Here is a 60,948-nt window from a genome sequence, read left to right on the forward strand (position 1 = left end):
GGAAATCTAAGCGCCTTCACTAGGGGCAATATTTCTGTGTTGATGATCAAAAATGACTGTGCGTTAGGAATTAGAGATGGGGTTTAACAAACAAAGTCCATGTCCCACTTTCATGTCTTTTAATAGTGGGAGGTCTGCTATAAGGAGCGCACCACCAGCGTTCTCTCTGATCTCTACAGTGCTGCGGAATATGTTGGCGATATAGAAATAAAAATTATTATTATTATATTGTAATCCCTGGCAATGAAGGAGAAGCCGCAGTCTGGAGCAGATAAGCTGGAGATGGCGGACTCCCTTCACATGGGAACCTCAATGATTCATTTCACCATTTGTTATTCATTTTCCTCTCAGTAAAACCATAAAAGTCGTACAGGAAGGACGCGAGGCTTCGGATATTAGTCTTTGAAGCTTCACAGACATTTCTTTCATCTCTTTCATCCATGGAATCATCCATGAGTGACTGTGGTAAAAATCCTACGTCGGCCCTAAGACTTGCTTCCTTATATCAAAAGTTAATAACAATAATTATTACTATTATTTCTAGGTTTAATTGGTGAATTTACCATATAAAACCTTGTTCTCTTGTCAGTGAATGATGGGAGTTGTAGTTTTGCAACATCTGGGAAGACACAGGTTGGGGACAGTGAAGCAGGATGGTGACCTGACATACCTGGTCTATGTTCGCCCTTGAAAGGGTTACTATTTTTATTTCTACAGCTTCTATACAGACCTATGTGTTTCCATGGTAACAGACAACAAACAAGCCCAGTGTAGTCTGATCCTGGAGTCACATTCTGTCACCTACTTCTTCCTAATCCTCCAAATGTACAGTATATTAGCATTAAATTGGGAACAGTTGGACGGCAGTATGGCCATAAACTCAGACTACGTAGGGTTTGTCAGTGGTGACCATGGAGACACATAAATCTGCATAGGTGCTGTATACACAAATGGGTAAAAAAAAATGGATTACTATTTTACAATGTTTCTTACTTTTTTCTTTTAGATGCATTGGAGAAAGAAAAAAATATTTAGTTGCAAAGGTGCAAATAGGAACATGTGCTCTATTATTAATAATAAAAATACTAGGGATGACCGATTCACCTATGGGTGACCAATGTGACCCTCGTTTTTGGGACACTCATCAGCAAAAGGTGCAAATATTAAAATGTTTAAATCAACTGAAACAAGTTTTTTTTTTTCATGAGTTAAAGGGTTAATTCCATCTTCATAAATCGGTATTGTCGGATGGAGCTTAGAAATACATTGCCATTTTGCAATTTTCTGCTTATTAAAAATTTTCAGCTGTTCTTAAGATATTATCACATTTCTTTTGCTTACAGCTCGTTGCCTTGGAGACCGACCACCACTGCCAGACAGCAGAACATGTGCAGCGCTTACAAGCACTTTTCTACTGAGCTTGTAAGCGCTGTTTAGAAGCTGGACAGGATCGTTGGAAAGCGCTGTTATCTCCTAATCCTGGACAGCTGCAGCAAGCTGGGCAGCAGCGGTGGTCGGGCAACGAGCTGTAATAAAATGCAAAGTGTTAATATCTCAAGAACGGCTGCAAATTGTTATAAGCAGTAAATTGCAAAAGTGCATGTATATACAGGAACCATCTGACAAAATATCTATCTACGGGGATAGGCATAACCCTTTATTTTATTTTATTTTTGCTGATAGGCCTTTGTTCACATTCTGCAGTTTGGGTGCACTTTTTGTTTTTGCATGTTTTTCATTTTTCTAAACGGATATCAAGAGTTAATAGAGCATACTTGTATATTAGAAGGGTCAATTAAAAGGTTTCGTCCTGCTTGGACCCTCCAGTGATCGGCTGTAATCTCTGAGGGTTCCTGGCAGAAAGTGTTCAATTACATTACAGCGCCACCACTGGGGGGAACTAAACATTACACAGTATCCATTCATATTAGTGTGATGTCTTTGGACAGGTCCTCTGGAATGAGAGACGCTCTTTGTAACCTCTCTCCACTCTGGTAAGAGAGCTAGCAGACTGTCCCTTCTGGATAAGACGGAACGTGACTGCTGCAGCCAGTCGGTGGCCGCTGATTGACTGCAGCGGTCGTCTGATGCCCCAGACTGGTAGAGAAAGTCAGGAGACCAGAGAAAAGCAGCGGGGGTCTTGTAGGTAAGGGTCTACCTGGCCAGGATGTTATTAATTCGTTATTAATACGAATACTAAGCTGAATGAACATATTCGGAGCTTGCGGTGATTCATTTCTTGTGCCCATCGCACCAAATGGCCTGATCTGTCCAGTCCGGTCATCCATATGTGCAGCCAAACTGGGAACAGATGCATTTGTTTGGTTACCGTAATGAACAAATGGACAAAGCCGTGATGATGTTTGTCTAATATATCACGGTTAATTATCAGCAAACATCCTAAATAAGCCATAAGTGCTGTAGAGTCTGATTCCACTGGGGAGATAAAGGGCTGCGCAGAATTTTTTGCAGCACAGTTTTCACTAAGGGGGGTATTTACATAAGGAGATTTCAATACACCCTAAGGGTATCCACTCTGAAACCCGCCTGGAAAAGCACTTAAAATATGCTAAAAAAAATTAACATATGCTCTGAGATTTGAAAATGATTTTCTAAGCATATGTTCAGCCCTTTCCAGCTTCTTTTAAGACCTTGGGTATGTGCACACGATAAGTAATTTGGTGCAGAAATTTCTGCACCATTTCTGTACCTCTTGCAGGAAAAACGCAGCAGCAACAACGCGCCTGTAAGCTGCTTTTTTGACATGCGTTTCTAGTGCTGATTTTTCCCCACTCATTCGTTTGAGTGAAATCTGCAGCAAAAACAATGAAAGAATTGACATGCGGCAGATTTAAATCTGCACCAAATCTGCAAGTCAAAAATGAATAAGGCCATGTTCACACGTTGCATTTTTGTAGCATTTTTTTTATGCAAATTTTAAGCTGTGTTTTACAGTACCAGCAAAAGCTATAAGATTTCAGAAATCTCATGCACACGCATTGCTGTTTTTTTTCCTGTTTGATTTGTAAAACTGCTGCGTTTTTGCAAACTGTAGCATGTCACTTCTTTCAGCGTTTTTGCAGCGCTTTTTCACCCATAGAAAGCGATGAGCAAGTGCAAAAATGCAGCAGAAACACAGGTATCAGATTTTACTGCATTTTTGTTGCCAAAACCTTAAGGAAGTTGCATCATCTTTTTTTGGGGGGGCACTAAACTTTATCAGCATGCATAAATGACAATAAAAATGCAGCAGCTGTAGCTGCTTCTTTACTGCCAAGAGAGCAGGTTTTGCCTGCGGAAGAAAAAAATGCAACAAAAACTCAACGTGTGAATATAGACTTAGGAAACTTTCAGGTTTTGTGACAAATCTGCACAGAAAAAGAAAACTATATATCTGCGATAAATCTGCAACGTGTGTACAGGCGCTTAAGCTTCAAAAGCCGCAAAGCAGTTAAAACAAAAGAGTTGACCATTCTTCAGGTGTCTTCCACTTAGAAGTCACTCACTATTATATACATCATTAAAAAAAAAAAGTGGGTGTAAAAAAAAAACTCGACAGAGAAGATGCAAAAAAAAACCATCATCTTCTGCTTGAAAAACTCTGCAGGTATGCCAGCACCTAAAAACATTTTGTGAACATAACCCAAAAGTTCATGCACAGTCCAACCGCAGCCAAGCACTGACCATACAGATGAGATTACAATAATGGGCACAGGGACAACACGACTGAAGGACCAGAATCAAATATATTTCCATTATATCTTTCAAGTTCAATTCTATTTTGCCATGAAAGATAAGCGTCGTCAGATATGGCTGCCAGCCACTTATACTCATACTGAAATAACTTTCATGCTGGGCATGGCAGTAATTGTATGTTTATTGGCAAATAGGGGGAAGGATTTTACCTGCTGTTGCCCTACATGGAGTCTTTTTATAAATTGTGTTTCTTCAACAATGTTCAAGTAGAAATAGTACAGACCAAACACTTAATAGACGTCTTCTAAGTGCACTTCAGCAGGAAAGAACTTTGCAAGACGTCTTGAATGTGCACAGGTATTCAGAAAGTAAAGATTTAGACAGGCAAGATTGTACACATAGTTACCAGTAAGTGATCGATATACAAAAAAATCTAGAGAATAGCTAATTTATACTTGAGGATAATATTATTACAGTGGCCTAATACCATATTCACCATTAAACAAGATTTTACCAATAGTATTCAGCGTTAATCAACAGAAAACGTTAACTAACATTGTATCATACTCCAGAGCTGCACTCACTATTCTGCTGGCGCAGTCACTGTGTACATAGATTACATTACTTATTCTGTACTGATCCTGAGTTACATCCCGTATTATACTCCAGAGCTGCACTCACTATTCTGCTGGTGGAGTCACTGTATACATACATTACATTACTGATCCTGTACTGACCCTGAGTTACATCCTGTATTGTACTCCAGAGCTGCACTCACTATTCTGCTGGTGCAGTCACTGTGTACATACATTACATTACTGATCCTGTACTGATCCCGAGTTACATCCTGTATTATACTCCAGAGCTGCACTCACTATTCTGCTGGTGCAGTCACTGTGTACATACATTACATTTCTGATCCTGAGTTACATTCTGTATTATACTCCAGAGCAGCACTCACTATTCTGCTGGTGCAGTCACTGTGTACATTCATTATATTACTGATCCTGTACTGATCCTGAGTTACATCCCGTATTATACTCCAGAGCTGCACTCACTATTCTGCTGGTGGAGTCACTGTGTACATACATTACATTACTGATCCTGTACTGACCCTGAGTTACATCCTGTATTGTACTCCAGAGCTGCACTCACTATTCTGCTGGTGCAGTCACTGTGTACATACATTACATTACTGATCCTGTACTGATCCCGAGTTACATCCTGTATTATACTCCAGAGCTGCACTCACTATTCTGCTGGTGCAGTCACTGTGTACATACATTACATTTCTGATCCTGAGTTACATTCTGTATTATACTCCAGAGCAGCACTCACTATTCTGCTGGTGCAGTCACTGTGTACATTCATTATATTACTGATCCTGTACTGATCCTGAGTTATATCCTGTATTATACTCCAGAGCTGCACTCACTATTCTGCTGGTACAGTCACTGTGTACATACATTGCATTACTTATCCTGATCACTAGATGAGCAATAAAAGCTGTGAGATTCCAGCTGTGAAGCCTTTTATTAAAGTTAACCTGTCAGCTGATAAATGATAAATGATGAGTATGTTCTCAGCCAAGTATGTTTGTCTCTTAAGTGCTGCATCGTTTCAGAGAAAAACATACCTTAATATCCACCGAGACTGCGCTATAGACTTGTCAGACAGGTGGGTCCCCGGTGGCTTCTCCTTGCCTAATGCCTGGACTGACAGGTCTCAGCCCTCTTGCTATAGGTGCATCTAGAGAGAGACCTGTCAATCCAGAGCAGCGGGCGGGGAGAAGCCACCGGGGACCCACGTGACCGACTAGTCTATAGCGCGGTCTCGGTACGCCTTTCTCTGAAGCTCCGCAGCACTTCAGAGTCAGACATACGTGTCTGAGATCATACAGCCAGCGCCTGATACATGCTACCATGGATGATGGGTATCTGCTGCCTGGTTCCCTTTAAATACAGACCTGGACTATATGTAAGGCTGTAACTTACTACTACAGAATAACAATCGATAAGTGTCTGATTATGGGGGTCCAACCTCTGAGATCCCCTATAATCATGAGATGGGGGTCCTGAACACTGTACCAAGTGAAACCTATCCCATTGTCTGATAGATTTTGACTGGAGCGTCAGTGCACCTGCTTGAGTGCCCCTCCATGCCAATGGGAGACTCCGGACCCTCATTCCTGTGAACAGTGGAGGTTCCAGTGGTTGGGTCCCCAATAATCAGTCACTTATTACTTATTATAGATGTACGGTTATTTACTCAGGCCTAGATCTATACATTTATATTATTTAAATAGATTCAAGGAAGATAACCGGCAGGCAGACACCTCCAATGCCACTGATCAAAGGGGGGAAATGAAGGAGAAACTGTTAGATTCTTCTCATCGAGTAGGACCCCTGGACTAAAGACCGTTACGTGTCAGCTCCAGTTACATCTGTTCCCTCATTTCTGAAGGAGCCCAAAGACCAATCTGCCAGATAAAAGCTAGCCGTCATATAATAGTGATTTTTTAAAGGGTTCTTGGTGTAATTTATGCAAAGGGGCGATAATTGAAGATACAATGAACCCCCATTCATTCCGAGAGCTGCCAGAAAGTCTGACACCCGCATAATGTTCACAGGTTGGTACCTGTATCGTTTTCATCTGATACCAGTCCGCTGAGCAGGATATATTTCCATAGGTATTTAATGGGCCCAAAGTTGTTGCGATCTCATATTCTTCCTGAATTTTTGGCTACTGTTTTGTCTGACGCCTGGCACCCCCAAGATCAGCTGTCACCAGTGTCAGTGACTGTTGGAAGTACACAGTCCACGGATGTCTCCATTTCAGCTTTGGACCCGCATTCTGGAGTACTGCAACTCAGCCCCCACTACTTAGGGGTCATTCTTGGGTAATGCAGCTCAGCTCTTATTATAGTAAATGGATGTGAGCTGAGATACCCAAGCATGGCCACACCATACACTGTGTATTTCCGGTAGCTATAGGACCTGATAGCGGTAGCCGATCGGTGGTGGTGCCAATCTGAAAGTGATGATTTATTCAAAGCATAGGCCATCAATTTGTCAGTCCTGAACAACCCACTTAATGTAGGGCTCCTCTTAACCCTGGACTCTGATCTCTCCTTCAAACCACACATCCAAGCCCTTTCCACTTCCAGCCGACTCCAACTCAAATATTTCCCGGATCCGAAAAAATTCCTTAACCACGAATCTGCAAAAACCATAGTGCACGCCCTCATCATCTCCCACCTTGATTACTGCAACCTCCTGCTCTGTGTCCTCCCTTCCATCACTCTCGCACCCCTCCAATCTATCCTAAACTCTGCTGTCCAACTAATCCACCTGTCCCCCCCGCTATTCCCCGGCCTCTCCTCTCTGTCAATCCCTTCACTGGTCCCCATTGCCCAGAGACTTCAGTTCAAAACCGAAACCTTGACATACAAAGCCATCCACAACCTGTCTCCTCCATACAACTGTGACCTAGTCTCCCGGCACATACCTGCACGCAACCTCCGATCCTCACAAGATCTCCTTCTCTACTCCCCTCTTATCTCGTTTTCCCGCAATCGCATACAAGATTTCTCCCGTGCATCCCCCCTACTCTGAAACTCTCTACCCCAACACATCAGACTCTCGCCTACTGTGGAAACCTTCAAAAGGAACCTGAAGACTCACCTCTTCCGACAAGCCTACAACCTGCAGTAACCACCGCTCCACCATACCGCTGCACGACCAGCGCTACCCTCACCTACTGAACCCTCACCCATCCCTTGTAGACTGTGAGCCCTCGCGGGCAGGGTCCTCTCCTCCTGTACCAGTTGCCGTCACGTTTTGTTCATGATTATTGTAATTGTTTGTGCTATGTATACCCCTTTTTCACATGTAAAGCGCCATGGAATAAAACGCGCTATAATAATAAATAATAATCTTTCAATGTTGCATCAGCTAGAACTTTATTTTTTTATTCCATTGTTTTGTAATTCACTTTTCTTGCATTTTTTTTTTAACCATAGTATATGTATAGCTGCGGGCACAAGGCGGATATACAAACTTTCAATTGAGATGATTCTTTTTATGTCAGCCTGCAAGTGGCACGTCACGCTAAAAATACCTCCTAAGTAAAGGCGGTGGTTGCATTGGGTGAGGCCAGTTTCACCACAAAAAAAAACAATATAAGATGACCTCACGCTCTATGGGCATGTACTGATAACAGTAGCCCAATGAAACCTCCATCGTCAGCGCCTGGCTACCTCCAGCAGATGCTTATCCTGAAAATAACTTTTACTTAACAGTCAGTCCAGCAGAGATTGCAATCTGCTGAAACCACAATACAAGTCCTCCTGTGTTCTTTACCCAGGGAGGATACATGAGCTCTCTTCTAATCTAATTAAAACACAAGACTTCCCCAGCAGGACCTTGTGCCCCCCTTGCCCTGGTATTATGTGTAAGGGGGCAGGGGGATCACTGACCCTAGATTACTGCAGAAGATTCCTTAGCCAGAGGATTAGATGAACAGGACTATAAAGCACAACAGGAAGGAAAGAAAGAAAAAAAAGAAGGGGAAGGAAGGGGGGATATAGTGGTGCTTGCTGCAGGGAGATATCATAAAAATTCTCAGTGCACAGCAGGAGATGTTATCAGGAGGGCAGTGCTGCAAGGGTTAACCTGCATGCAAAGAAAGGGAGGAGAGTGCAGGAAAAGCTGAGTGCCTGTGTCACATGCTCACCTGAATGGGGAGGAGTGAGAGGTGGATCTTTTTTTTTTTTTTTTCTTTTTGCAAAGGGTAAAGAAATATTTCCCAACAAACAAATAACACAAGCTCTTTATTTGCAAACAAGTAGGAGGCTGTGGTAAGACAGGAAGGGACTGGCCTGTGCTGATCTCCCCCCTCCCTGTGACTAGTGGAGCAAGGAAGCTGCAAGCCACTTTGCTGAAGCTTCCCAGGACATGTTTGCAAGATCATAGACACTTTATGGTGCCCTCCTCAATGCTCAGTGCTGCTGCCAGGCTCTACCCAAGCTGCTGCACTTCCTGCATGCTGGCAGAGGGGAAAGCAGGAAATTAGTGACATGAAGAAGGGAAAAGTTTCTGCAGATTCTGTGTCCTGGAAGTGATATTTGCCTGTCTGGAGCTGCTGTGTTGGTTTTTTTTTTTGTTGCTACTGATCAAGCTAAAAGCACTGGAGTACGACCTGATTCAGCTGTGCATGGGGATTTGCTGACTACAGTTCGGCCATGGGAGGCTGCATGGGCAGACCGAGGGCTGAGAATCAGAGATCCCAGTCCAGGGCCTCTGCCAACACTCGCAAGAGAGCAGGTATGTAGTATTTCTCCATGTGTCTGCAATTCACCCCAACGTCCACTGGGTGGCGGTGTGTCAGGCAGAGCTGATATTTACCCCTAATCTTGTTACATTGTATCTGGAACTTCTGCTTTGATGAAATATTTAACCTGAATTGCAACATTTTGGTTTCAGCTGTGAAATTATCAGGAAACTGAGGTGTCTGGGTTTTATTGTTGTGTTTGTCAAGATTTACTAAGTGGTGATCAGACATAACAACTGCCATTTATAGTAATTAAAAGCTGCCATGATGTTACAATTCTCTTTAACATTTTGGAGCAACTTTTTTTTTTTTTTCATGGTGTGAATACTTATTAAATAATGAGCATTGTATTAGAGAAACACACAATTTTAAGCCTAATTTACCTGCAGTTGGATGGCTGCTATTGCTCCCTGCTATCAGCCTTTTTTTGGGGGGGCTAGGATGGGGAAAAAAAAACGCCTCCATGAAATTAATGATAAAAAAACCTGTAGTTCCCCCTCTCATATACATGCAGAACAGCTCTCAGGACACTCTGGCCCCAATTTAGCAAGGTTTTTTTTTTGGCATAATGTTCTTGAAATATTGCAACATTCCACCCGGGAACATTGGTGCAACCTGTGCGCAGGGTCCCACGAGGTAAGGGGTCCCATTTGTACCTTCACTTTTGTGCAATTTTTTATTGTTAGGAGCTCTTGGGCTGCAAAGGGCCCATATATTGTTCTTGCACAGGGACCCTTTTCTGTCTGTGTCCGCCAGTGATTCCACCAATCTCCGCCAGCTCCTCCAAGGGAGCATGGAATAGTTGCTTGACTGTCTAATTAATCATAATTTGTGCCTCAAAATTGCCATATGTTATGCCCAAAATGTACACAAGTTCCTGACTGGAGTAACATTTCTGACGGAGGTGCTCGCCATTTGTAAAAATAAGAGGAGTGCGCCTGGTGTATTTTACTCCAGCGCAGCTTTGATTGGCGTGCAAAACTCCATTTTTTTTGTACCTCTAGGTTCAGTAGAAGTGAAAGAGGCCACTTTGGAAAGGTGAATGAACATTTGTGTAATGGACAAAAAGATCAGATGAAAGTAATTGAGTTTTTAAAAAGTCACTGAAAAGCAGTAAATGAGATTAAAATGTCCATAACTCGTCTGTTAGATCCCTCGATGCTCCAGTGGCCTCTATTAATTTCCTTGCAGCAATAATGTTCTGTACATGCACTCATGCCCCAGTGGATGCCTCAGATGTCTTTTGCCATACATGTAAGACTCACCGCTGAGGTCAGTGATTGGCTGCAGAGGTAATGTGCTGTAGACATGAAGTAACTTCTGCAGCCATGTCAACAAAGACTGCAAAGAGGAAGCGCAGCAGCTTCTTCACTGAGCGTTGCCTTCAGGCCAAGTTTACCCTGTGGCCATCCAGGGCACAGCCTCCCCATGGTATAACAAGGTCCCTTTGTGTTTAGACGCAGCTACTGATTTCCAGCGAGGCAACTGCTTACAACCCGCCAAACTAGATGGTTGGTGGAATCCGGTAAATCATTGTCATTGATTCCTCTGCCAAAATGAAATGAATTCATACAGTAGTAACTACGTCTGGGTGTTCGTCTCCAGTAGGCGTACACGCCCGAAAATGATGCACAACAGAGCGCACTTCGGCACCTTTTATAGTCTATGGCCCCGTTGGCGCATATGCCCGTTTTGAGGGGGGTTCGGATGTAAGCCCCGATAGAGCCACCGAATGGGTGCCTGGATGCAATGTGAAAGCAGACTTAGGCAACAGCTCAATCCTTGTCTCCTCTGGCATAAGCCATTGGGGGGGGGTGTGGTTGAGACACCAATATATACATAGGATATTGGTCCAGTTCTGCCAAAATTGGCTTAAAAGCGTTGTCCTCTACTGGAAGACCCCTTTTGAATGCTCTGTGCTAAGGAAAATATGAAAAGAAAAAACCCTCCCAGATCGGTGCCATTCCAATTTCTGTGTCCCCTGGGGATCTCACTGCAGCACCCACATGTCCTGGACGATGTCACAAGATCGCCAATGTTTGGTGATTTGCACACCCCTTTAATGTGTTTGGGCAGCTGATTATGATTTGACAGGACCCGCTGGGGGTGGGCGTAGGTATACTTGTTCTACGATCAGACCATGTTTAGAGGCACATACATGGAACATGGTGGAATGTGTATAGGCTCCTGTTCTGATGTTTTATGTAGAGACCCTATATGTCAGCTATGAATTTAATGTAGAAGTGATATGTAAATTATGCTGGAAGTGCGATGGGGACGTGTCATTGCACCGAGACTGCTCCTTCTAAGGCCACATTCAGTATTTGTAAGCCAAAACCAGGAGTGGGACATTCAGAGGAAAAGTATAATAGAAACACATCACCACTTCTGTATTTTTCACCCACTCCTGGTCTTGGCTTACAAATCCTGATGTAAAGTGAACGTGGCTTTGCGTGCACTTGCAGCATAACACAAACCATTAAGCCATTTCTCTAGTGGCTGCGGCCGGGTACTGCAGATCCAACAATCGGATATTGATGGCCTAAGGACACATCAGCAATAAAAACAAAAAGTGTCCAACCTCGATAAAGATGCTGTTAACCTAATGCATTTTTTTTCTCTACAGGCTTCTATGGGAAGCCTGAAAAAAACATATCTGTACTAAAAAAAATGCATCAAATAAGCAGAAAACTGTGGCCAAAACGTAAGTGCTTGCTCACAAGCTGTCTTATTTTTCCTTCTGTTTTTGAACAAAGTGTTTATTTGAAATCTGCAGCATGTGAATTATTTCAGCGTTTTTCAACTATTCAAATGAATGGGGCAAAGATGCATTAAAAAAAACTTTTATTTTTTTTCCCCCAAAACTCTGCCAAAAAAAAATGTACTGCAAAAACTGTGTGCACTTATCATTAACATATCCTTGGAAGATGTTTCGTTTTTTTTTTTTTTTCAATCCTCTGATTGCGCTGTACTTAGTTTGGGCGGATTCTGTGAAGAGCAGCTTCAAAGAAGTGACAAATACTTTTTTTTTTTTTCCTACCAAATGTTTTTCAAATCCTGAAGCAGACAAAATAAACTTCTCAAAAAACTGAACCTATGAATATCAAAGTATCTTTTTACAAAAAAATGAAAGTGCAATATTGAAAATCAGAGATAATTGGCGCGAATGCCACCTTTAATAACAATTAACCTTTTAAACGTAATGGTGACACATCTGTATGACGTCCACATCTTGGCGGTTCCTATTATTTCATGTACGTGTGGACGACTCTTTACATACCGTTCCTTAAAGACCTTTAAACCGAACTTGAAGTGCGACTGTAGATTTCAGGTTCAAGGTGACGATACATTTCTGTACATATTTCCACTGTCCTGCCAATGAACGAGCGTTAGACTTTATCGCGGGAGCGTTCGTGTCGTGTGATTTCGCCCTTTCCTTCCAGCGATCCTTTTTTCACCTTTCTGTTACATAAGTGCTCAATGTTACTTCTGGTGTTGTTTGCTCAGTCACTTGGCAACTGATTGCTGGCTCCTTGAGTTTACTAGAAGTCAAAGTGCAAACAAAACAAAAAAAAAAGCTATAAAATCCTGTACGGAAGTAGAGAGAAATCACGACTTCAAATAATTTATCTCCTTAAAGGGGTTGCTCGGTCCAGCTCACTTTTGCATCGGGAGGCCAGTGGTGTCGATGAGGATGGGTGCACACGTCACGACAGGTATGTGGGGATGCGCCAACATCCGTGGAGACGCGCCAACATTAGTTTGCACTGCTCACCGCCCTATGCGGACGTGAACTGCACTGAACAACCCTTCTAAAGGAGCAAAAAACGAAGCCGCCTAATTCCATAAATGGCACCACGCTCTGTGAATGTGGTTGCTGTACCACGCACCAACTGTAGACAGACATGATACTGTTTGTTTTTTTGAGGGAGTGGGGGGGAGAGGGTTGAGGCAGAGCAGTCGGGATTTTCTAATTTGATCCTCTTGATTTTACATGGACAGATTCCATGTATCAAGTGTGTGTTTCAAGTGTGACAGTCGCTTTGGATCCGGCTGTAGAAGGTCACTGTGCTTGGCGTTGCTGAAACCTACCTAGCGCCAAGCTCTAGGGACACTCAGGGCTTAGGTTCCTGCTCGGTGATGGGTGCGGAACCTATATAGGGGAGGCAGGGTGATATTAGATCTGCCTAGGGGTCTCCACTCCCGCTTTCCCTAGTTGTTGGGTTCCTTTCCCGTCTTCCCGTCGTTGTACACTTGTTCCTTCCCTCACCTTGCGTGACAGGTACAGGATGTGCAGATAATATACTGAAGGTGTCGTATTTGCGATCTGTGTGATGTGGACGCCCTAAGTTGGCGATACACGTTCTGTGGCTTTCACCCCCTGTACCATTATAAATTTGCTCACTGAGCTGTTCAATTAGGAGAGGGAAATGAGCTGCTGCCAAATGCCTGGCAGCAGCCGATCTATCGGAGTAAAGGGTAGAGCATGTTGAAAGCAGATATGGCAGATCCTACTAGTAATGGCAAATTTTGCATTTTTCACGTGCAACTCAAATCTTGGTGCACAGACCATGGACTGAAATGTATCCTCTCATCTAAATGTTGGGAAAATCACGTTTATTGATCACATTTTATCATATCATCACTTTTATTTATTTTTTTTCACTGGGACAAGATATCAAGACTGTAGTTTTAATATGTTCTGTATCTGAGTTCTTTCATACAGCTACCTCCTCCTCACAATTGCTCATTTTGCCTTTCTACCCAGCTAATTCTTCTCTTTTCCATTAGGTCTATGATATCACTTCACTAGTTGAATCCTTCAAAGCTCTATGTAGAAATAGGAGGTCCATTTTCCCTGTATGAGTCACTGCGGAAGGGCTGGGTCAGGAGTTGAAGAGCGGAATGATAAATACAGAGACAAGAGACTTCCTGTTTCTACATAGAGCAGAGAAAAGAGAAGAATTATCTGGGTAGAAAGGCAAAATGAGCAATTGTAAGTACGCAGTGCTGTAGAATATGATGGCTGCGATATATTAAAAGGATAAAAACTTTGATGAGAGGAGGAGGGGGAGGAGTGCTTCTTTAACTAGATTGTGGGATCCAGAAATAAATAAGAACAGTAACTTGGAAAACTTAGTTTGTTTATCAAAATGGCCTGCAGACAAAAAAAAAAAACAGCCCAACAAGGTTTGTTTAACTCTTGGTCCTTTCCATTAAGCTGGAAAGGATTGGTTTCAATTGTTGTAGCCTGAGCAGAGGTGGTAAGTTTCTGCTGCAGCAAGCTCCCTCCCAGCCAGAGAGACACTATGGAGGCCATCGTCTTGAGAATTGTGGCCGCCCTCCTTGCTGTTGCTCCCAGTTGTTGGATACCCATTTATCAGTCTGTTTGTCAGATGTAGCAATGTCAGCCATGTCTTAGCAGTGCTTGGAGGCATCCGTGATGGCTACAGTATGGACACCTGGTCCTAAACTCATGAGAGTTTTAGAGGCTTTGCATGTTCAGTCCACTTTTCATAGCTTTTGCCTGGTGTCTATTTTTTTTAATGTTATACATACAGTTGCCATACGCAAGTATACAAAAATGTGAAGACAATTTTCCGAAGGAAAATCGTACATGGCCAGCCTGAAGAATGTCTAATAATGTCATGGAGGGGCCAGGCCCGGTAGCCAAACTGTGCTTGGCCTTTCGCTGGTCTCTGCTTCCAGCTGTAGCTCAAGCCAGTCACGTCGGCACATTGCTGTTCGCACAGTAGACGGATGCAGGAGCCGCCTTCAATTTAGTACTTGTCTGCTCCATAGTATCTGACCAGTCTTGATCATCCTGTGTGGGTGAATATTAGTTCATGTGAGCTAGCACATAGACTAACATTTACGTCCTTTACTAGATGGTCAAAAATTGTCAGTCTGAAGATGTGACCGCTGCAGTCAATGAATGGTTGCTGAAATGATCCACTATAGTGTGTAACCGGCTGCAGCGGTGACAAGTTTGGATGTCATTCCTGATGAAGAAGCTAAGAATGGTGGGGAACAAGGGCTGCAGAAGTGAGCACCTGGGTTTTTACATCTACTGATACTGCTGGCATGGCGAGGCAGAGTGGGCTGCAACCTTGATCGCCGTGTGCTCGGGATCTTGCATCCCTTTTGCCCTAGGACTTCACCTGACTCATTGTGAGATTGTATTAGTCCTGTTAAAGTTGCTATTATTTGACACTCAAAACCCAGTTTTGTGCCTTTATTCTAGAGTTTATGTATGAGGGTCTATCCAAAAATTCAAGAGTCCCGCAGGTAGACACCTAAGGAAAGCTGACAGCTCCTCTTTAGCATGCGGCTCCGACCTTCTCTTTTCCTTGCGTCTCTTGTTGACCCGTAGTCTGTATATACCTTTTTCCTCCTTCTGTACATTCAATCTTTCATCCTTAACCTCCCGTCTTCAGGTTCATCTTCTCTTCAAGCAAAAGTCCACTGTCCCTCACCTTCACAAAGATGTGTCCTTTCTCTACCAGGTCCTGCGGCCACCGCTCTCCCTTCTGTGCTGATGGCTCCTTCCCTTCTATTTGCAGCTGATGATTGATGCCGCTGGTCATGGTCTTTCTGCGCCGTTGCTCTTTTAACAGTTAAAGGATTAGCAGAGCAGTAAGATCATGGATCCACATAGTCTGTCGTCATCATCTATAGATTATAAGTGCAATGTCCGCAGTCATCAATAGTTTATGGAGCACGAGCAACATAAATGTGTTCTCAATCAATAGTCCAGAGAGCAGAAAGATCATAAATTAGTTTATTTTTTTTTATAGCTACGTGGCCATAATGCCGTAGCGTGGAAAGGTCAAGAGTAGATGGTCAATGCAGATAATACTTGAACCATGCATGGTAGTGTACTTTCTATATTAGAGAATGATAAACTGTTTTCATCACCTAAAGTCTTTTGTGTATCCATGATGGGTATTAATGATGGCACCTGGAAGGTCACGAGTTACCAATGGGACACAAATTAAATGTTGACTTTTGTTTTTTTTTTTGTTTTTTTTTTCTTCTTGGTAAAGCTAAACGTACAGCTACCATGTCTGTCACAAGGGTAGACACCTCGTGGAACCCAATATGTCCTGTTCTAATGCATTCGAGTCCATTGACTTTGTATTGACAGGTGATAGCAACAAAGTCTAATCTGGCCATCCGTGCCACCCGAACCTTGCTGATCTTTTGGTTTAGAGTAGAAGACTGTCTTGTCTTCTGTAGGATTGGCCATGAAAGATAGGTGATGCCTAACAAAAGTTTCAAGATAAGGTAAACTATCTGGCTGAGCACATAGCCATATTGTCTTAGAAGTGATATATGAGAGGGCTGAATACATCCATCAAATGATTCCCTCATCAACTTTTACTGACTATTCTTTTAGCAGATCAGTCGCTAGATTTCACGATACAAACTGCATGCATTATTAAGTCTTAGACTTGATGAAGCTTTTGTATTTACTAATTAAAATCCATGTGAGACTGGCTGTTGCTTTTTCAGAGTTTATAGTAAATCTCTGCCCCACCTAACCTGATTGATAGCTCCTTAATGTCCCTCCAACCTGCTGCTGCTGAATATACGCCAAACCTAGTCTGAATAGCAACACCTCAGTGTCCCTCCTCCACTGCTGAGCGGAGACTGAATGTACTTTGACTCATGAGCTGTCACTCCTTTCAGCTGAAGGAGTCTGTTCCAGGCTGCTATGTTGGTACATCTGTGAAGCTCGGCCTGTGGCTGGGCTTCATTGGAGACCGGTATTATATAATCTTCAGTACTACATTATTCCGATGTATTGTAAACTGATCAATTGGTTCAATAACTTTAAAAAAAAAAAAAAAAAAAGTTTAAAAACAGAACACAAAATGTTGGTGGAGAGTGGGGGGGGGACTATCTATCTTTATCTTTAGAGCAGTGTTGACTCTAGGGTGAAAAGGGTTTTCAATGAACGACTGCTTGATAAGGCCCTGTCCTTGCGGACTTAAGCCCCCGTCTCACATAGCGATATCGCTAGCGAGATCGCTGCTGAGTCAAGGTTTTGGTGACGCAACAGCGACCTCAGCAGCGATGTCGCTATGTGTGACACTTTGCAACGATCAGGCCCCTGCTGTGAGGTCGCTGATCGCTGCAAAGTGTCCTGGACCATTTTTTGGTCGTTGGCCTCCTGCTGGCCGGCACACATCGCTGTGTGTGACCAGCGGGACCAACGATCAGGCTGGTATCCATGGTAAACATCGGGTTACTAGGGGCACGCGCGCACTTAGTAACCTGCTGTTTACCATGGATACCACTCTGCTACGGTGCGCGGGAGGTTACCACTCACCTTAGCAGAGTCGTATCCATGATAAACATCGGGTTACTAAGTGCGCGTATGCCCCTAGTAACCCGATGTTTATCATGGATATGACTCTGCTAAGGTGAACGGTAACCTCCCGCGCTCGGTAGCAGAGTGGTATCCATGGTAAACAGTGGGTTGCTAGGGGCACTCGCGCACTTAGTAACCCGATGTTTACCATAGTTACCAGCCTGCTCCTGCTTCAGCAGCAGGCTGGTAACCGGGAGCAGGACATCGTGGAAAGATTCTTTCCACGATATCGCTTCTCCCCTGATGGCTGGTGAGCCTGTCTGTTTGACAGCTCACCAGCGATGTATTAGCGATGCAGCAACGATCCCTGACAGGTCATATCATTGTTGGGATCGCTGCTGCATCGCTTAGTGTGACGGGGCCTTAAGTCTACAGGATGATGGGGGAAGACCGTAGGTTGGGGGTTGCAGCAGTTCCGGTGGTGGTGAGGTGAGTTATTGCAGGCTGTAAGCTTTCTTGAAGAGATGGATTTTCAAGATCCATCTGAAGGTTCCGAATGTGGTGGATAATCGGACTTAAGGAGGAACAAAATTCCAGAGGATGGGGGATACTCAGGAGAAGTTTTGGATGCGATTGGGTGACAAATATACGAGAGTGGAGGAGAGAAGGAGGACTAGAGATTACATGTGAGAAGATATCTGAGATTAGTTGGAGATGTATGGAGGAGAAGGGTTATAGCTAGCTTTCTAGATCAGTGTTAGTAGTTTAAACTGTATCCTTTGGGAGGCAAAGAAGAGATTTTCAGAGCGGAGAAATAAGGGGAGAAGTAGATTAATTGAGCAGCAGATTTAAGGACTGATTGGAGAGGTGTGAGAGTGTCAATAGGGAGACCTCACAGGAATATATTGCAGTAGTCTAGGCGGGAGATGATGAGGGCACACTATCATTTTAGTAGATTGAGCGTTCAAGAAGGAATAAATTGTGGAAATATTTTTGAGTTGAAGGTGGTGAGAGCTTGGGTGTGTGCTTTGAAAGACCGGTCAGAGTCAAGGGTTACTCCGAGGCAGTGGACTTCTGGTATAGGGGAAAGTTTTATCGCTCAGATTATGGGGACTGAAACAAACAAAAAAAAATCTGTGGAAGATGGTGGGCTGCGCTATATATCTACAGATATGATTCAATACCAGGCCTCTATTCAGTTTATTGATCACAGGTTGGTTCATTGAAGCAAAATGGCAATGATCGGCATAGACAGAAATGTTTCAGCAAATATTCTTATTGATCGGTCTGATGTATAACATTGTCTCCGCAGTCAAGTTTTGCAATAGGAGTTTTACACTAAAAGGAAAACAGGCTGATCTTAGGAATGCATGCACCAAATACGTTCTGCCATGTGGTTGTTTTTTTTTCTTTTCATTTTTACTTTATGAAGCAAACTTATGAAAAGATAAGAAAAAACAGTAAAAATTAAAAGCGCCATTTCCTAAAAAAACAACCATAACATTATTTTATTCAGCATAAAACATGTTATTGCATGTTTGTAACAATAAAACTACATTATACTGTAGGTACCCAACCTCTGTAACCATGAAGAATTAATCAGATATATTTTTGTGCATACATATATATATTTCGCTTTGCTAAAAAAAATATAAATTATGGTACACAGTAAAAAAAAAAAAAAGGAAAATAAAAAAACATTTCTACTGTTCTACTGCATAAAGAGACCTCGTACTGCCACACCTGTTAAAGAAATGAAATGACTGCTATTGAAATGAGGGCAAAAGGGCCCAATTCATTATTTAATTAATGCATTTTTTTTTTCTGTTTTTCATTTGCGCCTAATTCTTCTTTTCATTTTTTTTAAGTCTGTTTTTTATTCTACTTTGATTTATTTTTCCTTTGGTTCACCATTGTGAGTGGAATTTGAGGTTTTCAGCTGATTTGGTCAATTGCAACTTTTTTTTAACATTTTTAGCAATGTTTGCTCAATTGTACTTGCAGTTCTCCCCCACCCCGGAGGGATTTAATGTTTGCTTGAAATTTGTGACATTTTTGAGGAACATGTGACTTTTTGTACTAAAAAGCAGCAAAAAAAAGTTTACAGACAAAAAATATTAACATTTTGGGATTTTATTCAAAAAGTCAAGTCCCGCTTGCACCATTTTGAAGAACTTGGTGCAAAAAAGTTAACTAACAGACAAAAAAGTAATTTAAAAAAACCAAAACAACCCACAAATAATGAATTTGGCCCAAAAACTTATTTTTATATTTTTCTGCCTTTCAGGGTTAAAAGGGGTTTTTCCAACATAACCATCCTTCATATACCAACAGCGTAGGGTATAAATGTATGTATGACCCCACAAATCCATAGACCGGGTGTCATACAGTATGTTCCCGCATCCTACCGGTCTATATCTGTATCCCTTCTGTGTGGATGACTATGCTAATGCATACAGAGGCATCCCACAGCTACAGGGTATATTTGGGCTGTGTATACACCTGTATACCTAAACAGTACGATACATTGGTTTCTTCCAGAAATTGGACCCCTCTTGTCCATGGTTGTCTATGGCTTTGCTGCTCTTCCCCATTTCTATGCATTGGGCTGTGCTGCAACATCAACCATCCTATTAATAATGTGTTTACAAACTCTTTTAAAAAGTTTATTATTTAGGATCTTCGTGGTGTTCACTAAAATAACAAATTAACCCCGATCCTTAGGAGAGGAGAACTTGCTGGGAGCCATAATACCGAGACGAGTCTAAAGTGGAGTGGAGGAGCGCTTGCTTGGCTTCTGCTTTGCTCATTGACAATGGGTCGAATTTCCCCCCAATGATCAGCAAATTATTGTCTATCCCATGGGTAGATAGGGGATAACTTTTTTTTTTTTGTGGATTTCCGTTTAATGTGTATTTAAGTAGCTAGTGGTCGTATTAAAACCTGTAAATCTGATATTTTACATGTCTTGTAAAAAAAATTCTTGATAAGTCTAAGTTTCTGGAAAGTGACAACCATTGGATTCAAAGTAGTTTTGCAGCTGTCTTGTTACATTCCACATAACAGGCAATAACCTGTTTCCTCTACATCTGTACCGGGTGATGCAGCTGCTTCCAGAATGTACACAGCGTTCCCACCCGAAATAAAGCCTCAGATCTTCATGATCTCAGAGGGAGCTTAATATTTAAAGATCTCTGTATTTCAAAACTTTTAAAGTCCATTAAAGGAACCTTTCAAGATAATTTTACTATTGAAACTACTATTTTAGATTTTATAGGTCCTAGTGCAACCATAAAAATACCAGTCTTGTAGTAATCCGATGTGCCAGAGCTGAGAAATCAAGCTTTGAAACCACATGCAAATTAGCCGGGAAGTGCATTGGGGGTGTGTCAGATTACTGAGAGCCTAGACACTCCCTGTGCACTTTCAGGCTGACTTAAAAGCTTGATTTCTCAGCGCTGACACCTCAAATTACTACGAGACTGGTATCGTTTTTATTGTTGTATTGGAACCTATACAGGCACGTCATTAGTTTTGGTAAAATCCTCTTGGAAGGTTCATTTTAAATATTTTAGAACGTTGTAGATCTTAGAAGAAATGATGTACGGGATTTTCTGTTGGTCCTAGACATAAATGCAAAGTGCAAGCTACAGGTGCATCTCACTAAATTAGAATATCATCAAAAAGTTAATTTATTTCAGTTCTTCAATACAAAAAGTGAAACTCCTATATTATAGAGTCATTACAATCAGAGTGATCTATTTCAAGTGTTTATTTCTGTTAATGTTGATGATTATGGCTTACAGCCAATGAAAACACAAAAGTCATTATCTCAGTAAATTAGAATAATTAACAAAAAACACCTGCAAAGGCTTCCTAAGCGTTTAAAAAGGTCCCTTAGTCTGTTTCAGTAGGCTCCACAATCATGGGGGAAGACTGCTGACTTGACAGATGCCCAGAAGGCAGTCATTGACACACTCCACATGGTCCCAGAGTCTGGAGGAAGAGTGGAGAGGCCACAATCCAAGCTGCTGGAGGTCTAGTGTGAAGTTTCCACAATCAGTGATGGTTTGGGGAGCCATGTCATCTGCTGGTGTAGGTCCACTGTGTTTTATCAAGACCAAAGTCAGCGCAGCCGTCTACCAGGACATTTTAGAGCACTTCATGCTTCCCTCTGCCGACAAGCTTTTTGAAGATGGAAATGTCATTCTCCCGCAGGACTTGGCCCCTGTCCACACTGCCAAAAAGTACCAATACCTGGTTTACACACAACAGTATCCAGTGGCGTACCGCCAATGGCGGCAGACCACGCGACTGCTATGGGGCCCGTGAGCCGGGGGGGGGGCCCCATAGCAGTCCAGGGGCGGACATACCGCCGGTGCAGCTGCACCGGGGCCTGGAGGGTCAGGGGGGCCCTTGCCGGGCGGCTAATATTGAGCGGCGGGCAGGGAGCGATCCGCTGCGGAGCTGGAGGGATCCGCAGCGGGATCCGTCCTCTGACTGGCGCTTCCTCCTAAACACAGACGCACGCAGCTTGATGACGTCGTCATGCAGCGTGCGCCTACGTCAGGGAGAAAGTTGCCGGGAACGAGGAGGATGCTGCAGGGGAGCGGGCTGAGAGGTAAGTTGTATTTTTTTTTTTTTTGTTACTGAAATGCTGGGGAGAGTAACAGGAGAATGAGGGGAGGTGGGGGACAGCAATGATGGGGCTGGTGGCAATGGGGACAGCAATGATGGGGCTGGTGGCAATGGGGACAGCAATGATGAGGCTGGTGGCAATGGGGACAGCAATGATGGGGCTGGTGGCAATGGGGACAGAGCAGTGACGGGGCTGGTGGCAATGGGGACAGAGCAGTGACGGGGCTGGTGGCAATGGGGACAGAGCAATGATGGGGGTGGTGGGACAGAGCAATGATGGGGCTGGTGGCAATGGGGACAGAGCAATGATGGGGGTGCTGGGAGCGAGCAATGATGGGGGTGCTGGGAGCGAGCAATGATGGGGGTGCTGGGAGCGAGCAATGATGGGGGTGCTGGGAGCGAGCAATTATGGAGGATTCACTTTGCTTGTACTGTAAAGCCTTGTATGTTTTCCGTGTGCACATAGCCTTACAGTTAATTGGGGAGAGTCACAGAGGCTGAATAATTTATATTATTGGCTGGAGGAGATTATAGTTAATGGGGGGCACAGTGCTGCTTATCAGTTTACATTTTGATTTCTAAGTGGCTAATAGTATATTAATCGTGGGGGGTACATATCTCTATTCAGGGGCGCAGTGTGGGGGAGATACGTGTGTGTATATACAGTATATGTGACCTTGTTATTTTCTAGGCTGGAGATCATCGTGACAAGACGAGTCGTGGCTGGGAGATGTCGACATGAAGGTCTGACCAGATGGAGAAGAAACAGCAGAAACCGGCTCTGATCAGATGAGACGTCAGCGGTAAGTGCCTGGATGTAAATATTATTCTGTATCTGCATTGTGTGACTTGGAGTGGTAATGCTGTCTGTAAAATCCCTTAGGCTGCATTCTCACATTTGTGTGAGAAATGTCCAGATTTTTTTATCGAATGGTCCATGGACTCGTAGAGTTTTATAGATCCATTCACACATCCATGAAAATCACAGATCTGAGAATGAGATCTAAGAGGGTCAGAGAATGTCCTGTTCTGATCCGATTTTGAGGATTAGAATAGGACATGCTCAATATGTCTGTAAAATAGGGCAGCACACTGACACTACACACAGATACAAGAATGTAGCCTTAATATGTATAGCACAGTCCCTTAGTATATAGTGTACTCACTTATTATGTATAGCACAGTCCCTTAGAATATAGTGTACTCACTTATTATGTATAGCACAGTCCCTTAGAATATAGTGTACTCACTTATGTATAGCACAGTCCCTTAGTATTTAGTGTACTCACTTATTATGTATAGCGTTGTCCTTAGTTATATAGTTTCATCTTTTATTATGTATAACACCCTCCCTTATTACCTACCATCCTCTCTAGCTCTAGGGGGTCACAGTTAGGGGATCATACTGTGTTGGGGTCAGCATACTTTGCCCTGGGAGTTGAGATGGGGTACAGTAGGGTCATTATACTGCGCATGTGGAGGAATTCAACTTGGGCGTATCACTGTGTTTGGGGGGGGGGGGCACTTTTGTTGGCATCATACCTTATGGGGGGGATTTTTTTTTTTTTTTTTAAGGGGGGGGGGGGGGGGGCCCAATTAGAACTTCTGCTATGGGGCCCCATGATTCCTATGTACGCCCCTGACAGTATCACTGTGCTTGATTGGCAGCAAACTCGCCTGACCTTAGCCTAATAGATTCTCTATGGGGTTATGTGCCCACGTAGCAGATTTGATGCAGAGCATTTTTGCCTCTCTGGCAGAAAAAAACGCATGCAGATTTACATGCGTTTTTTTCTGCCAGAGAGAAGTGTTTTCGCATGTGTTTTTTTAAGCAGTTTTCCAAGCGATTTTGAGCATCACTTGGAAAAGTGCTTGACAAGTTGGTTACACAATATAAATCTATGCAACCGGCATGGATTTATAATGTGTGAACAACTGATGCTTTAAATGCAGCATCTATAGTAAAAAAAAAAAAAAACCCCAAAAAAACCTGTATACTCACCTCTCCGGTGTCCTCCAGTCTGCTTCCGGCCACGTCCTCTCTCTTTGTCGTCCCGCAGTGTACTGTCAGGACCTGCGGTGACGTCATTTAGTCAGCTGATGGTCACTCGACCATCACCTGACCGCCGACGTCAGCGGTCGCGTGACCATCAGGTGACTAAATGACGTCACCGCAGGTCCTGACAGTACACCGCGGGACGCCAAGCAGAGAGGACGTGGCCGGGGCCGCCGGAGAGGTGAATATACAGGTTTTGTTAATTTTTAACTTTTTTATTTCTTTTTTTCACCGCGTGGTAGCCGGGATGAAGAGGAGTTGTAGTCTCCTTTTCATCCTGGGTACCACACGCACCGCGATTACACTGCAAATTCGTGGCCATAGATTTTAATTGAAACGCAGCAAATCCACATATACCTGCGGTTTTGCTGCGTTTCAATGTTCCTCAATGGCCGCAAATTTGCAGCGTAATTGCAGTAGAAATGGTCATGCTGCGTTTTGCAACGCAATGCAAATTAGCGCATCATGTGCACAGCACATCCAAATTCACATTGCTTTGCATGGCAGACTGTTTTACAAGCGTTTTCGCGGCAATAAAAACGCTACAAAAACGCTACGTGGGCACTTAACCTTATAGAGAATCTATGGGGTATTGTCAAGAGGAAGATGAGAGACACCAGACCCAACAATGCAGACCAGCTGAAGGCTGCTATCAAAGCAACCTGGGCTTCCATAACACCTCAGCAATGCCACAGGCTGATCGCCTCCATGCCACAGGCTGATCGCCTCCATGCCACAGGCTGATCGCCTCCATGCCACAGGCTGATCCCTCCATGCCACAGGCTGATCCCTCCATGCCACAGGCTGATCGCCTCCATGCCACATTGCCGCATTGATGCAGTAATTGATGCAAAAGGAGCCCGACCAAGTATTGAGTGCATTTACTGAACAGACATTTCAGTAGGACAACATTTCGGATTTTAAAAACATTTTTCAAGCTGTTATAAAGTATTCTAATTTACTGAGATAATGACTTTTGTGTTTTCATTGGCTGTAAGCCATAATCATCAACATTAACAGAAATAAACACTTGAAATAGATCACTCTGTGTGTAATGACTCTATATAATATAGGAGTTTCACTTTTTGTATTGAAGAACTGAAATAAATTAACTTTCTGATAATCTTCTAATTTAGTGAGATGAGCCTGTACATCAGATCATTAAAAGCGTGTACAGGCACTGGTAATTTTATTTTTTTTACAGTTTTGTAAATACAATTTCACTGCTTTAATTAAAATTTTGTAATTATTACCTATTTCTGCGTCTCAGAGTTGCGAATTACGTCTGTTCTTACGAAATCTGGGTCATTTTGGCTACTATTTAAGACCCCAAAGTGTAGTCGTCCAACTTTCTAAGGCTTCTGACAAGCAGCCATGCTGGAACCAACGATTAAAAAATCGCTGTATAAAATGCCCAGGTTTATTATTTAGAAGTAGAGTGGAGCAAAAAAAAAAAATGATTCGCAGGTACCTGGTCCACAGGCCACGATGGTGGTCCATGACTGCCGGACCAGAGCACTGCAATCCTCCGGCGTCATGCTTGCATCTCACCTCAAAGATGTTGCCAATTCTGACTATGTATAGGAAGAGGCGCCAAGGATGCCAACAGATAGGAAGAAGTTCTCAGGGATCTTGTTCCATGACCATAGAACTAGATCCCTGAGAATCTTTTTGATGGGTGATTGTCCGTGCAAGAGTCTAGTCTGAGTAGTCAGACAGGCGCGTCCCTGGCGGATTTTCCCCCTTCTGCTGATAGTGACTGATAGTGCGCATGTAGGCAGAGACCTGTCACTCCAGGGCAGCGGGCAGGGAGAAGCCACCAGGGACCAACATGTCCGACTAGTCTGTGTCTCAGTCCGCAGCGGCTTCGTGACAGAAGAGGACAATTTGAGGATTTACATAACTTCTTAACTTTGAAAATAGGCAAAAAGTAATGTGCTCAGATGCACAACTAGGTAGAGCCAGACTGCAGTGATATGGAGCTAAGGGTTGTGTTTAATTCATAGAAATCCTGCTATTTAAGGTGTCCTCTTTCCCTTTGTTGGCCGGGGTGGTGGGGGGGAGAGGATTCGCTTGTTACAGTAACTGCAGTAATAAGCACTTCTCAATTTCAATTGTTCTTGCGCAGACGGCCTGAAGGAGGCTGATGCCTCTGGATAGGGGCTAAGCGCACCGCGGCATCATCATCCTTAATTACATAGATAAGAGAGGATACACATAATGGTACGGCTGGCTTCTAATTTCATCTCTTAATTTTTGGGCTTTACTGTTTTTTTGTCTTTCCTTTTAAGCGACTTTTTTTTTTTTCTTTTTTTGTTTCTATTGCCAAACTATTAAAAATATTAGCATAGGCCAAACTTTTGAGTTCCATTTCATATCTTGCATCAGGAGTTATTGAGAAACTTTGTAAGTAGTTTGCTTAATTTATCTTGATTCTTGAGTTGCAGTTTCTATTAGCTGAAGAGCTGCATTCATAATTATGAAGGGTTCAGAGCTGAAATCTCTATCTCCCCTGCTAGGTCAATGCATGCAGTTTGTTCTGGTAATATCTGGGAAGTATCCTCTTTACTCCAGGTACTGTACAGTTAGCCAACTTTCGCAACATGTGATAACTGTACAGTACCTGGAGAGTGATAGCCAACATTCCCAACATGTCATGATATCACTCTCCAGGTACTGTACAGTTATCACATGTTGGGAACGTTGGCTATCACTCTCCAGGTACTGTACAGTTATCACATGTTGGGAGCGTTGGCTATCACTCTCCAGGCACTGTACAGTTATCACATGTTGGGAGCGTTGGCTATCACTCTCCAGGTACTGTACAGTTATCACATGTTGGGAACGTTGGCTATCACTCTCCAGGTACTGTACAGTTATCACATGTTGGGAACGTTGGCTATCACTCTCCAGGCACTGTACAGTTATCACATGTTGGGAACGTTGGCTATCACTCTCCAGGCACTGTACAGTTAGCGAACGTTCCCAACATGTGATGATATCACTCTCCAGGTACTGTACAGTTATCACATGTTGGGAGCGTTGGCTATCACTCTCCAGGTACTGTACAGTTATCACATGTTGGGAACGTTGGCTATCACTCTCCAGGTACTGTACAGTTATCATCACATGTTGGCTATCACTTTCAATTACAAAAGCTTAGCTGCTACAAAGCTAGTTGACTGTTTTCATTGACTACCAGGAAATTGTATTTCAGCTCTGGAGTCTTATACAGGTTTTAACTCTAGATTAAAAAAGATAAGCAATGCAAATTTTATTTTACTCTTGTCTACTTGTCCTAAAAGGTTTCAAGTCAAGCCTACAACTGAGGATTGCCTATGATAAACCTGTGAGAATATCCTAAACTATATCACAGCATCGTTGAGTGGTTCTCCAGCTGAGAGAAAATTATTTTCTGAAAAATGGTTTGTGTTAAAGGGTTATTCCCTATCCTTAAAATAAGGGATCTGATTACTGGGACCCCCAAGCAATCCCGAGATCGGGGCTCTGTGAATGATCTATTGAATAGAGCGGGGGTGCTCTCTGTTCTTATCTATTGGACTGTTGGAGAAAGCTGAGCTCTGTAACTGGCTGGCCTGGCAGCGCCATTGACAATGAATGGAGTGGAGGCTGAGTATGATCACCACTGCTCCATTCAAAATGGCCGGCAAAGCCCGGTTCTTTGGGTTACAGAGGACTTCCGCATTTGGACCTCCATCAATCAGCAGTTTACTCCTTATACTATGTAAAGGGGATAACTTATGATTTTGGGAATAAACCTTTAATGGAGCATGTACCGCGTTCAGGATCCTCACCCTTAGCCAGTGTTGAGGGTGTTTTCATAAAGAGAATCTCTTGCTTTGTAAGACCTGTACTGTCCTACATTACACAGACAGCCCATTGATGGGACTGGACACTGTGCAAGGCTTCATTTATCCTGTGATCGCACTCCAGGTAAATTAAACACTTGCTGCCAGGTGTCCCCACAGATTGGAGTTTTTTGCAGGAGGACACTCTGATCCGGTTACTGTACAGAGTCAATTCTAACATGTAGGATTGTCCGAAGTTGAGGACCACCTTTAAAGATCAGTCCTCTAACAAAATTGTATAAATCTGGGCGGGCCCACTGCTTTGCCAATTAATATAATGTGTGCACCGCAGCTAAACTGATGTCTCCTCTGACAGTGGGTTGAGCAGGACTTGGTGAAGCTGCAAAAGGCACCAGTGTACGGTGAACTGGAAGACAGCTGCCAGGATGACGGCTGTGCCTAAAATATCAGTATTCGGTTCAGACTAGAAAATACCCTGTCAATTCTGTAGCGTCCTGTCATTCTCATGGGTATTTTTCTTTTTCCTCATTGTTTTGTGATAACATAGTGATCTTGTGGCCTTCACCAGACAGGTACACACCGGTACGCGCTGCTCTTACCTTCTAGAGTACATTAAACACAAGTAAGAACAGAGTCCACATACGGATAGATTTCATTATGTGCAGCACCCGGTCATAGCCTGTTAATTGCTCATGACAGAACCTAAGCAACACAAAAGAGAACACCACACTAAAGCCATATTTATATAGCGCTGGTCTGTTTACATATAGCTACGTCACAGGCCATTAAATATAGTACTGCCATCTATATACAAGAGTAGAACTACTACAACACTGCCCCCTATGTACAAGAATATAACTACTATAATACTGCTCCCTATGTACAAGAATATAACTACTATAATACTGCTCCTATGTACAAGAATATAACTACTATAATACTGCCCCCTATGCACAAGAATATAACTACTATAATACTTCTCCTATACACAGGACTCTTTTGACATTGAGAGCCATAACTAGAACACAGCAATTATCATATAAATGTTATATTATTACAAATAAGACAGATCTCTTCTGAATTAAAATCTGTCTAGTGCATAGTACCAACACTAAGCTGATGGTTTACTATGTTTTCCAAGTTGATGCCCAGGTGACTAATTTAGTGATCCTATAATTATATATAATTATATTGTTGTGTTGTGAACGCTGTTACAATGCTCACATGTCGGCTATAAATTCTACAGGTATCTGGTTGAAAAAGCCGCTTTCAAAACAGAACGTCTCCCCGGGTTCAGCTCGCTGTCTGCTAGGATTTAGGGTCTGAACACTGAGCGAGAATTTACCGTATAGTTAAATAAATGTATGAATACATTGCAATTTTTAATTGAGTACCTTTTATGTGCTGGCCATTGTAGACCTTCCGTTGTGCCCAATGTTCATTCTCCCTCCCAAATATTCACCCCTTGGTGGGGGAGAGGGTTGTTGGAAGCTTCTCCTGATCTGAATGCTTGTCATGAAGCTACCTTTACCCTTTAGGATTTTGCAAGACTTCAGCTGGTCATTAATGTCCCCTAGCTGAACCCACCAACTTAACCAGAACCACCCAACCATCACATGTGTATGGGGTCCTCCCAACTGTCCCACACCAGATGATGTTTGGGAGAGAAGGTTCGGGCAATTAGAATTTCAGCACCCGATCCCTTTATTTTTTTGAGGAGAAAGCTGCTGCCAAACAGCCCTGGAAGCAACTTTTCTCCACTCTCTCCATTGAAAACACATACTGTAAATGCCCTCTCAACAGTATCTAATCTATTTCTGTTTTAAATTATTATTTTTGTGAAACTAAGGGGTTTTCTGGTTTCGGGGAAAACCCTTCATTCTCGGCTGCAGTTTTTGTTAAAAATAAAAAAAAACAAGACTGAGAGGGCACAAGCCGCTGACCTCCACTGCAGTCCGGGGTTTTCCAAAACCAGAAAACCCCTTTCAATCTCGTTATTAGTATTCAGATAGTTCACACCTTTTTTTTTTTTTTTAATAACGAGTGATTGCATAGAATGGCGAATTGTCTGCAATAGTCACATCCTCAACATGTGCAAGAGGGATGGATTCTATAGAAAGAACCACATGTACTTTGTGCACTGGTTGCTGCCACATTGCAGGATTTTTAATGCAATAATGCTGTAATACATCATCCAATGGACCATGCTAATTGGGAATTTTTGTCATAAAGAATTGCTAAGGCGCCCCTCTTACACCAACTAAAGTTGGCTGTCTGTATGGTAGCCTCCCAACTCTTTCCTACCAAACATTGGGGTCGAGATGTAAAAGGGTTGTTTAAATTCAAATGCCCGATTCCCTTTTATCTTAACTGCTTTTTTTTTTCAATTTTCCTTGTCACTATTTATTTAAATTAATAATAAAAAAAGAAATCATGAAGTTTTCACTCTGGCCTCCAGACCTAATATTGGGCTTGCTGTTCTTTACGGAAGACTTTTCATTAGTCTCATTGTCATCACAGACATGATTACAATGAAAGATCACACCTTTCCCTTTAATCTCTCTTGTGAGAGATCAGTCATGCCCTCTCCCTCTTCTGGCAGTCCTTTTGTCTAGTTGTAAGATGGCTAGGAGCCTCCCCTATCTGCGATAGGATTCTTGGCACCAACCACCACCACCTTCTTTAGACCATTCCCAGCCAAAAAGTCAAGACATTTGACATGGGATCAGTTCGATGCCGACGCAGCCATCACTTTTTTCCAGGAAAAGCCGCTTCAAGAAAACTCTTGCGGTCGTCTTCGTGAAGCTGCTTCTCCGACCCTTTGGGCCACCAATGCACCCAAGATTGCTCTTCGGGCATCCAATCTGTTTGGGTGGTCTTATTTCTTGGGCACTGATAAGCCTATCTGGCTCCAAGAACTACAACATTTTTTCCATTCTATGTAAGTACCAAGGGCATTGACTGTAATAATTTCCATAAACTAGTGTATCTAAGCCTGTCGTGTGAGAGATGATACCGCCGAGCGAGATATGATACCGCCGAGCTACACTACACTCCGCATCATAAAAGGTTTCTAATTTTTCTTGAACTATGTGAACTACAGAAATCTATAGAAAGAAACCCGGAAATGTGAATACATGACGTGACTTGGATGCCATAGGCATTAGGTAGCTGTGAATCACACCTATAATTTGGCCACCCATTGTCATGCAGGATTCTTCAAGCATTGTTTGCATGTTCTACATGGGTGTTACATTTCTCCTTGAAAAAACAATCATTTGTGACATGTAAAAATCCAACTTGACCAATCCAAGTTTGATGGTGTGGGGGTGTGAGACTTCTGGTTTCCATAAATATTATAAAGCCAATAAAATGGCTTTCTACAACTGCCACTAGAGGGAGCTCACTACAAAGTTGTTCAGTGTATAACAGTATGCAGGAAGCTCCCTCTAGTGGTGGCTGATGAAACAAAAAATGTCTGTAGCAAAAAATTACTACTAAGTTTCTCCCTTGGTATCTCCCCCGTTCCTGAGGGTGCTAAGTGGTGAGGCATGTGTTTTTTAAAAAAGGGGTTGTCATGTTAAAACAATTCTAATCATTGTATACGGCTTAAAGCTACTTCGCATATTAAGCTAAAGGTTGCTGAATCTGTCGATAGCTACGAGATTATCCAACCATCTAATGTGTATGGATGTCTCCCGACTCTTGCCCCGACAGATTATGTTGGGGGATATAAGGATCCAGGCTGTTGGTAATCCAGTGGTTGAGACCCCCCCCCCTTTTTTTTCCCCTCCATGGACAGAGGAGTCTCAAGAGGTCGCCCAAGTGTCCCTGTGTATGGGGAAATCGGGGAAAAAGATCCGTCAGCAGAACTATCGATTGGTTGGCGTCTGTTAGAAGGACCAAATGGCCTTAAAGAGTTATTCCCATCTTCAAAAATGGGTATTGTGGTGAATACAGGCAAATTAGCAATGTATTATTGTATTCAAATGTTCCTCCTTTCTTGAAATATTAACACCTTTTTATTTTACCTACAGCTTGTTACCTTGGAGAACGACCACTGCTGGTATACAGCAAAACATCTGCAGTGCTTACTAGCTCTTTTCCATTGAGCTTGTGAGCACTGTTTTGAAGCCAGAATTGCTGGTTTTGGCTGTTGCCTACTAATTCTGACCAGCTTCAGTGCTCACATACTACACAACAGCGGTGGTCGGTCTCCTTGGCTGCGATCTGTAAACACGTGTTAAAATCTCAAGAACTGTTGCAAGATTTAAAGGGTTTGTACTGGATTTTAACACTGATGGCCTTTCCTTAGGATAGGTCATCAATGTCTGATTTGGTGTCCTGGTGTCGGCGATTGGAACTGCTCAGCTATGTAGCTGTACAGCTCCATCAACTGTATAGTGGCAGCGGCCGGGTATTGCATATCTGCCACCTATTCAAATCAATAGGGGGCGGATGTGCAGTACCCGGTCGCGGAGACTATTCTTTCAATGGAGCTGTGCAGCTCCGTAATTGAGCAGTTCTGGCCGACACCGGGAACAGCTGATCTGTGGGGGTGCTGGGTGTTGCATCCCCACCAAATCAGACATTGATGGACCTATACTAAGGAAAGGTCTAAAGTGTTAAAGCCCTGGACAACCCCTTTAATGAGCAGTAAATTGCAAAAGTGATTTTTTTTTTTTTTTTTGAGAATCCATTATTAATAATAATAATATTTATTATTATATTCATATATTAACTGCAAGTTTTGTCACATAATAGATTAGGATTACTGATCTGTCTCTCCACCATGCTTTAAACTGCGTTTCTGCAAATTCAGTTTCAAAGTTGTGTATAAGGACAAACTCACTAAGTTGATGCATAGAGAGCCAACTTCCATCATGGTAAGTTTGGGATTGCTGCACTTACACTGAAGCCAAAAAAGGCTTAATATGAGGAGCTGGGAAATCTGCTTCTAATAACCTGGTTTTCCAAGGTCAACCATATAGAGTAGAAAGTATTGCACCTTTTTTTTTTCTTCTTGCTTCTGAAGGATATTGCCATGTTTTATACACTCGCTGACCATTCTTTCCACCTCTCATAGACTGAGGTTCAGACTGCAGGTGCTCCTGATGCAGTGGGAGTTGATACAACTCCTGGTGTTGCAGCCCCCATTGCTATAAATAATGCATGCGAGTGCAAGGTAATGTGATCTCTACTGTGAGAGAAGATCAGATAATATTTCTGCCTTTCTCTCAGGACAGTGCTGCACCTTATCTCACAGCTGCCAGTTATGTGTTTTGTTTTTGTTCTTTTTTTATTTTTTTTTATTTTGCAAAGTCAAAAAAAATCTAAATGCGTCCATATGAGTTGACCGGCAAAATTCTAAGTCCGGTCTCTTCAAAACCTGTTTATATCAGTGATTCTTGTAAGCATAAAATGATTACATGATAAATTAAATATCAACCAATTATTTTTTTCTCCTCCTCAATCTTTTATAATTGCAATTTATGGATCTCTCCTTATACTGGGTGGATCTCTCGCCTGTGGTCTATGTTGCCTTCTACTGGGTAATGCACCTGATATAACCTGCCAGAAGAGATAGAGAAGTGACCAGCATGCTGAGCTAATTCCTGACTTGGTAAGCTGATTTTAACACGTGTTCAGGTCTTCTCCTGACATACTGGTGATTTGTATTTCACTTTGATAATTCCCTTATAAATTAGAACTTTATCACTATGTCACTACAATAACTACTAGTACAAGAATATAACTACTATAATACTGCCCCCTATGTACACGAATATAACTACTATAATGCTGCCCCTATGTACACTAATATAACTACTATAATACTGCCCCGTGTGTACAAGAATATAACTACTATAATACTGCCCCCTGTGTACAAGAATATAACTACTATAATACTGCCCCCTATGTACAAGAATATAACTACTATAATACTGCTCCTATGTACAAGAATATAACTACTATAATACTGCTCCTATGTACAAGAATATAACTACTATAATACTGCTCCTATGTACAAGAATATAACTACTATAATACTGCTCCTATGTACAAGAATATAACTACTATAATACTGCCCCTATGTACAAGAATATAACTACTATAATACTGCCCCTATGTACAAGAATATAACTACTATAATACTGCCCCTATATACAAGAATATAACTACTATAATACTGCTCCTATGTACAAGAATATCACTACTATAATACTGCTCCTATGTATAAGAATATCACTACTATAATACTGCTCCTATGTATAAGAATATAACTACTATAATACTGCCCCTGTGTACAAGAATATAACTACTATAATACTGCCTCTACGTACTAGAATATAACTACTAGAGTACCTGTACTGTAATGTTTCATTTTTCTTCAGTACTAACAGAGTGCTGGCTCTTGTGTTCCATTGTTTTTATAGAATTCAGTAACCTAGGAGTATCATTGATTTTTCCAGGGGTAACACTCTATTTATTTAATATCATTTTTCTAAATTGAATTTTTAAAATGAGAAATTCCCTTTAAGTTCGCCTCTCCTTTGGTATATTTTCATACATCCGATCTCCCGTGAATCTTCCTTTTGGAATTAATATTTAGAAGACATTTTCTGTTTTATAATCAAATTCAGTGAATTGTTTGACATTAATTCTACGGTCTAAACAGTTCCTATCAATACTGAGTGACACTGACTGGCAGCAAAAATCTGTAGGTATTCTAAATTAGTGAAACTTTTTATTTATTTATTTTAATTGCCATTCATAACATGGACTGTTTGAGTTTGTTAATTTCATTCTTCTCCCATTTTTTGTTTTTATTTTGTTTGTATTCGGGGTCAGTCTGGAGGAACTTGTACTTTGGGTTGGTCTGACCCACTATCCGGTCCTACAAGTTCCAAGACAGTAATGGAATCCTGAAATGGAAAGGTCAAGCAGAAGACCTCCCCATAAGTCACAAATTATATTAAGGGGTTGTCTCAGCTACTTTCAGCTTCGAGCTGACGGTGACAGCCATACAGAAATAAACACTCTTCCTATAAGGGTTGTTATATGGCAAAGTAGCTTTTGTTGCCAAGTCTTTTAGAAAAAGGGGAGACCTCCTGGACTTCAAGAGGAGATGGGAAATCTCCAGGGTTCTGTTGAAGCTTCCCCAGACCTCCAGAGAATAGGCCTTGGTAAGCTTTGATGGGGATTTCCAAACTCCAAAAAGTTTCTAAATATTTGCCCCCCAATAAGTTTTGCATAAAAAAAAAAAATACTTAACCCCAGAAACCAGGGTACCGGATTTGGTTGAAATTCATCACTATCACCCCATTCTGCTAATGCCTTTGACCATTCACATGGAAGGAATCCTTATATAAGTGGTCCATAAATTTACACTTCGTCATGCGCTTTGCTTTATTTTATTTGCATTCTTGCCTGCTGACAAGTTCCCTTTAAGGCTTCATTCAGATGACTTGTAATGTAGCAAGGATCACCATAATGTATTATTTATTTTTTTTAATTGGTTTTGAGCTACTTGTAATATGTGATTGGAAGGACGAACGATCACTGAGAAGTAATTGGTAGTGTTCAGATGGCAAGAGTGACCCCTTGAGGCTGTGACAACCTATTTCCCAAGTTGCTGCATATTGCAAGACCATATTTATGTACCGTAATACTGTGTGCGCTGTATACTGGTTATGCTACACAGGTTCCTGTAACTGAGTTTGCCGTTTATTTATTTTTTATTTTCTTTATGTTGACTGTTTTATAAATTTTTTTTTATTATTCTACAATAGGTGCTATATGGATGCCAAACTGTCCAAGAGAAGTCAGTAGCTGCTTAAAAAAAATTCTGTGGGGGGAAAAAATAAGCAAGAAGCGAAACTTTTAAACTGGTGACTGTAATGAAAAGCTCAAAGTTGCAGCAGCTCATATGGGAATGTACGGCGCCATGTGGAACTTCAAAAAAACATTTTGTGCATCCAATTCAGTACACCAATTTTATTATTTTATTTTTTTGCACAAGGCAGTGTTCCCAACATGTGGGCCAAATGTATCAAAGGCATATGTAGATGAGGGTCTCATGCACCACTGCTATGACTCGATACAAAAGTTGTTGTTACCTTCTGTGAAGATCCGGGGTCTTCCATGGGCGTAAGGCTATGTGCCCACGTTGCGGAAATGAAGCGGAAAATTTGCGCTTCATTTCCGCATGTCCTTTCCTGGATAAACGCTTGCGGAATTTCGCAAGCGTTTTTCGCGCGTTTTCGACATGCGGAATTGCCTTGCGTTTTTTATTGCATCGCAAAGGCAATTCCGCATGCGGAAACGCAAAATTAATGGACATGCTACGGATTTTTGATCGCAGCGTTTACGCTGCGGAAAAAGCCGCATCATGGGCACAGCACATGCGGATTTCCATTGGGGAACATTGCTGCCCTTCTACCATGCGTTTTTAATGCATTTCCGCAGCTGCAAAAACGCCGCGGAAACGCATTAAAAACGCATCGTGTGCACACAGCCTTATACTACTCAGACAACACAGGGTGAGGGTGAAACAGCGTGGCAATACTTTATTGAACCACAAAACAGGCAATAAACCGATAGAACCGTCCCAGCAAATACCCAAGATGGTGCAACATTACACAGTCCTCACCCTTCTGCTGGCCCGCCTGGGATAGAACAACTGGTACTTTGGGACTTCCAGGTCCAAGTACCTCAACCAGTGCCCCTCCCACCAGCTTTTGGCAGGCCCCACCGAGAGGAGGTAGAAGCAAGCATAGGAACCTGACAGTCCATCGATGTACAAAGCCCGGAGACCCGAGGTTCCCACCCTGGCGTCTCCGAGAGTTGCCATGGGGCCAGATGACCGGCTGGTCCCAATCTGGCTTCTCCAAATGTCTCCATGGGTTCCAGGTGACCGGAGGGTCCCACCTGTTAACCCCAAACAACCTATCCATGGGGCCAGGTGACTTTATCGTTCAAACCTGGTCTCCCCAAATGTATCCATGAGTTCTGTGATGGTCAATGAAGCAGACCTGTATCCTTCCAGTCAGGGCTGTATACCCTTAGGCCGGAATCTTGTAGAATCTAAATCTGTGTCTCTCTGGATTGAGCCATGCTACCAAGCTGATGTTCTGACAAGTGTGTCCGATCTTTGATTCTCCTTGTAAAGTCTACCTTATACAATGGCCTTGTTCCTTAAATAGTTCACATTTGTTCTTTCAAGTACACGTCCACATGACAAGGATTAGGGATGATATTATTCCACAGGGCTCAGGTCTCATTGTTTGAGCATTTAATCAATTTACATAGTTGGTATAGCAGAGGGCTCTTTAAATCAACATCTAGCTGGCTTTAGTATGATATGCAATTGGCATAGTAACAAACATTGTTGTTCCCAAACACTGAGTCACTGTCCTTCTTGACCAGCCACAGAAAAACGCATACATTTACAAGGCTACATAAACACAATAGTGTATTTTCTCTTGGTGTAACAAATCAAGATGTCTGGCTGATTAAGATAAGAAGCTGTTTCATCACAACTTCCAACTAGTCAGAAAAACGTACAGAGTCCAAAAATCCAATTACAATATGGCCGCAGGTGGTGTTGTGCCATCTGCGACCTCTATCCTCATTGCGAGGATGGGGCAGAAATATCATGTAGATGCGCAGGTCCCACATATCTTGAGAACACGGCACCATGCGTGTGGTCAGAAAAAGAACTTGTCATCCATGTGCTTTGTTTTTGTTTTTTGTTTTTAATTTTATTAAAAGTTAAAAAAAAAAATATTGCATGCAGCAATCTGTAGGACATTTGTCTTATCTTTTTGACATGCCATAAAGGTCACAGATTGGATAAACCCTTTAAATCACAAGCAACTTTTTTCAGGCTGATCAATAATAATAATAATAATATTATTGTTTTTTATTTTCGTTGTCCAAATTCCAATCTTTTTGTTGCTACAATTTTTCCATAATGACTTACGGTGTGTGTATGCATATATATGTGTGTATGTGTATATATATATATATATATAATATAATATTTTTTTTTTGCTGTCTCAAACAAAAGGACAAATATGATGTATTATTCCCCCTCGCTCCCGTAGACGTCATTCCACCATGTGGAGTGGTCACTTGACTTGAAGGTGTTGTCATTGACGTTTTCCAGTCTCGAAGACTAAAATAGGCTGTCACATTTTAATTGCCTGTTCTCCGTTCTCATTACCTATGTGTCACTCCCGATGACAAGTTGTATTTTGTAGAAATTGCCTTTTTTAAAAAAAAAAAAAAAAAGTGACCTAACCTTGCTATGACCTTCCTTGTCTACATTGCCATTTTTGTATATTGTATCCAGAGTCTGATTAAGGTTGGCGGAGGCCCCTAAGCAAAATTGCTTAACCCCTAATAACATGCACATGGCTCTTTTCATTGGTGATATAAAGAAATGTCTAGAAAATAAAAACATTATTGGATAGCTCAAGGCCAAATGGTGTAGGCTTAATGGCCAGGGCCGATTTCAGCACTCCATGAAGTGCTGTGGCCATTACCCCAGAGGGGTCCACTCGACCCTGTATATACGGCTTTCATGTTGCAGGCTCAGGAGCTGAGTGTGGTACTTACAGCGCAGGTGCCAGCTGTGTGGCACAGCCGGCACCTGAGGCTAACTGCTGCAATCGGAATTGGCTTATTGGATATAGGATGCTGATGACGTTGTCCTGGCAGCTGGGGGCCTTCTGAAGTGATCTAAGGATCAAGCCAACTCTGGAGACTAATACAGAAAAATGTAGTAGGCAATGGAAAAAAAAAAAAATTGTTATATTTTTATTTTAAGATAAACCTGTTTTATTTAAAATAAATGTGACGCGTTTTTTTTTGTCGTTCACTATATGGGATAAACTATGATAACGAGAAAAAAAGGGGCATATATCCCTATATTCCCCATATGGTGAATGTCAAAATCTGAAAAAAAATACTGTGTTTTTTTTTTTTTTTTTTTTTTTTTTTTGTCTCTCAAAAAAATTTAATTAAAAGAGAACAGAAAATCGTATGGTCCCCAAAATGGCCATAATAAAGACTACAGCTTGTACCGCAAAAAGAAAAAGCATGCCATGAAATAACTATATTGACAGAAAAATAAGTGCATAGCTCACATAAAGCGAGGAGGAAGAACCGAAGGCAAAGGGAGGAAAACTGGGATTCTGACGCCCAAAGGCCCGCATAGACCTGGAGCCTTCCCTGCCTATATCCACATGTTCGGGACATTTTTTGTGAATATTTAATGCGGGGTCTGCTGTGTAAATCTGTGATGTGACTCCCCCCTTGTCCAGAGACCTGCGGGACCACTTTACTGCTTGAGCTAAACGCCTGACTAGTCTGATGTAGGCTGGACGGTTGCATGGAAAGTGACCCAGACAGTGGTTGCTAGGCAGTGTATGTGTAGCACCCTGAGGATTCGGCTGCTACAGGGGTATTGCACCTCAACCCAGAGGTGTGATATTCCACTCCCGGGTAAGGATGGAGTGTGGAACTGAGCTCGGTAGGCTGCATGCACTACACACATCCCATTTCCGAGGAGCAGACCGACGGTACTCCCACTTAGAAATGTGCAGGTACGACCGAGTCTGTTCCTGGCTGGAGTGGGAGGGGGGTGGTACATCCCAAGTAGTGTAGGGGCAGATAGGGGGAGCAGCCTGGGTAAAGATAGGAGCTCATTGGGTGCTGGTCACCTGAGCTCACACATAGAGGGTGTATATAAGGTGGGCACCATCAAAGAACAGGGTCAGTCTGTCAGTCTGTCAGAGCAGAGCAGAGGAAGAGGAGCAGAGAAGCCCCAGAGAGAGAGAGAGGAGAAAGCAAGAAAGACCCAGAGGGGGAAACAGAAAAGGGAACTCTGAGAACCCAAAGTCCATCAGCGGGTGAAGAGTTGGCATTAGGGTACCGGATCCCAAACTGGTGGGGGCAAAAGCACACCCTAGCCAGAGACCGGAGGCCGTGGGCAGCGTCTGACACGGCCACCCACCACATCCACCCCGAAGGCATACCACGTGGAGGGTCAGGGAACCCAAGGCCAAGGGTGTCCCAACAGAAGGCCCGAGGGAGCTGGACCTAGGTGGATCACTAGTGGGGACGGCCAGAGGAAAGGACAGAAGGAGAGCTCAGGGTCACGCTCCGGACTCGCTTGGGGGTTGGCTGGATCCAGGACCTGGTGGACGCAGCACGGCTCGGGTGGTCACTTGAAGCTGGAGTGACCGGAACATCAGCAGTGAGTAAATACCCTAAACTGCACAACCCGACTCTGTCTTCCTTTAACATCTATGCTGCACCACCACAACCCCCATCCTCTGCACCTGACCCCCTGAGGCTATACCCCACCCGTTGGGGGTTATACCACCAAAAGCTGCACCAACACCATCAGCCTCAGCGGACCCTGCTGCAGCGGCGGCCATAGTGACCGCAGTACAACGGGTGGCGTAGTCGACAATAAAGAACTTAATAACATCTGTAGGACTGCCACATACAACTGAGTTTGACACCCTGGGCACGGACCGGGTCACCGCCACTCGGAAGACTACAACTCCCATCTGATCCGGCTCCGGATATTCCCCCTAAAGAATATGGCCCAGGGGGCGCGTCATATGCTTAGCAACCAAGCTTTATTACTGAGTTGATGCTGTTTTGACAGAGTGGACGAGAAAAAGCAGCTGCCATATCATTCTCTGGCTGTGATGTCTATCTGATTTTTCTAAAAAAAAATTAGGTTAAGAACTTTTTTAAATAGCCCTATATGAGGTGAATAGCTGGAAGGCCAAGATTTCCTCCTTTTTATCTCACCCTACTAATTTATAGCAAGCGATTCATTGCATAATGTTCTCTGGTTTTAGCCCCACTCCTTCTCATGCCTTGGTCAATCATTGGCGTGGAGGAATTTGCAGAGATTGTCCAAATTTTGCTGCGACTTGTTTCCGAAAAATTCAGAGCATGGCCTAAATAGAATTTATGCAAACCCTGCCCAAAAGTGGACGGTCCCTGGATGGGACATGACTCTGCCCAATACATGACGTACGATTACAAGGAGCGGGTACAAGTGTTTAGAGGGGAACGGGGTCCACTCCGTACAGGACTCCTAGCACTGATCATTGCTGTTTACCCCCTTGAATACCGCTGTTAATCACCCACGCCAATTTGGGCGCAATCTACCCTCTTCTCCTTTCCCCAGGGTGTTTGATAGATTGTCATGGTTTCATCACAGTGTTGGCACTCCTAGAAACCCAGCCAGGTTCAAGTCCTTTCTGAGGACCAAAAAAAATGGTGTGACGTTGAAATAAAATTGCAAATCTTAGAAAGAAAAATTACAAAAAAATTCTAAAAGAATAAAAATACATAAGCACATCTGGTATCTTTTTTTCAGTAAAGGTTCAATCTCTGAAAATTATAAAAAAAAAATATATATATATATATTTATTGGAATGCTGTAATGGAAAAAAGAGGTTCAAAATTATTTTTTTTTTTTGTTCATTTCTGCCTAAAACTGCATTAATAAGCAATCAAAAGTTGTATGTACACCAAAAAGTGGCACCGTCCAAGACAATTGCTCACTGTGCTAAAAAAAACAAGCCCTTACGCTGTCCCGTAGAAAGAAAAATATTTTTATGCCACTAAAATTATGATATAAGAAAGAAAGGAAAAAAAAAAAAAAAACTTCCTGTTTCGCTATCTCCTTAATGATATTGACCTGGAGAATTGGAGAATCTTATTGTCAGTTCATTTTTACCGCACAATGAGCACCGTAAAAAACGGAAACCAAAAGACAATGGCAGAATTGCGGGGTTTTCTCACCATACTTGGTATTTTTTATTATTTTTTTATCCATTTTTCAATACATAAAATAAATGACGTTATTCAAAACTACAACTCATCCCACAAATAACAAGTCGTTGACGGCTTTGTAGATCGATAGACAAATAAGGTTATGGCTCTTGGAGAAGGGGAGGAAAAAATATAGGCGCAAAATTGAAAATTTTCTGCAGTGATAAAGGATTTATCACCCCCTTTTTGCCAATGATGATCCTGGTAAATATTTGTGTTACAAATGTTACTCACCACCAGACACCTGCTGAAGTGCAGGAATTAGAGAAAATACTTTGCTTGGTCCCAAATGGATGAAACGTAGAATGTTGTGTAAGGATAAAAACAATGGCTACTTTCTTCACAAATGGCGCCACTATTGTCCATTTAACTCTTGATGGGCATATTGTTGTACAATTTAAAGTGCGCGTCATAGAAAATAGTCTTTCTGTCCTCTCTAATAAACTGATAGAAATCTGAGATTTGCTTTTTAACTTTTTCCGCAAGTGGCCTAATTTCATTGCCGTAGGACAGCTCTCCGTGGGGACACAGGTGAATGCCTTTATGTCCATTTGCAAATTGGATTATCCACACTTTTTTTTTTAAGAATTTGCTTTTACTGCCTGATGGCTATCAAGATCCCATAAAATGACTGTTTTTCTTTCTTTTTTTCCCCCTTCTCGAATTAACCAACTAAAGCATTTTCCATTCACTTGGGCATTTAATTCCATCAGCGAATCATGCTGTGGACCATCAGTAAAGGCAAAATATTCTTCTCCTGCTGTGCCCTCCTCTAATCTAATGTTAATGTATATAGTGTCATTACAGACTAAATCAGAAAATCCAGTTTTATGTCATTTCTGTTGTAAAAGTAACCATCTCAAATGATTGAAGACCCATAGACATCAGACTGATCAGCAATCGTGGATTAGAAGCGTGCCTGTTGTGTCACCCAAACCCGGATTAAAAGAATAGTTTTGCAGCTCTCATCCCTCATAAATGCTTATGGTTCAAATATCCATCGAATTTGGCCAAAAAGGGAGAAAAACTGACATCAGCTCAATGGTGTAGGAAATTCATGAATGAGCGCGGTGCAAGGAAGCTTCAAGCTGGTTCCTGGGCAATGAGAGCCACAATAAAGAAGTGGCGGAAAAATCCAGCAACCGCAGAAAAAACTGAAAAAAAAAAAAAAAAAAAAAAAAAGTTACATTTTTTGTTTTATTTAAAACCAGAGGTATGAATTAAAACACAAGAAAAAAAAAAGAAACCGGGTCTACACCTTTCAAGTTGCTAGCTCTTAGTCCTTTTTTTCACTTTTTTTCTGTGGTTGCTGGATTTCTCCTCACTTCTTCTTTTTCATGGCACCAATCAAATCTGTCCAGGAACTGTACCGATTTCTCATGCCATGCTCTAAAACGTGCCATTCACTTTTTTTTTTTTTTTTTTTTTTTTTTTTTTTTGAGTGGGTGGTTTTTCTTCATCAGTTGTTCTGCCAGCACCATAGATGCAGGAACTTACATTCTCACAGTTCCTATCATGCATTGCTCCTGCCTGTGGCTTTTCTGCCCTGAACTGAAAACCCAGTTCTATTATCCCTGGAAAGAGGGATGGCGACCTGCTCATGCTTCCTTTAGCCAGACTAAGACCTGCCCTGTGCTTTTAGGTATAAAGTAAGCAAAATTGGAGGTTTATGCCAAAGAAAGGTTACCTGCTCTTCGGAACCACAAGCATTGAGTGAAAACCATGACCCTATGATTTAATTGGACATGTAATGTCTCTCTCTGCCATTTAGAGGCGCTGCAAGAACAGAAATCAATTACGCTAAGGATTCTAATGGCTGATGACCATCCTTGGGCCCCATGATTGATCAATCTATTTTACTTATATCCTTACAATAGACTTCCATGGAGCTGAGGGGAGACCTTCCTCTCCTGTTTTGCTCTGTTTCTAGAAGAAAGCAGCAAAATTGTATTTTTTTTTTCTTGGATTTTAGTTTTCTGTCTTTGTTCATTCTTTTGTTTTTGAACTTGAGTCTGTACTAGAATATCAGACTTTTTAGATGATCAGATGCTGGATTAAAATATCACTGTATATGTGATCTGCAATGATATTTTTTTTAGCTCCACTGTCACTATTTTCTACGAAACCATTTAGTCGTTTCGCTGAATTTCCAGGCACTTGACGTAGGCATTTCTCTTGATTAAAAGGTGTCCGGCCAGCCCGAGGAACTGAACAAGCTTCCTAGTTGTCGCTCTTGTCATTTCACTAGATATGGAATATATCAGGTTATTTTTAAATACTTAGAAAGTCATTAATTTTATAGCTAGAATCACCCGCGGCGCCACCACCTTGTTTACCCAGACTGGCAATTGCCTGGCTTCTAGTTTCAGCCCATATACTTCCAACCTTCACTGTTGGATGACGTACGGAGAAACCCTTCTAGTGTCCCTGTAGATCTTTGGCAGCTGGAGTTGGCTAGTCATAGGACACCAAAGGTGACCCACTGGCAAGAAGCGGGCTCTCCTGGGGTAATAAATATTGTGATGTTAATTTTTATATTTATGGCTAAACATGCGATGTGATTTAGATTGAGGAAATCCAATCTGTCATTTGAGTCTACTTTGGTTGTTTTGTGATATTTGCAGACGGAAAAAAAAAACATTATAAAGGCCCGATATACCACGGGATTTTAATGGAATCTGTAGTTTGATCTGTTTTGGTAACATACGGAAGGGAAACCTGGATGATAAAGAAACCAGACAGAAGAAGAATCAACTAATTCGAAATGTGGTTCTGGAAAAGAATGTTATCAATAACACGGATGGCAATAAGAACAAACACATCAAGCCAGATGTGTCCAAAGTAGGAAAGTCGTAGCTTGGTGATCCTTGTTTAGAGTGACATATCCTACAAAGAGAGCAATCACTGGAGAAGGACATCCTGTTCGGAAAGAAGAAGGCGAAGAGGAAAACCGGCAACCCAACTGTGGCGGAGAAGACCCTGGTGGACCTATCTAGGCTGCACATAATCGATCTTCCTACAGATCGTTCATCCATCAAGTTGCCATTACTCAAGATCGAGCCGTAGGCCGTTTGACAGAAAAAATGAATAGGAATAGCAATATGTGGACACTTGGGATCAATTGTGTCATTCAGTTGGTGTCACGCCAGGTGTGAATGCAATACAGGGGGGAAAGGTAAAGGTAGCCCAGACCCTAGGGAAAGGGGAAGTGGTGACCTCCTAAACTGGAGTAGAGTCACCCTGTCTTCCCCTACCATCCTTATACAGCCTCCACAGCTGTCGCCGATCACGTGCCTCGTCCTACTATCCCTGGGGGGTGGAAGGAGATGAGCACTAGTCAACCTCCGCTAGCACTCTAAAGATAAAAGGGGAAGACAACACAGGGAAATTACAACTTGGCTTTAGAAGAAACTCCAACAGGGCACACGGCCTCAAGACTCCAAAGAGGACATGATGCTACTTCAGTCAAGCTCCAAAAAGAAATGAGTATAGCCAGCAACGCCCACCTAGAGAGACCAGGTATATATACACCCAGGCCAGAAGGAGGTAGTCGCTCGGTCCTAAAGACAACCTCCTATATAGGAAGCTGTCTGCAATGCCAAACGTGGAGATCTCCTGCAGGGCGACAGTCTGTCACCTCCAACACACCCGTGACAGTAGGTTTGGTCACTGACTAGAACATTATGGTGCTCCAGGCCCAACGCCCACTTCCAGCGTTCATCCAATCTCCATTGGTCTGTGATTACTGGTCCCATCCTTGACACACCAGACATGGTTTGAAATGTCTGTTCAGCCAATTATTGAGCAGTGGAAACCTGCCTCAATGAGGAATTGGCTGAGCTGACATTTCCAGCCATGTTTGCTATGTCCTGATTAGATGAGAGCAGCGAGGAATCAGTAGGCTCTGCAACAGAATCTCTGGACAATCTGCAAGTGTGTGTGTGTGTGTGTGTGTGTGTGTGTGTGTGTGTGTGTGTGTGTGTGTATTTTTTTTTTTTTCTTTAATATGTTGGATGTATAACACAGACGGCATCTGACTTGTGTGGAGGGGGCTCTGTTCCTTACTCCCTGATGTAATAGTATTTCATGTGGCATGAAGGGGTTAAATGAAATCTGTTAGCACAAAATTATTTTTTTTCTATCCAACCACGCCAGCTGAGCAGGTCCGAGCACCTTCCCACTTTTCTGTATATACTGTGCATGGGCAGTAAGCAGCCAATCAGTGATGTGGGTGGGGTTATACAGGGCTCAGCATTCAGAGAACTGCTGGATCTGCAGCAGAGAAAATGGTGATTTTATAAAAAAATGCATCAAGCAGCCCAATAAGTAATTCATCACTTGATTCTGGGTCTCTGTCCCTTCTTCACACTGTTCTCAGTTGGGGTAACAAAAACCTGGTGTTTAGATTCCCTTTACTCATGCGGGACCAACTTTGCCATATTGCCCCCGGCCTAAAGCATACAAGTCAGGATAGCAAACTGTTCTCTTTAATAGCCATTGTGTGTTATTAAGCAGTACACTAACCTAGTCTTTACAGCAGTACCATAAAGTGGATGGGGTATAAATGAACTAGATTAACGATTTTCAAATTATTTTTCTTTCGTTGCAGACAATAATAATGTATGATTTTCTTTCAGATTGCAAAGAAAAAAAAAAAATTAAAATAAGTTATTTACAATTTTTTTCTAAATGTAAAAATTATTGTAATATCCAACTTTTTCCAGCTAATGTATAAATCATAATTTGCTGAATTGTGAATCTTTTTTGCCCTATGTGGTGTATTAACATGGGACTATAATAATGTGTGTATATTCTGTATCTGCGCTCTCGTTCAAGGTCTGCTATAGGCTGAGTCGCCCCAGGTAAGGAATATGATATTAGACGACCTTGTAAATGCATCAGATTTCCCTGAATCAGCGGTAAATTCATGCTGTGCGCAGCTTGAAATAAAACCATCAGTTATCCTCCCCTATAAAGTGCTTTACCCCAAAAATGCATTAAAAAGCTAATTTCCTTCTGTACTAAAGACCTTATAGCGGATTTCATTGATGTGAATTACCAAAGCCTTGTTGGAAATGGTTGCTTATATCGGATACTCCGCAGCATTAATAAATGGTATTTTGATTCGGCAAATGAGGGGGAAAAAATATATCTCTGCTATTTCTGCTCCAGACTTCTTCTACCTTCTGTTTCCTGGACTGGAAGCTGAAGACTATGGTCATCCATGCTCGCCCTCGTGATCGCTGTATCTGTCACTCGGTCACCCATTTGGTCCCTTTTTCCTTTGTCAGGTCTTCATTGCTGTCAATTCTAATCAAAAAATCCATTTCTCTTATATAGAAAGATGCCTGATCATGATGTAGTGCCGGGGTACTCCGTTTTATTAAGTGTCCACTTACCTGGGTCTGCAGTCACGTGAAGGTGTGAACTGAACACCAGTATTAAGACTGTTGACTTTGCAGGACAATATACATAAAGACTTTATTTTTTTGCGTATGGGAAACCCAGACTAGACTGCAAAATTAATTGAGACCCCAGGTCAGCACCCTAAACACATTCTACCCTCAGACCAGACCCCTAAAATGGAACATTCAGACCCTTAGAATGAATGCTCGCCCTAGACCCGGACCCTTAGAATGAATGCTCGCCCTAGACCCGGACCCTTAGAATGAATGCTCGCCCTAGACCCGGACCCTTAGAATGAATGCTCGCCCTAGACCCGGACCCTTAGAATGAATGCTCGCCCTAGACCCGGACCCTTAGAATGAATGCTCGCCCTAGACCCGGACCCTTAGAATGAATGCTCGCCCTAGACCCGGACCCTTAGAATGAATGCTCGCCCTAGACCCGGACCCTTAGAATGAATGCTCGCCCTAGACCCGGACCCTTAGAATGAATGCTCGCCCTAGACCCGGACCCTTAGAATGAATGCTCGCCCTAGACCCGGACCCTTAGAATGAATGCTCGCCCTAGACCCGGACCCTTAGAATGAATGCTCGCCCCAGACCCGGACCAGAACCCTAAAATATGAACCTAAACACTTAAAAAAAAAAAAAAAAAAAAAACTAATATAAAGACACACACAAAACGCATTTAATATACACAGCATTTTTCTTGCAAACTCTTTTTTTTTTTGTTGTTGTTGCAGAAAATTTGCTACAAATACTCAGCATGTGCACAATACCGTAAGACTAAGAACCTGATGTAGCCATTTTATTGTAAATGATACAATTTTTGTAACATCTGTGAAAATATGATTACTAGAGGAAATATGTTCAGTACTGAATATTTGCAAAGCTAAGAGATCTGCACACTGAATCTTCTGTGGATTTTACGAAGGTCAGCACTTGGTATTTGTTTTTTTGCGGCATGTAAAAATGTAGATCTTGATATCGTTATATATTTAAAAAAGGTTTGGCCGACTTTTGTTGAAGAAATTACTTGGGACTAGAAAATACTGATCCCTTCATTCCCTCTCCTCCCTCATATTTGTGCATGGGCTGCGTCTTGCATCGTGGGTCTGCTGTATAGGAGAGTGAGCTGCAATACCTGACACGACCTGTCCACAAGAGTGGTGATGTTTGTGTGGATAATGCGGTTTTCCTAAATGAAAGGATTGTAAGGGCAAGAAAACTTTTTTTTTTTTAAGCCCTCTATTTTCCTACAGATGGAGTCCCAAACAAGGGACCCTTTTATTATGTTCGTATACCTTTTAAAATTAGCACTAAATAAAAAGGCCCATATTTTTGGCAGATTTTAAACAACATTGGAATAATTGATGGAGCATCAGAAATAAAAAAAAAAAAAAAAAAAAAAACTGGCCACTTTGACCAGGTGACAGGTCCTCTTTAAGGCAGCCTGTGATCATTGACTTGAATCTTGTCTAAATAGGAGCTTTGAATTAGCAATAATAGCTCATTTACATAATTCACGCCGATCAACGAGCAAAATTCCTGTTTGGACAATTAAATCATCGATGTCTACTATGTGAACGGGATGTGCTACGGATGACGTGCGTGTTTTTTTAGGACAGTCCGATCGCATTCATGATTTTTCTTTCCCCATACATTTGGGTGGTCCCATGTAAACTTGAACCGAATGACTTGTGTTTTCTTTGTAGTCAGTTGGATCTTGTTTATAGACTGAATTGTTCTTGTGTGTTTATTGTATAATGGCACTGTGACAGTGTATAATACCGTATGTGACTACATAATGCACGTAATAACATGACTATATGATTGCATACATAACTGCAATACATAAATTGCATACAATTTCAGGTGGCTATCGGGTCATTGCCGCTTACTGTGACGATGATTTAACACTAATTTACATTAAAGAGTAACCTGCATGTGCAATATACGTGTTTACCGTATCTTTACTGGGGTTAGAAAAATTCATCCATTCATTTAGTGACTCTCATCCTGGATACGTCTCCGCACAGTAAAAGCAATTACACGTAATTGGTTTATTAGGGAACTTGGCCGGGCTTACATGACTCTAATCCCTGCACTGTCAGATCCTCCGTGTAATCCCTGATTGTTCTCAGATGCTGCAGATTACTCCGTGGTTCATTCACGAAGCTATAAATACTTTGTTTTATGAAGTGACCTTTAAGCGGGCCGGCAACTCCTGTTCATGTTTGGTGGCCACCTGCAGAGAGTCATAAGGAGGGGCAATCCACCATGAGCAAAACACTGCTTGCTACCTGTATGTGTGTGTATATATTATATCTATCACAAAGTAGATGTGACGAAACAGCTTCTTATCTTAATCAGCCAGACGTCTAGATTTGTTGAGCCAAGAGAAATACACTATTGTGTTTTGTGTTGACTTGTTGTGAATGTATGTGTTTCTTTAGTGGGTCAAGGACAGACCAGTATTTGTATAACCCTGAATGTTGTCTTCTCTTGGTTCTAAAACAATGATGCTTGTTACTATGCCAATTGCATATTATACTAAAGCCAGCTAGATGTTTATTCACAAGAACCCCCTGCTATACCAACTATGTAAATTGATTAATTGCTCAAACAATGAGACCTGAGCCCTGTGGAATAATATTATCCCTAACCCTTGGCTTGTGGATGTGTACTTGAAAGGACACTTTGAACTATTTAAGGCACATATGCCTCTGTAGCAGGCAGATTTTGAACAGGGAATTGAAAGAGACTTTACAAGGAGAATCAAAGATCAGACTCTCTTCAGACCATCAGATTGGTAGCATTGCTTTATCCAAAGAGGCACATATTTAGATTCTACATGATTACAGCCTAAGGGTATATGGCACTGACTGGAAATATACGGATCTGCTCCATTGACCATCAGAGAGCCCATGGATACATTTGGGGACACCAGTTTGGGACGATTAAGTCTCCTGGCCCCATGGATATGTTATTTGAGGTTGCCAGGTGGGTCACTCCGGTCGCCTGGAACCCATGGAGACATTCGGAGAAGCCAGATTGGGACCAGCCGGTCATCTGGCCCCATGGAAACTCTCGGAGAGGCCAGGGTGGTACCTTCGGGTCTCCTGGCCTTGTACCTCGATGGACTGTCAGCTTCCTAAGCTTGCCACTACCTTATCTCTGTGGGGGCGCGCCAAAAGCGGGGGGGCCACTGGTTGAGGTAGTTGGCCCTGGAAGTCCCAAAGTCGCAGTTCTATTCCTGGCGGGCCAGCGGAAGGGTGAGACTGTGTGCAATTTTGCACCATCTTGGGTATTTTCTGTGACTGTTCTGTGTGTTTATTGCCCGTTTTGTTGTTCAATAAAGTATTGCCACACTGTTTTACCCTAAGCCAGTGTTGTGTGAGTAGTATTACGCCCACATAAGACCCCGGGTCTTCACAGTTGGCTAAAAGAAAAAGTAATAAGACAGCGGAAAAATATGGAAAGAAAACAGGGAAAAAAGACCTTTTTAAAAATCTAAATCTTAATAGTCAGGGCATAGCTGAGTGTGAGACTGGATGAGTATTGGCTTTGGGGGCTTGGATGAATTGTGGCATCTAATAATTGAAAGTTAAATGCAATCATACAAACAATATTAAGTCTTTTGATTCGAATTGTATTAATATTTTATAAGATTACTCAAAAGTATTTATTTTGCAATTAGGTCGCAATGAGCCCTTAAAGAAAGAGCGTCCGAGATGGAAGAGCGACTACCCGATGACGGATGGCCAGCTGCGCAGTAAGCGGGATGAGTTCTGGGACACTGCGCCAGCATTCGAAGGGCGAAAAGAAATCTGGGACGCACTGAAGGCTGCAGCCTACGCGGTGGAAGCCAACGATCATGAATTGGCGCAGGCTATTGTGGATGGAGCAAGTATTACTTTACCTCATGGTAAGTTTAAAAAAAAATGTTTAACCTCCTATTGTGCAGGGTAGAAAATTAAAGAAATATTACATTTCTTCAGAAAAGCAAAGGCTTTTTCCTTTTCTGTACATGTGCCAATAAGTTATACAACCAGTTGATCACACTTGTTTAGAAGCCCCTTTTACACGGCCTGATGCAAACACTATGTGGACAAATGCTTGTTAATACTGGCGCTGGATCCTTTTAATGTTTTGCAAATTGTTGCTAGACAATTCCCTTTTTTACAAGAGGACATATGCTGCAACAGCAAATTATTATTTTAGTTCCACCTGAGAAATGCAATCAGCCAACGAACAAGCTGATTACTGCCAGCCTTACACAGGCCAATGATGGGGAAACTGCATCTTACATTTGGCCAATTATCAGCCAATGTAAAAGGATCTTTAGATGCTAAACAACTTCTTGACAACTTACTAGTAACTACACCCATTGTTCCTTTTATGTAATGTGTCTTCTATACTGACTACACAGGACCTGACCCAACACTATGGATTAAACGACTGCTATGCTTGGATGCGGTGTACAGGTTGGGGTTCCTCAGTGTTGTTTCTAGCTGATTTGGGGTTCTCTGCCGTAAAGAAGTTTGGGAACATCTTACAAATGTCCATAAATCTAGTTCATGCTGTATTTCTTTTTTTCCTGAACATAAATAAAATAAGAGTTTTCACTTCTTTGTACAATACCTACCATTCCATGTTTATGACCTGATGGGATTACCTTGTGGTTTCTCAATCCCAAGCCTCTCCGCCCATTTGTTAGTTGTCACGTAGCTTTACTTTTATCAGCGTTTCTGAAAAGTACCTCGAGCGAAGGAATTAACTATAGGAGCTACGGATAAAATTGTTCTTCATGGTGGATTTTGTGGTCCCACCACAAGTAGTCAAACACAGGGCTGGATTACAGGGAAAAACCTAGGAGCTCCTCACCATCTTTTGTGCCCAGAATGGCCTTTTCGAAACTTGCCCAGCCTATTTTGGTTCGGCCTCTAGATGGCACAACGTATATGGTTGATGTGCCAACTGCTTGACTCTGGAATTTTCACTTTAGAGAAAACGGAGGTCCCCTAATGAAGAATTATTGGCTGTTGTATCTTTTATATGAAAAATGAGGCAATCCAAGTGTAAAGTTGGCCATAGATACCAGATATAGAGTGAATTCGCCAATTTTTGCAGGACTTCCCAACCATATAATTAGTATGGGTCCCTACCCAGATTACAGATGTCGGGGAAGGTACGGATGGTCAAGAATTGCTGGCTCCTATCTTTATAGCTCTCATAACCTTCATTGATTTGGCCCATGCATGTTCATCTCTCCAATATATGATTACAGGTTGGGTGAGGGTCCTAATGGTGGGAAAATAGATGCGGTAAGTTTTTTGACTCCAAGACCTCTATCAGTCTTAGTTTGGGTCCGGCTGAACATTGACTACATTTTTTTCAATGTACCTGTTGCATAAAATGTATTAAGATCCCCCAACCCTCCGGTTTCTATACTGTTGACCTCAATGTCTCCTCACGAATGCTTGAAGCTGAGATATAGGAAGTTCTTTGAGATTATTGTACTGTTTCATTTTTATTATTTTATACACACAATGTCTTAACTTTAGATGGTGCATGTTTAATGGTCACATTGAGGCACAGAAGCCACCAGTATGACACTTGGTGGGTTAGTGTCCTGTTAAAAATTTTATATTGGAGTCTGGAAGCTTCAAGTTTATGCTTCTGGTTAAAACTAAATTCCAACTTCAAACTGGTTTTTGCAGTTCTTGGCCGATTTTGCAGAAAAATACGAGAGTAGATTTCAGAATAGAATTTCTCAATGTTAAAATAATTGTGGGAATTTCCCAAAATATTGCCCTAAAACCTTTCTGAACATCTACTTGTTTAGTCATGAAAGACTCCTTTCTTACCTGTGCAGATTCAGCTGGTTGTAGATCTCTTCTGGTGACTTGAATAAAGGGAAGAATATAAATTCTCAACAATCCTCCACTTCATATGGGTGGAGCGGTGTCCAGAACAACCCCTATGCATTAGCTCAGCAATACAAGACACAACCCATATACAAGGGCAGAGCTGACGTTGGATGGAAAAACCCTAAATATGTTGCCCTTTTTTTTTCATATTCTTTCAAATATCAAAGCTTTGGCCCCCACTCACATCTTAATGGGATGGGATTCTCCCAGCAAAACTGGGATTGTTGGTTGGGCTTCTGGAAATTGTAGACTTCTGAATCCTTAGAGTATGTCACCATGTGCCATCAGGCATCTCCTGTGTCACTGCAGAGACCAGGCGGTCAAGTCATCAAAAGCATGTGATTTTCATACTTCCAGCAACATTCCAACTAAATGTGCTCAGGCATGCTTAATTCACTTGTATTGAGCAAGGCAGAGCATGTCTAGTCAATGTGTGATCGCATGTAAGCAAATCACTTGCTTACGTTCACCTGACTCCCCCCGATCTCTGCAGTTACACCAGAGAATCCTGATGGCGTGTAAGGATTCAGATGTCTGCAGACTTTCATCACAAAACTGGACAACCCCTTTAAGACCTCCGAAGGTGACATTTTAATTTTTGGAACCAAGTTGTGAGGAGCAGCCTCCATGGATTGGACTTGTTTTTGTAGCACATCCCATACATGATCAGTTGGATTGTGTCATTACCTTGATGATAAGGGCATTATCCTGCTGAACTAGACACTGCCATTAGGGAATACTGCTGCCATACTTGCCCTGCACAGTGTTTAGGTAGGTGGTACATGTAACATCAACATAAGTGCCAAGATCTAAGGTTTCCCATCATAACATTGCCCAGTGCATCCCACTTCCTCCACCGACTTTTCTTCCCATTATGCATTTTGGTGCCATCTCTTCCCTAGGTTTCAACCCAACCGAATCCATCCGATTAGGTTGTTTTAATTCAATGCTCTAGGTTTTAGACTTTTGCTTGTTTGTTGTTTTGGCACTGTGTATATGAAAAACTATGCAGCTTCGTGGTATTCGCTCTTCTAAAGAAAATTTCTGGGAAAAAAAAATTAGTAACCATAAATAATTTGATCTTTTCAGGTTCTCTGACTGAATGTTATGATGAACTTGGAACACGGTACCAGCTCCCGGTGTACTGCCTGGCTCCTCCTGTAAACCTCATCATGGAAAGAAGTGATGAAGATGGCACAGATGCACCTGAACCGGCCCCTAACAATAGACGGGAATTCCAGCTCAAGGTCCGTCTTTCCACCGGTAAGGATGTTAAACTCAACGCAAGCATGACGGACACTATTGGCCAACTGAAGAAGCAACTACATTCCGTGGAGGGTATCGAACCTTGTTGGCAGCGATGGTTCTTCTCTGGAAAACTTCTTACGGACAGAATGAAACTACAGGAGACTAAGATTCAGAAGGACTTTGTCATACAAGTTATTGTAAACCAACCAGCGGAAATCCAGAACTGAATGAACGCATTAAAGCCCACAAAATCTGAATGTCTATTGAGATGCTGGGACTCTTGGAAGGCAATGAAAGGCTGGCTGCTAGGTCCTTCTCTCCTTACTCGTCTTCCCTTTGTCACTTGAGATGGTCTCCTTGAGACACAAAGGGAATCGGAAGGAGAAGTGACCCCCCCCCCCCCCTCTCCCTCACAACTCCCCACCCATACCAAAATGCTGCACTATTTCTGTTTCTATGATTGTACATGACATCCACCTCGTACTAATAATGTTCCAAGCATGATTGTAACTATTGACCTATTTTCTGAAATGGCACAAAACGATCGGGTGGGTGTTTAGTGTGTAGTAATTTGGATGGTCAGTATATCAGCAATACTGCAACAAAGATTTTAGGTTAAGTTTTTAATTTTATTCTAATTTTTACAAAAACTTTCTTGCAATTACACCATAAATTAAAAAAAAAAAAAAAAAATCACCAGTAAACCTAGTCTTGGTTTCAATTCTGAAACCTTTGGACAAGGGTTGGTGCTGGTTTTGGAAAAATACAGCAATATTTTTCAAAACTTGTACAATCCCTTAAATCTTGATTCAATGGGACAACTTTGGGTATTCATTGTTTGATTTTTTTTTTAATTATTATTTCATGGTGAAGTGCTATTTAAAATTGTTGGACTTTTTTTTTTTTTAATTATAGAACTGTGGTTGCCAAGCATTTACTGGGTTTTAACCTTGGGACAGACCAAACCATGTGATTTTTCCACATGTAGACTCCTAAAATACCACTCCTAACACAAATGTGTACAACCAGTTTACAAGAATGTTGGGACCCAGTCCATATTTAACAATATTATTTTTGTTGTTTTTTTTTAGTTTCTTTAAAATTTTTAATTGTTTTATTGTCACCCGCCATCTTGTGAGATTATGTCCATAGACAACGAAAGTTTCGATGAACATGTTGTGCCTAATTAATAAAAACTGGACTGTTTGTATTTAATTAACGCTCACTGCTAAAATCACTATGTACAAGCTGGTGTTTACCTGCCTGGCAAATGTCAGTCACTTCTCTTTTTTACCATCAGTTTGGTGTATGGGGTCTTCACACCAGTATATTTGCTCCTACTTTGCTCCTACTTTGCTCCTACTTTGCTCCTACTTTGCTCCTACTTTGCTCCTACTTTGCTCCTACTTTGCTCCTACTCTTCTCCTTTTTGTTTTACATTGGAAGGTAATCTGTGGCAATAACGGCACATGTTAACATACCTGCTAGGATGCGTCCACGATTGGGAGATATTGTGCACCAATGCACTCTACGATGGCAACTGAAACACAGAGAATGACACAGATTAATGCTTGCTGTCTGCTTATATATTCTAGATACAAAAGTGGCTGGTACATTTGATGCTTATAGTCACCTTTAAACACTCCTTTACAGAACATCCATTATCAAAAGAGTTGTAGCTTTGTAAATGCATTACAGCCCTTATCTTACATGGATTCTGAGCTAGCCTGCATTTATACTTTGGAGCTGCATTCTTAATTCAACAGGTTTTATAGCTCCAATTTGTTAGCATTCGTTGCTGTCTCACTGTCTGCAAAAAGTATTCTAGAAATACTACAGCACTGCACAGTAATACGATTTAAGAACTATACTGCTGTATTGTGGGAGCTCCGCTAAGCTGTTAGTAGTGCAACAGACAGCAAGATTGATGATGCTTTCCAATGACTGCCAGGGCTGTGGAGTCTGTAAGCCAAAGATCCGACTCCTCAATTTCCATGACACCAACTCCAACTCCACGACTCCCTCATACACTGCTCATGTTTAAGTGATCAATTTACTGCAGCACAGATTCATCTCCGCTAAAAGTCTAGACCCTTAGATCAGGAATAGGACAGACATTTATAGGACATTTCATAACTTTCCCAAATTTTTATGAAAAAATATTCCCCACAAACTGCATTGAACTACTGTACCCAATATATTATATATTTTAGGAGTTAGTCCATTTTATACCAACTCCACCAAAATGGGCTCCGGCTCCGACTCCACAGCCCTGATAACAGCCTGCCAAACTGTAAGTTCAGCTCCGGAGTATAATACAGGATGTACATGATTACGTAATGTATGTACACAGTGACTGCAGCAGCAGAATAGTGAGTGCAGCTCTGGAGTATAATACAGGATGTAACTCAGGATCCGTACAGGCTAAGTAATGTAATGTATGTACACAGAGCTGCACTCACTATTCTTCTGGTGAAGTCTCTGTGTACATACATTACATTACTGATCCTGACTTGCATCCTGTATTATACTCCAGAGCTGCACTCGCTATTGTTCTGATAGTCTAATATGTATGTGACTCGGCCCGTAGGGCACCCGGAACCGGGCTTCTATGCGATGCTGGGGGTAGTAGTGGCAACCCGATCCCGTGGCTCAGGGTGGTCAGACCAAACTGTGGCAGTCTATTTATCAGTGTTTTGAATGTCCGACTACGCCACCCGTGGATTGCGGTCAGGGATGACCGCCGCTGCGAGGCAGACCACTGAGTCTGATGTCCTACCCCTGTGCTGCACACCAACAACTCCCCATGGGAAGAGTGTAGCCTCAGGGCAGTGCAGGTGAATGCTGGGGGTGATAGTGCAGGCCGCAATAGTAAGAGTTCAGAGTCCGCTTCAAACAGTCCAGGGTCTTTATTGCAGATGTTATTACTGACCCAACAGGAGTACCGGTTAGGAGTGGGCCTGGGTATCTGAGAGCATTCGGGCGAGCCCCACTGGTCAGGGTGAGTGTGTAGGCCTACCGTTCTCTCTATGCTCTTTCTGACTATCCCCCTCTTCGTGGTGTAATAGCCCACGTCCCTGAGCTGGCCGTGTACTTTGCCTGTATGGCTTACGACTCGGGCCTTAGGTACCTTTTGCTTTCTCCTGCTGTACTGGTCCGTCTGTGTGGCGGAGCCTCCAGGCTTCTTGGGCCAAGGGACCTGAAATCCCTCGCGGGTTGGTTCTCTGCTGCTGGGCTTGCAACCCTGACAGCCTCGGACCCCAATGTCCGGTGGTGATTCTCTCAGCCAGGACCGGCTCTCGTCGCCTCTGTCCCTGGCTCGCAGTCTCTCCTCTGCCTCATGGACTACTCAGCTGCTGCTGACCTGTCCCTCTTCTCTGAGAACCCTTCTGGATACTTCAGAAGTGGGTTCTGGTCTCTCTAACCCTGCCCCAGTTCCAGCTTTTATAGGGGCAGCCTGCTCCCCCTACTGGCCTGGGACAGGAGGTGCTGCATGCTAATGGTCCCTGACCAGGGTACCTCCCTCCTGCTCTCAGACACAGCCTTTAATAATTGTGGCATCCAGGCCTGTGGTGACACATTTCCCCCCCCCTAGTAAAATTTAGTACTCCGGGACTAAGCCTTTTTGGCCAACAACAAACAGAGTATAAACAATAACCTATTTACAAACACATTTTGTCCTTAAGGTCACGGTGCTTCCGTGACCCGGTGTCCATATCACCCAACTAGGTGAAGTTTTCCACAATGTGGGGACCTGTCCCTATAAACCCCAAGTTCCTGGCCTTGGGTGTGGCGGCAAGGTCGAGCTAGCTACTTTGGGCCACAAGGGAGCCACGCCGGACAGGTTTATCTTCTGTGGCCATCTTCACAAGAGTGCACCACCTGCAACTATCTACATCTCAGTTCCGGCCATTCAGTGTCCATGACCTGTCAGTCCATTGAACTAGAAAAACTGGAGAAAACACTATTAGTTATCAGGTAACAAACATAAAACATTAAATATTTACAGGTAAATGTGGACTTTGTATTTAGATCTTCCAGCGAGCTGGTACTTGACCCCTAGTGCTCCGTGTTGACCTGCGTAACTCACTGTCTGGTGGTGGTCTAACCTGGCTTTCCCCACTAGCATTTAGGGTACAGCTACTAGCTAGGTTTACAGGCAGTGCAGGCAGCTGTCTGTGGGTCCTTTGGCTTACAGCAGGCATGGCAGGCTCACTGTCAGCAGAGGGTTGACTCTCCTGGGCTGCTGGCATGGGTTCTTCTGCCTCCGGGGCTGCTTGTTCTTCTTGCTCTCCTGTAGGCTCCTGCTGGGTAGGTTGAAGGAAGTGTAGGACGGGTACCACTATGGCATCGTTTATCCGAGTCCAGGACCGGGGGAACTCTCTGAGAATGGTGCTGACCATTTCCTCCTTGTCCACTGCAGGTTCAAAGTCATCTTTATCTTCACTTGGATTCTGCAGTTGCTTGGGGCACCGTTTTAGGTGGTCTCTGGAGACAGTGCTAGTGGTTTCTCCTCCATCCTTGGTAATTGCACATACCTTCGGGTTGTCATGGTTGGACGGCAGTACTGTGTACTGGTCGCTCTCCCACTGGTCATCTAGCTTGTGAAGCCTTCTCTTCCGCTTCAGGACCTGCTCACCAGGTTCCAGGGGACCAGCAGGGGCGTGTTGGTTGAAGAGCCTCTCTTGTTTTTCTCTCGCTTGAGCCAGACTCCTCTCCACACTCTCCTGTACCTTCTTGTACTGTAGCCTCCGTTCCGTATTCCAGTCCGCATCTGGGGAGGTGTCCTTGGGTGTCAGAACTCCCATCTCCAGGTCCATAGTCAGCTTACCTGGTCTTGCTCGCATCAGGTAAGCCGGGGTGCAGTTGGTAGCATTCACCGGGATATGGTTGTACAAGTCTATCAGGTCTGGCAGCTTCTCCGGCCACAGGCTGCGTTCTTCCAGGGGCAACGTATTGAGGAGATCAATGACGATCTTATTAATTTTCTCACACAGCCCGTTGGTTTGCGGGTGGTAAGGCGTTGTCCGAATCTTCCTACAGCAGTAGAGGTTGCAGAACTCCTGGAAGACTTCCGCCTCAAACGCTGGACCTTGATCTGTCAAGACCTGTTCCGGATATCCGTGTGGACGGCAGAAGTGTTGTTGGAAGGCTCTGGCCGCCTTTTGGGCTGTCAAGTCTTTAACCGGGACCACCACCAAGAACCGGGAGTAATGGTCCACAATCGTGAGGGCATAGATGTAGCCGGACCAGCTTGGAGCCAACTTCACATGGTCCAGAGCTACCAGCTCAAGAGGCTGCCTGGTGACGATGGGCCTCAAGGGTGTCTTCTGGCTGGTACGGTCGTTCCTTCTGAGGTAACATGGGCCGCAGTCCCTGCACCACTTCTCTATGGCCCCTCTCATATCGATCCAGTAGAACCGCTCTCTCAGTAGGAACTCCAGTTTCTTCCACCCGAAGTGTCCCACTCTGTCATGGTAGGCCTCCAGGACCATTGCTGCATCCCGTCTCGGGACCACTACCTGCCAGGTCAGCTCGTGCGTCCGGTTGTTGAAAAGCCTTCTGCACAGCTTACCTTCGTAGAGGAATAGCCTGCTTTTCTCCTTCCATAACTGCTTGGCTTCCTCTGGAGCGTCCGGGCCAGGGCTAGCGTCTGCCTGGGTCAACAGGTCTTTCACCAGGCGAACTGCAGGGTCACTATCTTGCGTTTCAGCCCAGCCGTGGTGGGGTAAGGGGTTGAACATGACGGTGGTTAGGTCTTTGTCTCTTACCCGGTGAGAATACTGAGTGGCCCCATACCGGTGGAACGCAGGGAGCTTTACTTCCTCCAGCTCTTCCGAGTCTTCTCCTTCGGGTAGGTGGGGAATTCTTGATAGAGCGTCTGCATTGGCGTTGGTTCTGCCTGCCCGGTATTTGATTGTGAAGTCATAATTTGATAGCCGGGCCATCCACCGCTGTTCTAGGGCACCAAGTCTTGCATTGTCCAGGTGTGTCAACAGGTTGTTGTCCGTGTACACGGTGAACTTTGCGGAGGCCAGGTAATGTTTAAACCGTTGTGTGACGGCCCACACCACTGCCAAGAATTCTAGCTTGAAGGAGCTGTAATTCTCCGGGTTCCTCTCAGTGGGCCTCAGCTTCAGGCTGGCGTATGCGATCACCCTTTCTCTGCCCTGTTGGTTTTGTGACCGTACGGCTCCCAGCCCCACATTACTGGCGTCTGTGTGGAGGATAAAAGGCTGGCCATAATCGGGGTAGGCCAGGATCTCATCCCCCGTGAGGGCCATCTTCAGCTGGCGGAAGGACTCCTCTTCCGGCTTGTCCCACTTGAAGGGTGGCTTGTGACTTCTGGATTTAGACTGACCTATCAGGAGGTCCTGCATTGGAGCTGCCATCTTAGTGAACCCGGGGATGAACCTTCGGTAGTAGCCTACCAACCCGAGGAATTGCCTCACTTCTTTGATGTTAGAGGGGCTTGGCCAGCTCTTGATGGCTGTAACCTTGTCGGGGTCGGGGGCTACTCCCTCAGCACTCACCACGTGCCCTAGGTACTGTACCTTCGGTTTTAACAGGTGACACTTTGAGGGCTTCACTTTCAGGCCATAGCCTGCCAGGGCTTCGAACACCT

The 60,948-nt window shown here is 42.9% G+C and overlaps 1 protein-coding gene across 3 annotated transcripts; it reads left to right on the forward strand.

Moving 5' to 3' along the window:
• Positions 1 to 8,299: 8,299 nt before the first annotated feature.
• UBTD1 (ubiquitin domain containing 1) lies at positions 8,300 to 55,538 on the forward strand. Of its 3 annotated transcripts, XM_073684970.1 has the most exons (4): positions 8,300 to 9,020; positions 33,447 to 33,491; positions 50,843 to 51,070; positions 54,165 to 55,538. In XM_073684970.1, exons 3-4 carry the CDS (start codon positions 50,896 to 50,898, stop codon positions 54,548 to 54,550), a joined length of 561 nt encoding a protein of 186 aa, XP_073541071.1. In that variant the 5' UTR covers positions 8,300 to 9,020; positions 33,447 to 33,491; positions 50,843 to 50,895; the 3' UTR covers positions 54,551 to 55,538. The 3 variants fall into 3 exon arrangements, with proteins under 3 accessions (XP_073541071.1, XP_073541069.1, XP_073541070.1); XM_073684968.1 differs by lacking the exon at positions 33,447 to 33,491 and having other exon boundaries at positions 8,426 to 9,020; XM_073684969.1 differs by lacking the exons at positions 8,300 to 9,020; positions 33,447 to 33,491 and adding an exon at positions 12,596 to 12,743.
• Positions 55,539 to 60,948: the final 5,410 nt, after the last annotated feature.

Source organism: Phyllobates terribilis, unplaced genomic scaffold (genome assembly GCF_046119375.1).
Source record: "Phyllobates terribilis strain yellow unplaced genomic scaffold, ASM4611937v1 Scaffold_5__5_contigs__length_657084704, whole genome shotgun sequence".
Classification (NCBI taxonomy): domain Eukaryota; kingdom Metazoa; phylum Chordata; class Amphibia; order Anura; family Dendrobatidae; genus Phyllobates; species Phyllobates terribilis.

Coding starts and splice junctions, on each gene's coding strand:
- UBTD1 (XM_073684968.1), top strand. CDS start 8,939: ATGGGAGGCTGCATGGGCAGACCGAGGGCTGAGAATCAGAGATCCCAG. Junction 9,021..50,842: donor CAACACTCGCAAGAGAGCAG/GTATGTAGTATT, acceptor TTTTGCAATTAG/GTCGCAATGAGCCCTTAAAG. Junction 51,071..54,164: donor AAGTATTACTTTACCTCATG/GTAAGTTTAAAA, acceptor TGATCTTTTCAG/GTTCTCTGACTGAATGTTAT.